This window comes from Tripterygium wilfordii, chromosome 18 (assembly GCF_013401445.1).
Source record: "Tripterygium wilfordii isolate XIE 37 chromosome 18, ASM1340144v1, whole genome shotgun sequence".
NCBI lineage: Eukaryota > Viridiplantae > Streptophyta > Magnoliopsida > Celastrales > Celastraceae > Tripterygium > Tripterygium wilfordii.
The window spans coordinates 8946988-9018473 of record NC_052249.1 but is presented as its reverse complement, the minus strand read 5'-3'; the positions used below and the strand labels follow the sequence as shown (position 1 = coordinate 9018473).

Sequence of the window (71486 nt, the reverse complement as noted above, 5' to 3'; positions counted from 1 at the left end):
AGCTTTGTAAATTACCCTTTCATCCAATAAAATATATTTGTTTTTCTCTCAATCAATCTGTGAAGAGGGCATGCAGGATCAAAAAATTGTCAATGCGTTGGCAAGAAAAAGGATTAAAACCCATTCGATTAAATGATCAAATGAAAAAAAATTAAATCACATTGAAAATATAAAATTTTCTATTGCTAAGTCACTAGTGCTTCTTTTCAAAACCAATCAAACAAGTAGAAGAAGCAGTCATGGTTGACCTTTCTCTTTTTCTTCTAACAATGAAAACCACCTCTCCTTCTCTTTCACTCTATCTCTGTTTCTCTTCTTCCTCTCTCTATATTTCTCTTAGAGTTCGTGGCAAGATTTGCAAGTTCTGTTGAGATATTGGGAGCAACAAAGCAGATCAAGTTGGGAGTAACTTCTAATTCATCTTTAATTAAGTTTGAAATTAAGAAGACTTCTTTTGTTAAAAAAATTTAACTAAAAATATTAAGGTTATAATTTAAGTTGATTGTATTGAGAAAGAATTATGGGTGTAAAAAGTAAATAGGTTTTAAAGTAATTTCATATAAGAATAATTTTGTAAATTTAAATATTTTAAAAAAATATTTGTGCAATGAGTTTAAGTTTGTGTGCAAATAGCAGCTCCCTAAGAGAAATTGAGTTAAATACATCATAGAATGCATATATAAAAATACTCAGTGAAAAATGACCTGGACAAAATTCAGGTATTACAGCTGCCGCCCTTTGTGTGTCCTTTACGTAGTAAATGATAGACAAACACGTAATGAACTGATTTTATGCGATGAATATGCATGTGTTTTAGCTTATTGCAAAAAGTAAACTCACCCTCTTGGTGCGTGGAAGAGTAATTCTACCATCTTGGTGGGAAAAGTAAACTCCGCCATCTTGGCATGGAAAATAATTTTCGCCATCTCGGGGTTGCAAAAAAGTAAATCTTGCCATAATGGCGTGGAAAATAATTTTCCCCATCTCGGCGTGAAAAATAAATTGCGCCATCTCAGCTTGTAGAAAAGTAAGTTTTGCCATCTAGGCGTGGAAAATAAATTTCGTCATCTCGGTGTGGAAAATAAGTTGCGTCATCACGGCTTGCAGAAAAGTAAGTTTTGCCATCTCGGCGTGGAAAATAAATTTCGTCATCTCGGCTTGCAGAAACGTAATTTTGTCATTGTGGAACGTAGTTTTGTCATTGTGGAGTGAAAAATAAATTTGGCTATCTCGGCATGGGAAATAAATTACGCCATCTCGGTGGGAAAAGTAAACTTCGCCATCTCGGCTTGTAAAGTAATAAACCTGAGTTACCGTAAATTTTGACATTGCATTATCCTTGAGGACCTATGAAGAAAAAGGACGGTCAATACAGAAATGCATGCACTATTTTGAGGAATGCGCCGGATATGCTTGGTTGGTGATACTGCTAGTGAACTAAGACTCATGGGTCTTTGTAAACCGTGACTGTTTGAATCTCTTATTCATCCTGTTTCGCCTTGCTTTAGTCTTTCCTTTTTGTTGTTATTATTGTCTGTTCATTGTGAACTTGTGTCTGCGTGCATCTCTGATTATTTTTCTAGTGCCTTGTTTGTTTCATTCTTCTTTTCTTCTCACTACTACCTATTGCTAGCTTTTCTCAAGCTTTTGACAGTCTTCTATGTATCATAATCAATACTCACCTTGGAACAAACATTTTTTGGTGGCTGAGTTGAAGTTGTTTATTGTAACCGTTGCTTCCACATTAGGATTTTCGACCTCTGCGGGGAGTGCCTATTACTAGCTACACCTAAATAATTGGTTAGGATAAACATCATACCACTATACCAGCACCCAAATCTTCATAATACTTGTTTTTCTGCAAAATCTTATGTGTATGGCAAGAGAATAAGAAAGTTCATGTCGTGAAAAATAAAATGGGAGCTGAATCAAACGATGAATAAATGTGCCAAATACCGTGGAACAGCTGTGCAGTTACTACTCCTGCAACTCTACTTCCTAGCTTCTCCCTCAATTTTGATTTCAAGTTCTTGTTGAAATCGGTGGATATGTAAATGAATAATCTCAATAATCATACATATATTCATGACACATGTCATCATTTCATTGACCAATACCATGTGTCTACCACGTGGAATATCAATAATGAAAATAAAATTACACATCATCAACAAACGACCATGTTATCGCTGTCATGACGGAAAAGTGGTCGAAGGGTTACTTTAGAATATTGTTTGAAGTACAGGGGCTTGTTTGGCCCAAAAAAAATAGAGGGGCTTGTTTGGCCATTTTTTTGAAAGTACAGGGGCTATTTCGTTACTTATCCCAAAATAAAAATACAAACCAAACACCACCTAAGGGTCTATTTGGATTTAGAGAAGGGAATAAAATGGGGGGAAAAAGAATGGAAGGAAGGAAAAGGAAGAGAATGAAAGGTAGAATACTTTGTACTATCTTATGTTTGGATATAAAAAAAAAAAAAACTAATTTTTTTATTTCTCTTGTTTGAATATTTATGATAAAAGAAAATAAAAGAATTGAAATTTGTTTAAATATACTATTTAGATGGGCAAAAAAAAATTCACTTGTAAATCACTTAATTATCTATCCCTTTCCCCCAAATGACCCAATTTTGCGGAGAAATTATTTTGACAAAACATTGGACTCTTACCTCCAATTCTCTTCAAATTCATCTCCTTTTTTTTTTTCTAAACCATTTGAACAAAAGAATTGGGAGGAAATTCATTTCCTAACTCTTATCTTATTCTATAGAAAGATTTTTTTTGTTTCATTTGATAACTTTCGCTTACTAGTTAAGTCTAGATTATAGACTTAAGCCGCCGATGTCGGGAAATTTTCCCCAAATCCTCCGTAATAGAAATATCAACAAGAATAGCATCCGTAACAGAAATATCAGCAAGAATAGCAACACAATCAAGACAATAATATACGTGGAAAACCTCTAAGACTGGAAGAAAAACCACGAGCATTGTCAACAAATGACAAGCAAGAGAAATCCACTATGTAGCAAATTTATACAACTACACACTCAATTCTTTCTCACCTTGAACCCAATTGAACCCCAAGAGATTACCACAAAGTTATCCCCTTTGCTCTCTCTCAACAGCCTCGTGTGTGCTGTGTGTTTGTTTACACGTGTGTTTACCTATTGGGGTTTTGGGTTTATAATAAATCACAGACAATACTGCAATTGATTTCTATTGCAAGGCCAACAATGGCGTCTAGAGTTTCCTTGAGGAGCAGCAGTGGCAAGGGCAAAAAGGCAACGAAGTCGTAGGAAGAAGGATCATCCAAGTTTAAGCTCGAAAAGGAGTGGAGTACGTGGGCGGTGAAGAAGGCTAAGGTTATCACTCACTATGGCTTTATCCCTCTTGTGATCATCGTCGGCATGATCACAAGTCTTCTATTTATAGAAAGATAGTGTAGCTCGTCAGCCGTTTGGACGATTCGTTAAGCTTTCCGGACAGTAACACTTCTAGACCTAATTTCCAGCACAGTTGTCTGGACACCCCTATCAATTGTCCCGATAGTTCTTCAACTTTTCTTAATTTAAAACGTCCAGTAAGGCCCTTCTGCCACTTCATGTATTTGAGGTGTCTAGACGGCTATACCCCCATCCGGACGACAACTCCAGAAATGTCAAACCGCAATAGACCTCGTATCAACACACGATTTGAATCGAACTCCAAATTTATTGATAAATCCTAACAGCCGATTAGAGTGACAATGATGGTCTATTTCTACCTCAGTAATCTGGATTTGAGCTCCCTCTTCCTTGTCTTTTAAAGAACTTACCTATGTAAGAAAAAGGTGGAGATTATAAATTAGCCCTAAACCCTAAATGACCCTAAAACTTATTACATTACTTACAAATCTATTTTATTTATAAGTAGTGATAAAAGTTTTAGGGTCATTGCTAAATGCTATAGTAAAGCAACGACCCTAAAACTTATTACATTACTTACAAATCTATTGATTCGTAAGTAATGATTAAAGTTTTAGGGTCATTGCTAAATGCTATAGTAAAGCATTGACCCTAAGACTTATTACATTACTTACAAGTCTATTGATTCGTAAGCAATGATTAAAGTTTTAGGGTCATTGCTAAATGCTATAGTATAACAATGACCTTAAAACTTATTACGTTACTTACAAATCTCAGGTTGTGGCATGATTGGGTTCATTTGGGGTGTCCTAGGGTTCAATGTAGGAATGGTTGGTGGTTTGTCACTTGTAACTATGATCATATTGAGGGTTCAACGCCCAAATTGAATGTTAAATAATGAATCTGGTTTGATTTTGTGTTTTCATGGATGATATATTATGTGGAACAACTTTATTATTGAGTGTGTACATAACTACAGGTTGGGCTTTGGATATTATTCACAACAAAATTCGATTACCATTTTGAGTTACTTTAAAAATAGGCTGCCCAGAGAATCACAAGTAGCTCAGATAGCATTCACGTATGTTGTATCTCATAAAAGTCTCAAGTTCGAACCTCCCCATCACCATCGCTGTATTTAAAAACATAGGCTGTCCAATATTATTGACTGTATATATATATTCATGTATGTTTTAATTTTATAGTGCGCTTATTGGGCTGATCCCATCTTAAGACCCATATGTACGTTGTCTTTTCGTGCATTTCTAAGGTCAGGCCATTCTCACTGTGAAAGAAGAAACGATATTTATATGTATTTGACTTTATTTAAAATTTAACTATGTGTAATGTAACTAGGTTGTACACTTTGTACATTACACAAGATTGATTGAATTTTATTTTGGCAGTTAAGAGCACAAATAAAAATCAGTAACTTTGTGGTCACGCATTGGGGCTTTGACCCAATTTACCATGTTATCAGTTGAAAAATTTATGTGTACGCGAGTATAAGGACGCGAGTTTAGATCCATATTGGATGTCGAAAAGACAAATTATTATTTTTTACATAATTAAAGAAACATAGTTACGTCATACAAAACTTTATATAAGTATGCGTGTTTTTGTTTCGTTCGTAGTTTAATACATATTTTTGTAAGTTTTTATTATTACGTGTTAAATTCATGGAGATTAACTCAGACCAAACAAAGTCACTTGTAGCAAGTGAATCGTTGGTTGAACGACAATCACATTGCATTGCATGTAAAAGATCACCCATTATTAGGTCGTGGGTTCGGATCTTACCCCCTCCTCAAATCTTTGTTTCCAAAAAAAAAACACTTGTATTGAATACTTTAAGCTAGAAGGCCTATAACTACGATATTGACATTGAATAGGAGGCTGGTATACGTCGTGATCGAGCATCCTACCAAGTGGAAATAGTTGATCCATTTAGAATGAATTAGTATCACTACATGTCATATATTAATGTTCCATTGGCTCAAGATAATATGCTTGGTGTTACTCAATGCCAACATGTTGCTAGGACTGGCAATGTTGTGGCTCATTCTCTTGCAAGAATGGCTAAGCATCGTAGTGGACGCTTTATATGATTAAATGGGTGTCCATCGGATGTTGTTCCCCTACTTACGAGGGAGCGTTGTAGTTCTTTTATTGTTTAATGAACGTTTTCTTCTCAAGAAAAAAATATTAATATGTTTTAAAAAATACGTTAATTAATGTTTAATTAATACTTGGATACAAAATAATTAATTAACATAAGATTTTATGGAATCGACCACATTGTTTGACAAAGTATTTTCGTCCACTTGACCAAGTCTCAAAAGTTAGACGACGTACATGGAATACGACGTTAAAGAGAAAAGAAAAAGATCACTTTGGATAAGAGGCTGCTATAGGTCTTTTTCAAGATTAGTTAGTGCATCGCCACTTCAAATTCATTAATTATATATTGTTCCATTGGAGTTAATAAACTTCTATCATCAAGGCACAATTTTATTCCTTTTCATTTGAATTATATATTTTTTAAATAATTAATGTGAGAATTTAAGGGGCTACACCCTCGTAGACCAAGAGTTTTGCACATCTACGGATTGGCTAACCGAAATTGGTAAAATCTATTTGGGTGATTAATTTGGAACAAATTAAATATTGGATGATTAAATTGATACAATTTAATTTTGAGGGAACAAATTGAAACACTGTCCATTAACCCACTCTAATTAACTGCCAAGTGCATGACATATATATATGTATCGACATTTTTTTCTTTAATTTTTCACGTATCCCACATCATCAAACCAAACACTTGAGATTTATTGTTTGTTGGCAAGTGGAATTAGATTTTGCTCAATTAATTAATCAACCATAGCCATCAATCATTCTCTCTCTCCCCCTCTCCGCCCCCCCGGCCCTCTCTCTCTCTCTCTCTATATATATATATATATATAAACCATAGCCATCACCCGCTTCACACACAACTTGAAGGCCATGCTTTCTTCATTAAAAAAGTAACGCAAAAGTCTTTACATGATTCTACGATCTTATCTTCTCAAACAAAAGTGATAAAATGAATAATTACTTGAACAAGACAGCAGCCCCTTCATTTCTATATAAACTATCATTAATGCTCCATTTTCTTACACCCAAGTTTCTTAATTTCTCCCCTTCACTCGATAAACTATTCAACCACTATGAAGATAATTAGCCAAGCAACTATCGTTGGCCTCATAGGGTTAGCCTTGCTAGCCCATCTCTCTGGTGCCCAAAACTCCCCACAAGACTATGTCAACGCTCACAATGCCGCTCGTGCTCAGGTGGGTGTCGGTCCGATAAGATGGGACAACAACGTGGCGGCCTACGCGCAAAATTACGCGAATAGGCACAAGGGTGATTGCAGATTGGTGCATTCCGGTGGACAATATGGTGAAAACCTAGCTGGAAGTAGCGGTGACTTGACAGGAACAGCCGCGGTGAACATGTGGGTGGGTGAGAAGCCCTTCTATAACTATAATTCCAACTCTTGTGCTGCAGGAAGAGTATGCGGGCATTATACTCAGGTGGTTTGGCGTAACTCGGTCCGATTGGGGTGCGCTAAGGTTCGATGCAACAACGGGGGCACTTTCATCACCTGCAACTATGATCCTCCAGGCAATTACAACAATCAACGTCCATACTCAGACGTTATATAAGACTAGATGGGTGAATATATATATATACATATGTGTGTGTGTGTATGTATGTGACTATTAACTAAGTAGATGTTGTATTACTACCTCCCAATTGTTTGTTATGCCTGCGAAGTACATACCTTTTGGGGGATGAGAATAAAACAACATGAATGAATTCCAAATATATATATCTATATATATATATATATATATGTATGTATATTTTGTTAACATTTTTCTATTGAAAGTTTTGACGTCTGTAGGGGCCAAATTTGGTATTAGGCCCAAATCAAGCCCAACAATCCACGCCCCAAACAATTAGCAGCCCAACCCTCATCGGGTGCAATTGTGCTACGGTGGCCCAAGACCCAAAAAATCTCGCATCATCAATATAGTTTAAGGAAATTTTATCACACACCATTAATATACTATCTTTCCGTGGAAGAAATATGTTTTCCCATCGAAATTTGATTGGGATTTATCTTAATATCAAAAACCGTGTAAGTACTCCTTTCCTTGGAATTTATTTGCTTTATAAATACATGATTTCGTAGCACAATAAACTGAATCAATAGATCATGGAGTCACTCTTTTGGGTGTTTTAGGTTTAAGAAATTATTTATTTTAAATATTTTAGGTCAAGGGTTAATATGTCATTGTATACAATGATATTTATGTAAACTCTAAAAAATTAAAAAATGATATAAAGATAGTATATTAATAATGTATAGATAAAATTTCCTTATGGTTTAAAGTCATGGGCTAAGAGAAGCCCATCACTAAGAAAAGTAATATTGACCAAGAGAAGTCATCATGCGTGGGTCTCGATGTCTGTCCAATTTTTCCAGTGAGTATCATGGCTCTGTGAGGAAAACATGGAGTCCTTAAGAATCTTCGCCTAGATCAACGCCTTTAATTTCTCCGCATTAAATGCTTGCAACAAGACTTCCACAAAAGTAACAAAAAAAAGTTTGGAATACAAGTCTTTTCTTTTCAATTATTCTTTAGTATAGGAATTCTCTTAGATCAATATTATCATCATTGGGACATGTGGGATCCAAAATAATGGATCTTATGTGTTATTTTATTTATCCACATCCTCAAAAAGTGATCCGGTATATGAGAGTTATTATTGTATCGAGAATTATTATTCTATTTACACACATATAACTCGGTTTTGAACGTTTTTAAAACCGAGTTATGGTATTATAATATTATAGTATGCTATTTTAGTTCTATTGGTCTATTGCTACTTCGTAGATTTAGTCTATAATATCTGTTCTGTTCAATAAGGAATACACAAAGTTTTTCACCACACTATCTCCTATGCAGATGAAATCTAATTCTTCTCATCCAACAGTCATGGATTTTCATGGAATTTTCACAACGTTAGTTCTGTTGGTGTGTTCCAACGACACATATTTGACGCACAGAATCTTGATCCAATCTATGAGTGTTGTTTCGTTTTTTGTTTTTGTTTAGTCTATTCGGGTTTAGTCTAGGACAGTGTTATTCAGATACGTATCGGAGTTGTCGGTGTTAGTTCGGTGTTTGTTTGTTCTTCGGTTTTGTAATTTCTCTACTAGTGTTTGTAAATTCCTATGTTGCTAACGTAGAGTTAGATGTAACGTTTGCTACTGTAGAATGAAGTGTTGGGGTTTAACCTGTTATTAAAAAAAAGTGCTTTTATGATAGTATTGAATTTATATATTCTCAATACCTTAATCAACCATAACTTTCGATACTTACAAATCCATATTTTCCTTTTGAGATCTCATCAAAAATGTTAGGGATCCCAGTCATCCTAATAATCAATCATATCTCTTGATTGATACACATCAGGTTTTGTCAACAGCTACACTTATATCAATAAATGATCAAGATTGATTATTGGGATGAATGAGATCTCATTTACTGGGATCCGTATCACTTCTGTTTCAGATCCAATTAACATAAAATAAAATCCAATACCCATCAAGATTCATGCCATACAATAATACATATTTTCTCCTAACCATGTCATCCCAATGTGACCGCTACTATTGTCAAGTCAATAAAGTAGGTCGTCCATGGTGATTTAAAAGTTATAATTTGATCTAATTTCGCACCATAGGTGCTAAAAGTCTATATATACCATCATACGCAAACCATTTTCTTTCACAAAAATCCTGACTTTGGTCTTCTTCTGAAATTAATCCGAAAATGTCAATTAGCAAAGCTATGTTTCTATGCCTCTTAAGCTTAGGTATGCTAGTCACACCCTCTCATGCGCAAAACTCCCAACAAGACTTTGTGGACGCTCACAACGCAGCTCGTGCCCAAGTTAATGTCGGTCCAATGGCATGGGATGACGGGGTTGCAAACTACGCACAAAATTACGCAAACCAACGCAAGGGCGACTGCAATATGGTGCACTCAGGCGGAAAACAATATGGAGAGAACCTCGCCTGGAGCAGTGGTGATATTACAGCCACGGATGCGGTGAACATGTGGGTGGCGGAGAAGGCAAACTACAACTACGAGTCCAATTCGTGCAATGGAGTTTGTGGGCATTACACTCAAGTTGTTTGGCGTAAGTCGGTTCGACTCGGTTGCGCTAGGGTTGGGTGTGACAATGGTGGGACTTTTGTCATATGCAGCTATGATCCACCAGGAAACTACAATGGAGAGCTTCCGTATTAATAGAATTGCATCTATGTGATGTGGTCTTATATATACAAAATAAGTAGTAGTATTTTGTATTGAGTCTTCTAATTAATGATCTCGAAATGTTATGCATGTAATGGGAAGGATAATAGACTCCCAAATTGCCGGATGACTCAAAAATAAAACAATGACGTTGAAGAAATTCCATATGAGCAATGCTACATCCCCAAATTTTACCCAGTAAAAGATTCATAAATCTATGTGATATTAAAATAATGTTACATATTATTGGTTTGCACCCCTGCGTGGGCTTGATTTGTGCCTCCTATGTGGGGCCTGTTGACACCTATAATTTTTTAGGCTTGATCTGGTGGTGTATCGTATATTGTATTTATACTTGTACTTAAAAAAAAAATAATGTTACATATTGCCGGATGAGTAAAAAATAAAACGATGACGTTGAAGGAATTCCATATATGTTTATTTAACTAGTCGGAAACTTGTATCACGCACGGTAAGTATTAACAAAAATATAAATTTTAAGTTTTAACAAATACTCTATATAAAATGAATTTTTCCAAAAAATATATATATATATATATATATATATATATATACTAGAAAAATAAAATTAATATTAACAAATATATATATATATATATAGAAATTCTTTTATGTAGTCTAAAAGTGTGAACTAACTTTGTGAACACAAAATTCAATGGTTGTAATAAAACACAACAAAAGTGCGGGCCCAGATTTATTGTGGGACCCACCACATCTATAGTTAAAATTAAATCACAAAGTTGATTCACACTTTTGATCCACATAACAATATATATGTATATGTATATGTATACACTCTAGAGTAATCACACGTACAGTCCACTGCCTCGTAATAGTTTTCTTGTTTTTTCCCAGAAAACTATCAGGTATCATTCATTGAAATAACTAGAACTTCTAGCTGTATAAACCGTCATTACAGAATTAGGAACATCATTCTCAATTATCACTAGAGAATTAACTAGAGGGGTGCATCTGTCTACCAGCTGAGGTGAACTCCAAATGTGATGATGATCATTAACTTCGGTAGGAGCGAAGCCACGACTTAATATGAGGGGGGTCGCAGTGGCGGACAGATGATTTTATGTTAGGATTTGCAAAGTGGGGGTCCGCTCCCGCCCCCAAAAATTTTGTTTGGGGTTATCTATTAATTATACATTCGAAAGTATAAAAAATAACACTAAAAATTAAAATTTTATAAAATATAATGACTAATATTTGTCACAGTCTTGTTGCAACCATTTGAGTATAATTTTTTACAAGAGGGGGTCTAAACTAAAACTCAGGGGGTCTTTTTTATAATTACTATATTCTTGGTTCTAATTAAAAAAATTTGAAGCTAACCCCCCTAAGTTGTATGAGAGCACTTGCATCGGTTTCTTTAAACTGATGCAAGTAGCTATTCTAGCTAACTAAACCTTCAGATTTAACAAAAAAGTGGACTGCATCAGTATCTGTTAAAGTTGTCTAAAATAAAGAATTGCAATAAGAGTTATCTACTTCTAGATAACCACTATTGCATTCTGTACTAATAAAATAATATTATTAATTATTATTTTTATATCAATATTGAATATATATTTCTCTTCTCTTTCACTTCTCTCTTTTCGTCTCTACTTCCATGACCACTTCTTCCCAACTTCTCCTCTCACACCTTTTAATGTACGAGTAGCTTTAGATTTTCTGCTCTCACTCTCATTAAATCTATCCAGGTAGTGTTGTGAGAACCGAACCAACTTGGCCGACGGACCGGAAAACCGATGACTCGGCTACCAAGCCGGCACGATTTTGTCAATATTATCATTTGAGCATATGACTCAATGAAAATCGGTAAAACCGGACGATTGGACCGAAAACTCGGTGACCCGACCGGTTTTATAGGAACCGGAGAGATTATTTTTTAGAGTTAAATACAAAACATTGAATTATTTTGTAATTTCATGGTATGTATTTCATTTTTTTACATATAATGTGATAATATCAATATATGTATATTAATTATCATTTATCAAAATTTATCAATATAATCACTAAGTCAATATACTATATTATTATTACATTGTTAAATGTTAATATTACATACATATTTTTTTTAGATGATCATATTTCATTATTTTGGTTTTTATTTTTATTTTTTAGCATTAAGTTTAATTATAATATTTTTTAATTTATTAATTGAACATGCGGTTAAACCGTTGACCCATTAGTTGAACCAGTGATCCGATCCCTTGCCCGGGTCGATGTCCGGGTCGGTTTTAACAACATTGAATCTACCTAATACAACCTTCAACGTTTCTCAGTGCGAGTATTTTTTTTTCGCTTTACATTTGTTGATTGTGGCTTCTATTTGCTTCCCTAGATTTGTTGATTATGTGTTGTGCCTTCCAAATGATAAATGTGATTTGGTGTTGGTTTTTATTGCTAATTTTCTTCCAAATGATAATTGTGATTGTCGATTGTGGCTTTAGATTTGTCGCTTGAGACATGAAAATAATGTTTGTCACTTGACTGATAAAATGTCTATGTGAAGCACCAGCAAAATTACATTGTTGTAGTAGTGATCTATGATTGGAGGTGGTGGGAGAGAGGCTGAAGAAGTGGCTGCAGAGGAGGTGGTGAGTGATCTATGATTGGTCTGAATATATTGGTATGTGGTGCGAGTGATATATGTAGGGATGCAAGTGGGCCGGGCCACCCTAGGGCGACTTGCTGGCAGCCCGTTATAGGCTCGGCCTGAGCTCGACCCTTTTGACAAAGGGGTCGAGCTCGGGCCTATATTGAAGTCCGTTTAATATAACTAGTAGAGCCCGGGCTTGAAGAAGCCTGGCTTGTAGGCCTTAGGGCCTACATATATTCAAATATTAAAAACTGTTTTATATTAAAAGCCCAACTGTGCAATTCCCAAGCCCACTTAACATTAAGAAACGGACCCACTTAAGATCAATTCCCCTTTCAAGTTATCTCACATACTAACACATATATTAAAAGCCCAACTGTGAAATGTTCAAGCACACTTAACATTAAGAAGCCTACTTAAGATCAAGCCTCCCTTTGAAGTTCTCTCGTCTGTCACCCACTAAAAGTGCAGTAAACAATTTTCGATTTCAGTCAATGTCTGTGTGCTTTCATTTGCTCAACTGTGACGAAGCACAATGGAACACACGCACAAACAAGCATGAGAGCGAAGTTATACACCAAATCCACGGATCCGAGTGAAATACAACTAGAGATGAGGGATTCAGATAGGTAGAGGACTCGGAGGCAAACACAGCAGATGAGAGGGAAAGAAAAATGAAAGCGAAGAGAGGATGAATTGACTGGCGGAGGACATGATGAACGGACGATCTAATGCTTAATTTCATTACCTTGATTTCCCGAGTTGGATGCATCTCTAGGCCTACTGAAGGGAAGTGGGATGGATTTTCTATGGTTTCTTGAAATTGAAACGAGCTCAACGGGCATGGCTCGGGCTATGGTTTTGTTTTATTAGCCGAGCCCGAGCTCAGATTTTTTAGGCCATGTAGACATAAAAAATTTTGTAACCCAATTAAATAAAATAATAGGCTTTAAATGGGTTTTAAATTAAAATAATTTATGTAGCCCAAAATCAAATTAAATTAGTTCAATGGATAAAATCTAAGATAAATTCAAATAAAATAAAAATAAAATCAAAGAGATAATCTTTGATTAAGTGATTTCTCTACAATACCCTTAATGTCAAGGGTACATCAAGTAAATTCCACTTCTTCCTTTGCATATAAATACCAAGCTCATTTGAGAGAGAAAAAAAAAAAAACAAAGAGAAAGAGGAGAGAAATTATCTATAAAGACTCTCTCAAATTTCCTTCAACTTCAAGTTCTCTAAATCTAGAATTCTTAGAATTCCTTCAAGTCTCAAGTCCAAGTTAAGTCCCGAAAGTGAAAACTTCAAGTTCTCTAAATCGGGAATTCTTAGAATTCCTTCAAGTCTCAAGTCCAACTCAAGTCCCGGAAGTGAAAACTACAAGTTCTCTAAATCCGGAATTCTTAGAATTCCTTAAGTCTTAAGTCCAAGTCAAATTTCAAATTCAAGTCCAACACTCAAATCCAACTGGATTTTATTACAAATTCGTAGAAATTGTTTGAAGCACTCAACTAAAAATCAGAGGATTCCGTATTCGTGAGGAATACGTCAAAAAAAGAGATCAAGTCCACTTTGATTTAAATATTTGTACTTTATACCAACTTCTAAGTGTATTTAATTTACACTGAGAAATTTGTTGTGTACAAATTTCTGGCACGCTCGGTGGGACCCTCTTCTCCTCTCATCTTTCAGTTGAATTTATTAAATTCAGTCTAAGTCAAAACTATGGAATCCACGATTCCTTCAAAGGAGATTGATGTCACTGATGACGTCTCTTACGCAACTCGTACTTGAGTTAAAGCCGGAGAATCACAATTGATTTCTCCTCTTAAGAAATTCTCAGAAAGGGGTCAAAAGAAGTCCCATGTGAGTAAATCTAGATCCAAATCCAATAAAACAAAAGAGGCGGAATATGTATATTCCAGCTCCTCGGGTGATGAATCCGAGTCCAAATCTCATTCCGTGAAGTTGGCATCACGGAAGTGGGATAATTGCATCCCAACGTCGGAATCAGATATTCCTGTACCGGTTATGATGACCGAGGCAACAAGTTCCGAAGATCAGGTGAAACAAATGAATGTCACCATTGATCAATTGACAAAGTCCTTAGAAGATAAGGACAAACAAATTGCTGCACTCATAAACAGATTGGATTCCCTAGGACCAATCACGGAACCAAGCCGTGAAACCTTTGTTTCACAAGAAGGTAAAGCTCTAGAAAGTTCAAATTCTCTTAAAGCTCAACAAAAGCAAGAAGAGCAAGATCGCTTGACAGCACAAAATGCTCTCCGCTATTCTACCAACTTATCTGTTGCTTCACTCTCTGTTAATCAACTCCAAAACATGATTGTAGACACCATCCGAGCTCAGTATGGTGGAGCCCCACAATCATCTCTAGTGTACGCAAAGCCTTATAGTCGTCGGATTGATGAAATCCACATGCCATGGGGTTATCAACCCCCAAAGTTCCAACAATTTGATGGGAATGGCAACCCAAAGCAACATGTTGCTCATTTCATCGAAACTTGCAATAATGCGGGTACATTTGGTGATTCCATGGTGAAACAATTCGTGCGTTCCCTAAAAGGAGCTGCATTTGAATGGTATACTGACCTTCCAGCTAGCTTTATTGAAGGTTGGGATCAACTTGAGCGCGAGTTTCTCACTCGCTTTTATAGCACCCGACGGACAGTTGGCCTCCCAAAACTCGCAAGAATGAGGCAGAATAAAGAAGAAGCTGTGGTCGAGTATATTGAACGCTGGAGGAACCTTGTCCTAAATTGCAAGGAACGTATAAGCTAAAGTTCCTCCATCGATATGTGTGTTCAAGGAATGCATTGGGGGTTACTATACAATCTTCAAGCTAATATGCCTCATTCCTTCAAGGAACTTGCAACCCGAGCTCATGACTTGGAAATCCAAATAGCAAGGCATGGAAGCCATTTGCCAAGTGGCCCTCGAGAATTAAAGAAAGAAGTGAAAAAGGATTCAAAGCCTTCACGGACTAAAGAATCCATGGCTGTTACTACTGACCCAGTTAAGATTTCTACACAGAAATCTAAATCTAAATTCGAGTCCAAGACTCGTAAGGATCAAACTCAAATCAAGGAGCGACCAACCTTGAAACAAATGCAAGAGAAGGAATACCCATTTACGGATTCCGAAGTGTCTGGAATGCTAGACCAATTACTTGAACAAAAGCTCATAGAGCTTCCTACTTCGAAGCGACTGGAAGAAATTGGCCAAACTGATAATCCTAAGTACTGCAAGTATCATCGGATCATTAGTCATCCGATTGAGAAATGTTTTGTCTTGAAAGACATAATTATGCGGTTGAATAAGGAAAACAAGATCGATCTCGATCTTACTGATAATGTTGAAGTTAGTTGCAGAATGGTGGCTTTTGGGCCATTTGATCCCATTCCAATATCAATGGAATCTCAAACGATGCCCTCGTCCCTAACTAACGAGGTTTAGGGCCACCACTGTCTATGCATATCCCGGAATGTCGAGGCCACAAACTCCAAATAGGCCAACGTTATATGAAATCATGACGGATGATCTGGATGTGTGGGATTCGTCACCAGAAATGTATGATTCATCTTCTGAAAGTGAAGATGAAGGTTGGATAGAGGTGAAAAGTAAAAGACAATACCCATCACCAATCCGGTTTCTTCCAAGTCCAATACCTATTCCGAATAAAGAGTTCGGAAGGAGAGAAAATAAGAGATTTTGGCCTAAGAATCGATTAAGAAGAAATCGAAGAAAGACACATGTTGATGTTGAGAATGAAAGCACTCATTCAACTCCCCGAAAAGAAGTAACCCTTAAGGAATACTTTCCGAAAGATTACTTTCTAGATGAACATATGACATCATATGTGATCAATGCAATAGACTCCAAAGAGTCGCATGAAGAAAGAGATGGTTCTAAGAGGGAAGCCTCAAGCATTGAGAAGAAAGGAGTTGTTACTTCACTCCGAGAAATTCCCTCTGACTTGAACATCTCAGAAGTCCTTGAACTCCCAATAGATACTCGTTTGGCGCTAGTTCAAACACTGCTCAATCCGGAAGAATAAAAAGGGAAAATATTTTCCCCAATAAGAAAAGTTAGTCCCAGTGATTGTATGGCAACAATTACCTTTACGGACGATGACTTACAGCTTGGGACGAGACTTCATAACAGGCCACTTTATGTTAGTGGAATTATTTGAGAACACAAAATATCTCGAATCCTCATTGACTGTGGATCTGCTGTAAATATTATGTCGATTCATACAATGAGAAAGATTGGAATCTCAGTGAATGAGCTTTCTAAAAGCAAACTCACAATCCAAGGTTTCAATCAAAAAGGACAACGTGCCATTGGCACAGTCCGGTTAAAGATTGAGATGAATGATTTGATATCATCAGCTTTATTTCATGTAATCGACTCCAAAACATCCTATGAATTACTTTTGGGACGTGTTTGGTTACATGAGAATGGAGTAATTCCTTCAACATGGCACCAATGCTTCAAGTACAGTCGAGATGGCGAGGAAAAATGCATTGTAGCCGAATCAAAGCCATTCGCAAGTGAAGAATCTCATTTTGCGGATGCAAAATTTTACCAAAAGGAAGATATGCCCCAAGAAGCCCTTCCAGTGTTGATTTCGGAATCAAAAAATGACGTAAAAGATGACTCAGTTGAGGACATCTTGTCAAGAACCTTTGTAAAGGAATCATCAAAAATTGAGTTGTCGAAAAGTGATATTGACATTCTCAAGGAAGACCTAATCCTTCCGATCCCTTCTATTGGGAAAGTTGTGAACTTAAATTCTACACACGAAAATGTCAAGGAAGCTGAGCTTCCTAAAGCTTTGGGAGACCATTCAAATGGATGGTTTGATCCACGTGTAAAGAAGCTCATGGAGAACGCTGGATACGGAAAAGGGAAGCCACGCAAACTTGGCGACCTTTATTCCATTCTGTCGAGTGGAAAAGCTCCGGTGATAAATAAACAAGGAATATCTATTCCACAGCCAAAACACGGATTGGGACATGAATCTCGCGACTCACACCCTATCCGAATTAGAGCAAAGAAAGCATCGGCAAATCCAATCATGATACAGATTTTTGAGTATAATGATGATAAGCCCGTAAAGCCCCTTACTCCGAGCCAAATACAAGAGCAAAATACTCGAATTTCAGTATTTGAACGGATGGGTGATAATCCGTTAACATCAAACCAAATGGAGTCTGTACAAAAAGTCTCTGTATTTTCTAGGCTTGGGCCAAAAGTCCAAAAAGAGGATCCGAAGAAACGAAGGAGACAAAGACGTTGTAGACGTAATACTCCAATTGGAGATAAAGGTAAAAACAAGGTGATTGTTTCTGTCAACCACGTAACAATTGACGAAGTGACTGAAAAGGAATTCAATTCCGAATCATCTTCTGATAAAGAACCCATATCGGCACCATCTACGTTTGAAGAAGGGGGCAAGTTCCTACCCACTCCTTAAAATGAAGTCATGCCTTTCTCCTTTACATTGATGGAGATGTATTCCAACAATGTGGCGGAATACCAAGCCTTGATAATTGACTTGGAAATGGCTAAGGCTCGGCATCAGGCCGAGCCGGGCTGGCCCGAAATTTTTAGGCCCAAGCCCGGCCCGGCCTGGGCCCAAGCCCAGTTTTGAACTTCAGGCCTCGGGCAGGGCCCGGGCCCCGGGTCTAAGGCTTTGACTTTTTTTGACTTTTTTTTAAAAAATACATATTACTTACAATTGATTAATGTCATAATTGTACTTAAATTTTTATACAATTGAACAACATTTTATAGAGGGTGAAAATTGCATCATATATACTATATATACATCCCAACTAGGTTGACACCTATATACAATATACTATCAATCGGTTGCATCACTCTCATTTCTTTGATTATAAATACATAATTATTTAGCTACACATACAATTTATTATTTATGATTATTCTTCAATCTTCAGTAGCATCGGTAGAACTATCTTCAATCCATTCCGGTCTTGATAACTTTAAATTGTTCATTTCTTCAGTAAGTTCAGCTTCGCGTATATGTTCTTGTAATCTTTGATTTGCCAAACTCCAATCTTTAAGGCAGACTAATGCTTCTACAGTAGCTGGACCAAGGCTGCTTCTAGTTGTAGACACAACTCTCCCACCTGCACTAAAAGCTGCTTCTGACGCTACGGTCGAAACTGGAACGGTTAGTATATCACGGGCCATTTTGGAGAGTAAAGGGTACCGCCCTGTTGTACCCTCCACCAAGCTAATATATCAAAATTAGGATTATCATCAAAATCAATCACAGATTGATCAAGATACATTTTTAATTCAGAAGTTGACCCACTAGATGATATAGATGAGTGAGTTTGTCTACTTTGTGGTGTCCTATGCTCTCCTAGTTGATTTTTGTATTCATCATACAATTGAGTCAAACAATTATTTATTTCGTTCATTTGTGTTTTGACTTTTTCTTGATCATTAGCATATAATGTATCTAACCATACTTCTAATACTTCATTCTTACACCTAGGATCCATAACCACAGCAATACTAAATAAAATTGGTAAATGATCAAAATATTTTGAAAATTTTTCTCTCATTGCCGCCAAAGCATTTTTAAAAGCATCAAATTGTGAATATTTATCAAATGTCATACAAATATGTGTTAATTGCATAAGCACTCGACTAGATGTAGGATAATAAATTGAACAAAATATCTTAGTAACAGTATGAAAAACATCTAAAAAATCTCTAATAACTTCAGCAATTTCCCAGTCATAATCACTAGGTACTTGTAAATTTGAACTACCATATTTTTCTTTAATTTCTTCGTAAAATAAATCTACCACCCTCCTATATTTTATTGCCACGTTTAATAGTAAAAATGTTGAGTTCCATCTATGAGGCACGTCTAGTGGAATGTTTCTCCTCTTCATGTGTAATTTTACACAACAATTTTTAAACATTTCGTATCTAGATACAGATGAATTAATGCATAGTACAATATCTCTAATGACTTCAATGGAGTTATGTAAAATGTGTAAACCATCTTGAACTATCAAATTAGAAATATGAGCACAACAACGAACATGAAATAAGTTTCCACCTACAGGTAGCGTAAGATAGCGTCTCATTGTTCTTTGAGCAACTTCATTATTACTAGCATTATCTAGTGTAATAGAAAATATTTTGCTACTAATGCCTAAGTATTCAAGTTCTTGTAGAATTAAATTTGATATCGAGAATCCAGTATGAGGGGATTCTAACATTTTGAAACTAATAATTTTTTTTATTCAAATTCCATTCATTATCAATATAATGGGCTATCAAAGATAAATAACTCATTTTTTGGACAGAAGTCCATATATCAGATGTAAGACATATTTTTCCATCAAAATTATTAAAAAAATTCTTTAATTCAAGTAATCTACTTTGAAATTTATTTATAGTATCCCTTTTCGCAGTTGTAGCAGAAAAACCATGATATTGAGGATTAATGCCCCTTTGAATCATACCAGTAAAATCATGTTTTTCAACAAAAGTAAATGGTTGTTCAGCCCTAACCATATAATCTATTACCTCTTCATATGCACGTGATTCATCATATTGAAAATTATCTACATTTCCTGTTTGATCTACATTTAATTGCATTTGTGTTCTGATATCTACATTACTATTTTGTCTACATTTATCAGAGTGACGTATCAAATGACTAGTACCTCTACTAGATGCACCACTTAATAGCTTGCCACATGTTAAACATTTTGCTTTCACTACTTTAACATTATTAGGATTTGTAATTATAATTCTTTCAAAAAATCCCCATGCACCACTAGGCGGCTTTTGGGTTTTAACACTTCTAGTTGTACCAATGGAAGTAGACTCATTTTGAGTTTGAGGTTGAGTACCGGGAGATCCTATGGATTCCCTCACAATAACATCCTCCTCATCAATAGTGTTAGGAATCGTGATGTTATCAACGTTATGCCTAGGGTCCATACTAAATCAAATTAAAGGTGCAATAGTTTATAAACAAGAAATTACCCCAAGAATTCAATTCTCTATAATAAATTGAAGATGAGTTGCCAAATGCCAATGCCCAATAGTGCTTTTACAAATTGCAATTCACGTTCACCTAACAAAAAAAGAGAATAATAGAATTATAAATCATAAGTTCATAATTGATTAATAGATAAAATTAACAAATTAATGAAATAAAAAATTTCTATTACTGTATTATTGTATTAGAGTATTAGACTAATAGACTATTACTCTATTAGTGTTAGTGTATAATTATTACTTAATTAGTTTATAATTTATTACCGACCGTCGTCCAAGGTACTCAGACCGAGAACTTTGAGAACTCACTTCGAGTCTCGAGAGTTCGAGAGAGAGAGACTTCGTCAGAGTCTCAGAGAGCGATGTCGTGTCACGCGTCGATCCGCGGAGCGTGAAGAAAAGTACAAATACACAAAAACCACCACAAAAAAAAACACAATCACGTGCATCTCACGTGTTACGTCTCAACCCAATATAAACTTTACCAAAAATTTCGACGGCATCTCTCTATAAATTGAGGAAACCCACCTGTAATCAGATCACATACAAGAAAAAAACACTTCTAATATCATCAAAATCAACCGACCCGTAGGTCCACCATCAACCACATACCCCATCATCATCATCAAACACACACTAGTCACGGCCACCACTCCCGGCCAACAAAAACAACACCATACATCAATCCAGCCATAACCGTAGTACATCAATGTACTTAAACTACTAAATCATACCAACATCACACCATACATATATATAAATCCCCACACACGTGTCACATAACCACAAAAGTCCAGGCCACCTCCGTCACGTGTCCTCCTGTTGATCCACGGCCTGTGCATTAGATCCTGTCTCACCTGTGGGGAGGGAAAGTAGATAGGGTGAGCTGAAGGCTCAGGAGGGATAAATACTAGAAGACAAGTATAGAATAATAAAGTTGGAGAAGAAACAACGTTTAATCAATGCAACAAAATGCAATGCAAACTAATGCACCCGATCAACCCAATCGAACCTCCATATCCACCTCCAATGACACCCAAGCCGGCGGATCAGATTCCCGCCCTGTGGCGATAAGCCGACGAGAATCCACCCGCGCTACCTCTCTCTCTAGCATCCAACCAATACCAATCATCCAACATCGTAAATCACAAACCACTAGAGAGAAGGTTGGCACACATGTGGTCGCAACCACTCACTGCTGGCCCCACAGTGATATCTCAGCCTGTCACGCCTGGCCTAGCGTCAAATAACTAGCTAGCGTGCAGTAATAAATATCGCTACGGGAATCATATGGACTAGGACCATCACAAGGCTCCTATCCATCATCCACGCACGTGCCCAAATAACATCCAACACCTAACGTGAGCCCGGGATCACCCTCGGTACCCACCATGCATCTAATGTAAATTCTTATAATTCATGTCATTCGTGCAACACATATATATAAAAAAACATTCATTTGTCGTGATGCATGAAGATTTACATAATGCCCGATTTATGACCAAGCATTCCAAGGTTATATATTCATCAAATTAATTCACCAATAGATTGACAATAATGCAAAGGAATAAGCATGCAAGGGCTTGTTTCCCCTCGGGAAGGATCGAGACAGAAACCAAAACTTACCATTCAATCAATTTGGTGGCTTGAAAGTGTTTTGGAATAAAAAGAGTAAGAAATTCCTACCTCGAAGTAAACACGCAATCCTCACCAAGAAGCAACGTAAACTTCACGCCAATTCGCTAACCTATTCATTAAGGTACGCTCCATTAATTTTCCATATTCACCAACCTTTCAAGTCTCACATTCCATACTACACAATATCCCCATTTTCACTAAATTCATCTTCTAACAATTACATCCATATCACAATATTATTTTTCATCTTAACCCAACCTTAATTAAAGCAATTTGAGTCACTAACCCTTACCTTGAACCTTGTTAGTTCCTCCAACTCAAGAATTTCAAGCTTTCTCTTGAAGTGGTTCAAGAACCCCACTTGTACCTAATAATATAAGAAGAATAGAGCCTAAACTTGAGTTATTGAACAAAGAAAGCTCTCAAAGAATCAAAATCCTCAAAACTCTTTTAACCCACAAACCCTAGGTTCAAAATTACCTTAATCCTTCTCTTTCTTAGTGTGGTTGTAGGTTGCAAGGTTGGAGCACCTTTACTGGCCAGAAAAGTCTCCGGAATGCCGCCGGAAGTGGCTGACCGGAGGTGGTGGAGTGCACAAGGGTAACTCCCCTTTTTCTCTTTTGTTTATAAGCACGGGTGAAGGTCTGCGACCTTCACCCACTTAAATTTTTTTTTTTTAAGTTGTCTATTTATTTATATATATATATATATTAAATCATTCCATTTTATTCTTTTACTCATTTCACCCTAACTTTAACTCTAATATTCTTTTAACCCTCCCTATAATTCTTTTTACCCTATAATTTATTCTTTTTATAACTAAATCCAATTTATTCATTTTATTTTTATTATTGTATATTTTATTCATTTTTATTTTGGGACGGGATATTACATGTCGTGCAGAGCGAGGCAGAGAGCGAGTCAGCGACAGAGCGAGGCAGAGGCCAGAGAGGCAGAGAGCGATGCTCGTGCAGAGAGACTTCGAGAGAGACAGAGCCGCAGCCGCAGCCGCAGTCGAGTCCGACTGTCCAAGAGAGAGGCGGTCCACGGCCACTGGTCCAGGCAGAGACTTTGAGGGAGTGGAGACCTAGATCGAGATCGAGAGAGGCAGAGTCGCTGAGAGCTGCGAGAGATCGGGAGCTGCAAGAGATCGGAAGTGGATTCAAACAGGCACATGCAGAGAGGCTCAGCCTCACCGAGTCACCGACTTAGACAGAGACTTTGAGTTTCAGATCAGTGCCTCGGCCCTCGGGTGACTGGGTGAGTTCAGTTGTGCTTGTGATTTTGAATTTTGACTTGTGAAATTCTCACTATGAATTTGATGTAACTTTGTAGTAATTGTGACAAAGATTTGTGACTTGTGATGACTGAGAGAGTGAGAACTGAGAACTGAGAAGTAGATCTGTAGATGCAACTTTGTAAGAATTTGTGACTGAGATTTGTGAAGAATCAAGAATGTGGAAAGAGTTATATATAGGCTTGTTTAGTCCATTAGTTGTTTCAATTGTTTGAATAGCAATTAGCAAACAGTCTTCTGATTTTATGGGCTTTTTTGTTGTTCAGTTCTACTGATTTGATTCATTTATAGCAAACGGTCTTATGAATTTGCATCTATGGCTATGGGATTGGATAGAGTGCCTCTGGATCTGCAGTCTGCAAGTCTACATCTAGTCTCTATACTTCTGCTGAACGTTTGAAGTTTGAACTGGGTTATGGTCACTTGACTCACTTCTGAGTTCTGTCAAAAAAGATGGTGTTATCGGGCTTCGGGGCGTAGCACTTCACTTGACATGCCATTTATTCATTCTATTGAATCTTTTCATTTAAATTTGCTTTTGAAGTTTTCACTTCTTTGCTTGCTTGTGAACTTTTGAGTACGGTAAAATTATGCAATTTACTGATAACACCATAAACAGTGTTGGATTGGTTTGTTGGGCTCCCAAATCCAAAGGAATCAGCTTTCAAATTCACTAGGCTGGGATTCATTCGTAGTGTTGGATTGGCTTGATCGTCCAGCCCAACTATATCAATATGATAATGAGTCAACCGTAGGCCCAACTTTTTTTTATTGTTAAAGGGGCCAGTTGGCTGGGCTGGTCGGGCTCGGACTCGGGCTTTGGGCTCAGGCTTTGGGCTCAGGCTTCGGGCGGGCTTCGTGGTCGGGCTTTGGGCCGGGCTAGGCCCAAGAAATGAAGCCCAGGCCCGCCCGATGCATTGGGCCAGGCTGCCCAGGCCCGTCCAAATTCGGGCTCGGGCTCGGGCCGGGTCTCGGCCCGCGGGCCAAATGCTGAGCCCTAGAAATGGCTTTGGAGATGCAGCTGGAAGTTTTTGGAGATTCTAAGTTGGTTATTTATCAACTTTTATTGAAATATGAAGTCCGAAAGATCAATTTAAGTCCTTACCAAAAGCATGCGGTAAAGCTCTTGGAAAAATTTGACATGGTTAATATTATTCATGTCCCAAGGAATGAAAATCGATAAGCAGATGCATTGGCTAACTTAGCTATTGTATTGGCTAACTCTGATAAAGATATCGCGATTATGTCCATTTCAAAAAAATGGGTAATTTCATCTTGGACACTTGAAGATGAAACAGAAGTTAATAGTATCTCAGTTGATAAAACTGAAAATGAGGATTGGAGGCAACCAATCATTGACTTTCTTAAATATGGAAAGTTACCAAATGATCATCGCCATAAAACGGAAATTCGACGACGTGCCTCTAGATTCATCTACTACAAAGATACACTTTATCGGCGTTCTTTTGATGGCGTGTTTCTTCGATGCCTAAGCAAAGAAGAAGCGAATTAAGTATTGGAAGAAGCTCATTCCGGGATATGTGGTGCTCATCAGTCTGGACCAAAATTTCACTTTCGGATAAAAAGGATGGGATATTATTGGTCAACCATGGTGAAAGATTCCATGGAATATGCTAAAAGATGTGAAGCTTGTCAAGTTCATGCAAACTTTATACACCAACCACCGAAACCCTTACATCCGACTGTTGCTTCATGGCCTTTTGATGCCTGGGGTTTGGATGTTGTAGGACCCATAACTCCAAAATCGTCTGCTGGCCATTTGTATATCTTGGCAGCTACAGATTATTTCTCAAGATGGGTGGAAGCACTTCCATTAAAAGAAGTTAAAAAAGAGACCGTTGTCAATTTTATCCAAGGCCAAATCATTTATAGATATGGAGTTCCTCGATATATCATTACTGATAATGGAAAACCATTCTATAACAATCTAATGGACAAACTTTGTCAAAAGTTTCATTTTGTCCAACGCAATTCCTCCATGTACAACGCAGCAGCAAATGGACTTGCAGAAGCCTTTAACAAAACTCTTTGCACTTTGCTAAAGAAAGTTGTCTCCAAGTCAAAGAGGGATTGGCATGAAAGGGTAGGAGAAGCTTTGTGGGCCTACCGAATAACTTATCGAACACCAACACAAGCCACACCATATTCTTTGGTTTATGGCGTTGGAGCAGTAGTACCACTGGAATGTCAATTCCGTCTCTCAGGATTGCTATCCAAGAAGGCCTTACAACAGAGCAAAATGCTCAATTAAGGTTGGAAGAACTTGAGTCCTTAGACGAAAGAAGATTGGAAGCTCAAAAGCAACTGGAATGCTATCAAGCTCGTATGTCCAGAGCTTTCAATAAAAAGGTAGGTCCTCGATCATTTCAAATAGGAGACTTGGTCTTAGCTATAAGGAGGCCGATTGTGATCACTCGACGGACTGAGGGCAAGTTCCTACCCAAATGGGATGGACCATATGTAGTCACGGAAGTCTACACAAATGGTGCTTATAAAATTATCGACAAAGACGGTCTACGGATCGGACCTATCAATGGAAAATTCTTGAAGTGTTTTTACGCTTAGAATTAAATTGTAATACTCCTTGCCCATATGAGTATAAACTATGAATGGTATTTAAAAAAAAAAGAAAAAAAAAACTCGCTAGATTGAAAACCCGAAAGGGCGGTCTAGGCGAAAATAAGAGTTAGAAAAAAAAATCTTTCCATAGAACTACTTTTGACTTGATCTCTTCAAAAGGAGTACGTAGGCAGCTTGGGAATTTCCAAGTTCAATCAAATCCAAATAAAAAAAAAAAAAAGACTTTGTCTTTTATTTCCAAGTGCAGTTAAATCCAAATAAAAAAAAATTGTCTTTTATTTCCAAGTTCAGTTAAATCCAAATAAAAATGACTTTGTCTTTTTATTTCCAAGTTCAGTAAAAAAAAAAAAGACCTTATCTTTTATTTCCAAGTTCAGTTAAATCCAAATAAAAAAAAGACCTTGTCTTTTATTTCCAAGTTCAGTCAAATCCAAATAAAAAAAAGAAAAATTTGTCTTTTGTTTTCAAGTTCAGTCAAATTCAATGAAAAAAAAAATTTCTTTGTAATATCATTTCAAAAGGACAAAATCGAAGCATGTAAATATACATTCATGTTATAATTTAAGGTTTCCTTTCTTTAATGAGAATACCTTTGTTTGATGCTTATATGTGCATACTTGATAGTGCGCCAAGTTATAGCATTCAAAAAAAAATGAATTCATTGATATGAATGTTTATTACATAAAAAAAAAAATCTAATCGAAATGACAAAGAATAAATAAATAAAGAAGTCTAATTCTTCTTGATCCAATTCGCTAGCCCATGGAATCCATCTTCCAAAGTTGCCTTCCATCTAGCAATCGACTCAGCTGTAGTGGTATCCTTAACTTGGATCTTCTCTAGCTTTGAATGTGATTCCTTCAATTAATTAAGGTCATCACTTTCTTTCTTCATTTTCTCATCAATGGAGTCAAGTTTGGAAGACAAAACATTATCTTGCTTCTCTAAACGAGAAATTTCAAGTCTAACTTCCTTTTGTTCTGCTTCTATCTTGCAGTGTTCCTCGGTCAAGTCTGGAACAATAAGCATACGAGCAGAAATAAGATCTTCCAAAGAAGCCAACTGCTTTTGCTTTTCTTCTAAAGATGGAAAACGCATGGTGTCATTCTCCTCGTGAAGGAAGTCATCAATGTCATTCAAGTATTCAACCACCTTTGCCATTAAAGGAGAAATATCAATGTGAAAAAATTGACTACAGAAGTCTTTATAACAAGATGACTTATGAGTCCACCATCCTCTCAAGTCAGATAGGCCTCCATGCAATGCCTTGTCAAATTCCTTCTTAAGATATGCAGTCATTGCTTCACAGAGCATCTCTTCATGCTCATTTAAAAGATTTGGTGACTTATCTTCAGGATTCGCTGATGCGGATAAAACAACAGTAATTGCTGGGATTTGGTGTTGGAAACTTTCTGACCCAATGTCCCTGAAGTAGCCCCATCATCTGTCAAGTTTAGACTTCTATTCTCTAAAGAATGTGTGGATGGAATAATACCTTCTCCAATACTATCAGGAAGTTCACCTAATAGACAATCATTTGGGCTAACTTCATCAGCAAAGCCCTCAAGGGCACTAATCATCTCACTCATAGGAATTTTATCGAAAGCTACAAAAAAAAACAAAAAGAAAAAAAAGAAAAAAAAAGAAAGGGAAAATAGTTTATTTTCAAACAATAAATGGGTAAATAACAGATAACAAGACAAAGAAAATAAAGGAATACCTTTATTCCAAGAACATGGAGAGAGATTCATATCACTCTTTGCTTCTGCAGGGATGTCCTTGGTATTAGTTTTGAGATCAATTTGTTTAATCAGTGGTATATCGTCAGAATCAAAGTTAGATTCAAAGTCAATATGTGCTCCTTCAAGTGCAACTGCAACAATTGCAGACTTTACCTTTGGCACTATTTCATCAACTGAAGTTTTCTTTGTCTTGACCTTTGAAGGTCCAGCTTTAGATTTCTTTAAAGCACGTTCCTCTGGAATGTCTAAATCCACAAGGGGACGTTTCTCTTTCGGTGGCAATGGGATGGAGTCATCCTCTCTAGCTTTTCTTTTCCTCCGAGAAAATGTAGATGCAATAATCTCAACAAGTTTAAAATCAGCACGTTCGCTACTCTCCAAAACAGTAGTAGAATCGTTAAGCAATATGGGAGCCACTGTGGTGTCCCACCAATTCTCATACTTTCGATCAATTTGATCGCACATATTAGTACAAGGCTCCGGAATATGAAATTTTGCCTTACTCCCTACTCTTGTCAGAGATAACCAACAACTATAAAGAGTACTTGGATTCAATTCAAAGGAATGTATATTCGGAGACCCAGGATTGATTTGTTTGAATCCATGCTGTCTTGAAAACCGGTGTGGACTATACGCTTCCAAGGTGTATGACGACCCCCGACGACATGGTAAATAGCCAGGTCGAATACTCATCATAAATTCTTGAATCTCTTCGGACAAGTCTCCAACATCTGTTTGGTCACCAACTTGTTTCGGAGGATGACTCACGACCCACTTAAAGTTTTTTGAGTCCATGATTCCACGAAGAAGTTTTCGACAGTTTATCATGTTAGGCTTCCAAAACTGATAGACATTTAAAATTCCAGAATATCTCCTAAGTGTAGGACGCCCAAAAAGATGTGTCAATGATATCAAATATACCGCGAGGGAAATGCAATGCTACCCAGCCATAAAGAAAGTGCCCTGGAAATGATTGAGTAATTCTTCCAAGATCTTTTCTTTCAGAAGAAAAGGTCTGTGTAAGACCTTTATAAATACTTGCTAAAATAGGTGGAACCGAACTATATCTTACACCTGTAGCCATCCGGGAAGCAACTTTAAAAGTTGCAGGTCTTAAGTGGTCATCGCCTGATGGAAGAACAAATCGACAAAGCCAAATAGAGAGATATGCAGCTATCTCCAACTCATCAATCTTGGTGGTAGATAATTCAAGATCTAACTCCTGTAAACATTTTAGTTCTCTGATGTCTTCAGAGGACACACTTTGATTCGGAATGACTATAGGCCTCCACACTTTTGTTGTTGTTCCATTTTTTAGAAATTCATACTTTCCCAAGTTTGATCATTTCTTATATTTCGAGTCTCCTCGAGGATTGGGTTTCCGAGAAACTCCATTAAGCCAAAAATTGATCCAATCTGCGTGCTTGATTTGATCAATATCCTTTTCTCCGGCTATATGTTGAAAAGCCTTAAAGAGATGAAGGCAAGAATCTGGAAGAGATTTTTCATCAGTGAGTTCCCTAAAACTCGGAATAACCTCTTCATAATAATCACCAAGTATAGACAATCCAGAAATATCTCGCATTTCTCAAAGAGAAATGCCAATTTCTCCATGCCTCGTTACAACGGTATTGGTTTCAGGGCACCATACCTCACATAAAGCTCAATATGCTGAAGGGGGACAATGATATTCCATCGTTGCTGCTTCGACTGCTAATGATAAATCCTCCAAGCCTCTATCCTTAAGGAGTCCAGCAACCCGTCTAGACCACTCCCAAAATCCATTAAGATATGAAATCTCTCCTCTGGGGTTCAAAGATGTCCCCTATCTAATAAATTTGTTCCCAATATTCTCGGCAATCAAAGGCCGTGGGATGAAGTCATCCTCATTATGATGTGTACCTCATTATGATGTGGTGCAATACACAAGTAAGGTAGGCCAGGACGACGGGCATCCGTGGATGCCAATTCCTTGGATCTTCTAATTAAAGACATATCCAAACCTTGAAATCGATTGACGCCGGGGATAGCAAAACGGTCAGTCATTGCACTATTGACGTGAAATTTAAGATGACCCTGCATGCCTGTAGAAGAGTGAAGTCCAACAAAAGCCATCGGAAAACGAATTGTTTTCCCTTTAAATTTGGGATTACTAGATTCTGTAATCCATTGTGGATTAGAGTTTGAGCTACTTTCAGAAACCGTCTTCGGGGTTGAACACGGTTTGCAGGAAGCCATATCTAAATTTAAAAATAAAAAAAAATCAGCTGCCGAAAATAAATTAAGCTGCCAAAGAATATATATATATACACATATGTATATGTACACATATGTATATGTACACATATGTATATGTATATGTATAGTTCTGGCGTAGGCGCCATGCAAGATCACAGCCATGAAAGTCAAGGTTGGTTGCTTTAAAAACAAAACATATATATATATATATATGAGATGAAAATTTCTTAAAACAATAAAACAATAGAGATAGCACGGCTGGGTGAAAGGAAAAAAAAAAAAAAAGAAGCTAAAGCTATCTCACCTTTTATGCGTGATGTTGAAAGAGTGAGTATACAAACTCTGTAGCATACGTTGGCTTTATATAAGTCTAACTCTCCTATATCAAGTGGGATTAGTTATAAGTTACCAAATACAAGTCAAACTGTGATTATATAAAACAAATTTTATTAGATAATTCAAGACTTAAATTATCTAGTCTTTGATAACTTAAGTCTTGAGGGGGCATTTGTAGACATAAAAAATTTTGTAGCCCAATTAAATAAAATAATGGGCTTTAAATGGGTTCTAAATTAAAATAATTTATGTAGCCCAAAATCAAATTAAATTAGTTAAATGGATAAAATCTAAGATAAATTCAAATAAAATCAAATTCAAATAAAATAAAAAAAAATCAAAGAGATAATCTTTGATTAAGTGATTTCTCTACAATACCCTTAATGTCAAGGGTTAAGGCCAAGGGTACATCAAGTAAATTTCACTTCTCCATTTGCCTATAAATACCAAGCTCATTTGAGAGAAAAAAAAAAGGAGAGAAATTATCTATAAATACTCTCTCAAATTTCCTTCAACTTCAAGTTTTCTAAATCTGGAATTCTTAGAATTCCTTCAAGTCTCAAGTCCAAGTTAAGTCCCGGAAGTGAAAACTTCAAGTTCTCTAAATCGGGAATTCTTAGAATTCCTTCAAGTCTCAAGTCCAAGTCAAGTCACGGAAGTGAAAACTACAAGTTCTCTAAATCCGGAATTCTTAGAATTCCTTCAAGTCTCAAGTCCAAGTCAAATTTCAAATTCAAGTCCAACACTCAAATCCAACTGGATTTTATTACAAATTCGTAGAATTTGTTTGAAGCACTCAACTAAAAATCAGAGGATTCCGTATTCGTGTGGAATACGTCGAAAGAAAGATCAAGTCCACTTTGATTTAAATATTTGTATTTTATACCAACTTCTAAGTGTATTTAATTTACACAGAGAAATTTGTTGTGTACAGGCCCTATTGAGCCTGGGCCGAGCTCAAGCCTCATATAAAAGCAACGAGTCGAGCATAGGGCCTGTCAAAGCCCGGCTCGGCCCAGTCCGTTTTCATCCCTAGATCTATATTGTAGTGATCGTTATATCTTCTCCATCCACTTCTATTTTGGTGAACTTAGCTAAAGATAGTACTCATTCTAGCACATTCATTGATCTTGAGAGGCCAATGGGGAAGAAGGCAGAGAAGGCAAAACAAAAAAAACGAAAAGGGAAGGGAGAAGGGGACAATCCCATTCCCTTTAAGTGATTTCATTTGTGATTGGAAGGTTGAAAAGCTCAAGATGCATGAGCACAAAATGAAGATAGAAGAAGAAAAGTTGATGATGGCTATGTAGAAAATGCAAGATCGTAAGAAAATTGAAGAAAAGAGGCTTAAGCTTGAAGAAAGTCAAGAAGAGATAAAAAATTATGATGATGGATGGGAGCATTTTAATTGAGGAACAAAAGGAATATATTCAAATGTGTCAAGCTGAGATTATTGCTAGTAGGAGATATATGTAGTGGTGTATTTTATTTATTTAATTTATGAATATGTTTGTACGTTTATTGGTAATTTAGACTTTCAGAACATAGTTATTGACAAATATTTTTTTAAAAGAATATGAAACTAATATTTTGATGATGTAGAGATTATGATGCAGTTGTTGTTTAATATAGAATCTGTAAACGTTCAAAAAATGGTGTTCGAGTAGGAAAATAGAGAAGATATTAAGAGATATTGATGTGAGTGCTCTGAGGCTTTGCCTCTAAACTTAGGTGCAACATACATCAATCACGTTTCTCTTTAAGAGCATATACAAATATCATTATCAACTTATCATTTCGAGAGTGTACACAACAAATTTCTTAGTGTAAATTAAAATACACTTAGAATTTGGTACAAATTACAAATATGTAAATTAAAGTGGACTTGATCTCTTCTACTACGTATTCCACCTGAATACGGAATCCTCTGATTTGTAGTTGAACACTTCAAACAGATTCTACGAATTTGTAAAAACTCCAGTTGGATTTGATTGCTGGGCTTGAATTCAAGACTTGGAGAACTTAGACTTTTTACGTCTGGGACTTGACTTGGACTAGAGACTTGAAGGAATTCTAATAATTCCGGATTTAGAGAACTTAAAGTTTTCACTTCCGGGACTTGACTTGAACTTGAGACTTGAAGGAATTCTAAGAATTCCGGATTTAGAGAACTTGAAGGAAATTTGAGAGAGTCTTTAGATAGTTTATTTCTCTCCCTTTCTTTTTTTTTTCTTCCAAATGAGCTTGGTATTTATATGCAAAGGGAGAAGTGGAATTTACTTGATGTACCCTTGGCCTTAATCCTTGACATTAAGGGTATTGTAGAGAAATCACTTAATCAAAGATTATCTCTTTGATTTTATTTTATTTGATTTGAATTTATCTTAGATTTTATCCATTTAACTAATTTAATTTGATTTGGACTTCATAAATTATTTTAATTTAGAGCCCATTATTTTTATTTAATCGGGCTGCAATTTTTATGTCTACATACAATTGAGAAACTTTTATATGCACGAGTATGAAGGCTCGAATTTATACTCATATTGAATGTCGAAAGGAAAAATTATTATTTACACACAATTAAAGAAACATGGTTACGTCATACAAAACTTGATATAACGTGGTAATCGAGAATCGGACCTAGTGGACATAGTTGATCCATTTAGAATAAATGACTGCACTTCATTTATATATTAGTGCTCCATTGGCTCAATATTAATATGCTTTAAAAATTACGTTAATTAATGTTTAATTAATACTTGGATCCAATGTAATTAACATAAGTAAAAGGTCTAAGATTTTATGGAATCGACAACATTGTTTGACAAAGTATTTTGGTCCATTTGACCAAGTCTCAAATGTTGGACAATGTCATGGAATACGATGTTTAAGAGAAAAGGAAAATATGACTTTGAATAAGAGGCTGCTATAGCCTATAGGTGTTATTCAAGATTGTTTAGTGCATCGCTACCTCAAATTCATTAATCATATATTGTTCCATTGGAGTTAATAAACTTCTATCATCAAGGCACAATTTTATTCTTTTTCATTTTAATTCTATATTTTTTAAATAAGTAACGTGAGAATTTAAGAGGCTACACCCTTGTAGACCTAGAGTTTTGCACATCAGCAAGTTGGCGGATCGAAATTGACAAAATTTGCATGGGTGATCAAATTTGGAACAAATTAAACATTGGGTAATTAAATTGACACAATTTGACTATGAGGGACTAAATTGGAACAATGATCATCTTTCAGGGATCGCATGTTCTATTAACCCACTATAGTTAACTGCCAAGTGCATGACATAAATAAATCCATCATTGAATGAATCAAATTATTGACATTAAAAGTTCTCATATAAGTTATACGAGGGAGTCCTCATCTGAAAACTCCTCTATATATATCGACATTTTTTTCTTTAATTTTTCACGTATCTCACATCATCAAACCAAACACTTGAGATTTCTTGTTTGTTGGCAAGTTGAATTAGATTTTGCACAATTAATTAATCAACCATAGCCATCATCATTCTCTCTGTGTGTGTGTATATATAAACCATAGCCATCACCCGCTTCACACACAACTTGAAGGCCATGCTTTCTTCATTAAAAAAGTAACACAAAAGTCATTACATGATTCTACGATCTTATCTCAAACAAAAGTGATAAAATGAATAATTACTTGAACAAGACAGCAGCCCCTAAATTTCTATATAAACCATCATTAATGCCCCATTTTGTTACACCCAAGTTTCTTAATTTCTCCCCTTCACTGGATAAACTATTCAACCACTATGAAGATAATTAGCCAAGCAACTATCGTTGGCCTCATAGGGTTAGCCTTGCTAGCCCATCTCTCTGGTGCCCAAGACTCCCCACAAGACTATGTCAACGCTCACAATGCCGCTCGTGCTCAGGTGGGTGTCGGTCCGATAAGATGGGACGACGACGTGGCGGCCTACGCCCAAAATTACTCAAATAGGCACAGGGGTGACTGCAGATTGGAGCATTCCGGTGGACAATATGGTGAAAACCTAGCTGGAAGTAGCGGTGACTTGACAGGAACGGCCGCGGTGAACTTGTGGGTGGATGAGAAGTCCTACTATGACTATGATTCCAACTCTTGTGATGCAGGAAGAGTGTGCGGGCATTACACTCAGGTGGTTTGGCGTAACTCGGTTCGATTGGGGTGCGCTAAGGTTCGATGCAACAACGGGGGTACATTCATCACCTGCAACTATGATCCTCCAGGCAATTACAACAATCAACGTCCATACTAAGACGTTATATAAGACTAAATATGTGTGTGTGTATATTAATTAAATAGATGTTGTATTACTACCTCCCAATTGTTATGCCTGCGAAGTATATACCTATTGGGGGATGAGAATAAAACAACATGAATAAATTCCATATATAAATATCGCACGCGTTTGTTATGTTTTTGAGTCATTCTTGGCCGTTGATTCGATTAAAACTGTTGTTATCTTCACCGTTCAAACTGGTACATGCATCCTCCACGTGTTAGTATATAATCCGTGTGGCGAGTAGTGTATTTTGTTAATATTTTTCTATTGAAAGTTGGGACGTGTGTAGAGACAAATTAAAAAATGACAGGTTTTGGTGTCTCGAGTATTCCAAATAAGATGTGTCAAACAAACAGTGAGTGGATTTGTGTGAGCACATTTTATTTAAGTTGAAAATAAAATAAATCATTTATTGTGTGACATATCATATTTAGTATGCTTCGGATGCTAATTTTTGGAATATTGATAACTGTTGGGCCAAATTTAGTATCAAGCTCAAATCCCAGTTCCAACCGTCCACGGCCTAAGTAACTAGCAGCCTAAGCCCTCATTGCCGAAGGGGTGCAATTGCCCTACTGTTAGGAAAACATGGAGTCTCCAAGATCTTTGCCTTGCTAATTACGCAACATGACACATAAATCATGCTTGTGACAAGATGATGTTACTATTGGAAACAGTAATATTAAAATTGTAACATACGATCTCATATCTGTACTCAGATTATGATGTCAGATCTCATATTATGATATCAAATCTAGTAGGTCTAGTAGGTTCATAACTTGATATCCTAGAATTGGGATTCAGTCTAGACCCCCGCTCTGCAGCTTGGTAGAATTAATATTGCTCGTTTAACAAAGGGGCATAATTTAGTTGTTTATTCCTCGGTTTATCTTCCATGCAATCTTCATATTATAGTTATAGTTTGGTTCTGGTCTATTAATTTTGTATTTGTGGAGAAAAATTGAAGGCCTTACCATCATTCAATCTTTTAATTACTAGACACATTAATTGCTTAAACATAAACAATCAAATTTCACTTAAATTTTCATGATTGATATTACAAGATTTGTTTGAAAGTGGACAGGGCCGCCTTAAGGCGACTTACGAACGGCCCCCATTATAGGCCACAATTGGAAGAAGAGGCCGAGCTAGGGCCCATATTGAATTCCGTCTAAGATAACGGGCCGAACCCGGGCTAGAAAAAGCCCGGCTCGTAGGCCTTAGGCCTACATATATTCATATATTAAGAACTAGGGAAAATTCCAGGCCGGTACCACTTGTGAAACTTTTGGACACTTAAGTCTAGTCCAAAAAACTTTATCCCTCTAAAGTACTACTCATATACTAATTACTTTCTTACCCTTGTCTTCTTCCTCCCACAAAACCTACACTTCTCAGTTAGATAGACACTATAAAGAAATTGTCCATCTCTCCTTCTAATTTCTAAATTTATAATTTAATTTTCTAATTTATAAATTTGTAAATTTAATTTGCTCTGCTTCATTGAAATTTCCAGATATTACTGTTCATGACACACAATTCAGTAAGTTCATTTACTCCTCACGATTCTCGTCAGTTCTATTACCTTCTCTTATCTTTTTAATTTGTTTCTTGTTAATTATTGTATTTTATCGGTTTCATGATCCTTAGACCAGCTAACCCTAGACCTCTGATTTTTCTTACTGTCTCACTAGCCTAGGGTCTCTTCCTCTCACTAGCCTAGGGGGTCTCTCATCTCTCTTCCTCAAATCCATCTCGGCCAATGTTACTGTTTTGAAACAGTAACATTGGTCGGTCAATGTTATTATTTGAAAAACACTTCAGATCTGATCGATTTCGGTGGCGGTTCACCATACCACCATCACAATTGTACTCCTCTCATTGAAGTACACAATGCCCAGTTAGATACGACCCAAAACAGTCACCGGATATGGTCGTTTTAAAACAGTAACATTGGTCAATGTTACTGTTTCAAAAAAGTAACATTGGTCGGCCAATGTTGCCAATGTTACTATTTCAAAACAGTAACATTACTCGGCCAGTGTTACTATTTGGAAAAAACTTCAGATCCGATCGATTTTAGCCGTTGTTCGCCATACCACCACTACCATTAGAATCCTCTCACTGAGATGCACAATGCCCAGTTAGGTATGACCCAAAATGGTCACCGGATATGGCCGTTTTAAAATAGTAACATTGGTCGGTCAATGTTACTATTTCAAAACATTAACATTGATCGGTCAGTGTTATAATTTGAAAAAAAACTTCAGATCTGATCGATTTCGATGACAATTTACAATACCACCATCACCATTAGACTCCCCTCATAGAGACGCATAACGCCCTGTCATATTTGGACCAAGACGACAGCCATAAAAAGAGATGAGAGAGACAGAAAGACGTAGTAAAGAGGGATGTAATAGAGAGATAGAGAGATTCAGTACGAGAGAGAAAATTGTTGTGATGAGAGAGAGATGCAATAGGAGAGAGAAAGTTATTGTGATAAGATAGAGATGCAATAGAGAGAGAAGATGTAGTGAGATAAGAGAGATGCAGCTTATAACAAGAGAGAAAACCATATTAGATCTAATCCTCTTTGAAAAAGGCCAAAAAATGAATAAGATAAAATTTAAATGATTTAAATATTATAAAAAATAAAAAAGGACTTATGAGGGATAAAGTTTTTTGGAGTAGACCTAGATGTCCAACAGTTTTAAAAGTGGTATTAATTTGTCATTTTCCATAAGAACTATTATATATTAAAAGCCCAACTGTGAAATTCCAAGCCCACTTAACATTAAGAAACGGACCCCCTTAAGATCAATTCCCCTTTCAAGTTATCTCACATAGTAACATATATATTAAAACTGACAAAAAAGCAAAAAACAAAAAACATATATATTAAAAGCCCAACTGTGAAATGTTCAAGCCCACTTAACATTAGGCCCGGTTGGAGGAGTATTTTTTGTAGCATTTATACTACTTGTTAGTATAAATGCTTCTGTCTTACAAAACGGGTTTTTTTGGCACATAATCCGAGGCATTTTTACTCAGTATTTTATGCTACTTTTGACATGCTACTTGTATGAAGCATTTTAGTAACATTTCACAGTCAAAAGTCAATATTATCCCCATTAATTTTTTTATTCCATTTATACCCTCACTTCATGTGTTATTATAAATTAATTAATAAATAAATAAACTTATTGATATTATAAAATATTTATCATTTAATATATGCTACTCAGCAAAAATGTTACCAGTAACAACGGGGGCACTTTCATCACCTGCAACTATGATCCTCCAGGCAATTACAACAATCAACGTCCATACTCAAACGTTATATAGGACTAAATGGGTGAATATATATATATACATATATGTGTATATATATATACATATATGTGTGTGTGTATGTATGTGACTATTAACTAAGTAGATGTTGTATTACTACCTCCCAATTGTTTGTTATGCCTGCGAAGTACATACCTTTTGGGGATGAGAATAAAACAACATGAATGAATTCCAAATATATATATATACTAGTTTTGGACCCGCGCGTTGCTGCGGGTAAAGGGGTAATCTGATTCACAACGATAGGAGTTCAATATGACTTCGAAATATAAGGAAAAGCATTAGATGAGAATAAATATTACAGGTTTTGCCTTGGCCACTCTTGATGATAGTCAATTCCTTGAATATACTTTGCAAATGTACATGACATGGACGTGCTAAATGCACAGGAGGTGAAAACTATTTGTTTGCTTTACCAAAATCATAAGTCAATCATTACATGGGAATAGGAAAAAAAAACCTGTGTTGCCAAGTATGGGCGACAAACTCAGCTGCTCAGTTGCTTAGCCCAGAAATGAACCCATCAATAGCGGGCCTGACTCCTGAGGAGTCTTTTGTTACATGTCTTCTTAGTGCCAAACTGAAAATTAAAGCATGAATGATGAAGTTATTAAGATGACATGAATTTTAAATACAGAACATCAAATCAACCGGAATAGAGAAAACCATTTCATGTTCTTTTGTGGGCCATATCTGCGAGAACTGATCGATGAGGACCCCAGGGCAAATTGCTCGTCGCATAAAGAACCTGAGAGAAACACAAACCAAGACTTTGTTCCAGAACCTTAATATAAGAGTAGATAATAATGCATTTGAACATGATTTCCAAGGCAATGAGGTATTGCCTTAGTGTACGATAAGCGTCACTGGCAAAGAGCTTCCAACACAGTTATATTTAAACTTTCAACAACCACAAAATATTAATCATTTGGGAAATGGAGGAAGATGAGTAGTGGAAGTTACCAGTTGGTCGTGTACCTCCTTTGCGACTCTTGCAAGCAACGGTTGTGTGGAAGTTCGGCCCTGCTGCTTCCGTAACCTTGTATCACTTCTTTTATCTTCTGACATACAATTACAAAATTGAAGCACATGACACATTAGTCGACTTGACAACAAAGCAAACAATATTAACTCTCATTTGATATGCTTAGTGAATATGAAAAATTAGTGGTCAGTGGTGCAGAATTAGCAGTCCCACTATGCAATTGTATATGCATAAAGCGACAAAATCAAACAATGTCAAGTAATTAAAATCATATAGAGGAAGCAACAAAATTATCTGATAATCAAGTAGAAGGAGAACATAGTTTAGCTTGATATTTCAACAATAAGGTTCACAAATGTTAAGAGAACAGAGAAGCAAGGTTTTTTTGGGGCATGAGAAACAAATACTGAAGCAGCAAAAGAGATGGGTTTTGAGCAGAAATTGAAGAGAAGAGTATGTAGACATAAAGTGAAAGAAAACAAAACAAAAAAGGTAGCTTTTAATGAGAAAAATCTGCAAAATTTAGAGAGATAATCGCAACTACCAAAGAACAAAAAACCCTTTCTCTAAAATAGGCAATCTTTTTTATGGAGAGAGATCATTGATGGCTTTGAGGTCTCAATGTCTATCATTTTCAGCAAGTGTGAGAGATTCTCTCAACGACTGCAAGCATTTTTCAGTAGCCAAGTAAAATAGTTTTTGTCAAGCAAATTATTTTCACCTCAACTAATCAAAATTATCCAGAAGTGGCTCTATTCACCACTTCCACTACTATTACTCTTCTCCATGTATTTTTTCCATCCTAAATTAGTAATCAGATTGAATAACTTCACTGTTGTATACATTAATCTCTCACCTAATTTTTCGCACACTCTTTATAGTTAGTTTAACTAACATTATAAATACTTGGGAAATCACAGATTGAATTGTTATAGAGAAAGCAATTCCACTGGCATAAAAAGAAAAGGCAGATATAACAGGATAACTATTGATATTGTTATAATGAAACCATGCATGTAGAGTAGAAATTATAAGAAAAAGAAGATATATTTAGACATGATGAGTAAGACTTAGCCTCGACAGCAAGCAAATTAAGGTATGCATTTGCCATTAAGGAAAAAGGAAAACAAAGTGCAATAGAAACACAAAACAATAAATGGGATTCACATAAGAACTTACAACTTCAATAGGAGAGTCGGTGTTGATAGTGTACTTGTGGTCAAATTGGTAGTCCTTGTAGAGAAGATCTATCATCAACAAACAAAAAACCTATGAATAATATCACAAAAACAGTCCACATATGACAAAAACCAAACAATCTCTTCTACATGTACGAATTTAGAAAGAAACGAAGGGACAAACCCTGGCTTTGCCAATGTCATAGTAGAGACTGGGACTCTTCGCCATGATTCCTTGCAAACATGGAGATCGAAATTATCGAAATTGTAAGAAACTTGTATAAAACAAAATAAATATACAGTAAATTAAAAAGAAAACCAAGAACGGCAAAAACAGTCCAAATACCCCCACAAGCTGAAGCAAACCGAGAACGGCAAAAAGAGAAGAAATCAAAAAGGATACAACATAACAACCACAACAACTAAGCAAAGATATGAGAAATTCATGGCATGGTGGAGTCCCCACTCACCTCCAACAACAACGATGATCAAGTTCTACCTCCGCCGCACACCCGCAAAAGAAGTAAAACAAACAGAGTAAAAATTGGTGGCTTGAAACAAAATCCAAGGCAAACAGAACTAACGTTTGGTAAAAATTGGACTTTAGTTGGGTTTTGAAATGAAGCAAGCAATCTAGGTTTGATTGCGCAGACCCTTTCTCGCGAATCATGGTTCGGGAGAGGAAGATTATGAGAAAAAGGTTAGAAAAATCAGATTGTGTCGAGAGAGAGACCCAGAAAACAGAACAGGAAAACAACACGATTCAAGTGGTAGAGAGGAATACCAGTATCACCAATGATGGAACGCCGCCAACCACCCGCACGAATTAGACGAAATTGAAACCCCAAAAGCAGGTGAGATGACGATGGAAGCAATGAGCTTCGGCGAGAGAGAAAAGGTAGACGGAATCTTCATGAATGGAAGAGGAGTATTACGGTATTACCCGTAGAGATAAAGCAGATACATGCATCTACTTTACACATACATCTACTTTTTGCTCCGATTTGATCATCTTTTGTCTCATTCTTGCGTTTCAGGAAAAACAAAATATGATACGACGTCATTTTGATTATGAAGTGCCCTCCAAATCAGAACTACACTCGCGAGTAGAAAAAACCTATTGGACTCGCCGTAATATCGCGCGAAATCTTCGGTTTTTAGAGTATAAAAATATAATAATAATATAATAGATAGATAATAGATAATAGATAATAGATATATATGTATGTATATTTTGTTAATATTTTTCTATTGAAAGTTTTGACGTGTCTAGGGGCAAAATTTGGTATTAGGCCCGAATCAAGCCCAACAATCCACGCCCCAAACAATTAGCAGCCCAAGCCCTCATCTGGTGCAATTGTTATAGGGAGCCCAAGGCCCAAAAAATCTCACATCGTCAATATAGTTTAAAGTGATGGGCTAATAGAAGTCCATCACTAAGAAAAGTAATATTTATTGACCAAGAGAAGTCATCATGCGTGAGTCTTGAGGTCTGTCCAATTTTTCCAGTGTGGAAAACATAGTCTCCAAGAATCTTCGCCTAGATCAACGCCTCTAATTTATCGGCATCCAATGCTTGCAACAAGACTTCCACAAAAGTAAGAAAAAAAGTTTGGAATATATTTCTTTTCTTTTCAATTATTCTTTCGTATAGGAATTCTCTTAGATCAATATTATCATCATTGGAACATGTGGGACCTGAAATAATAAATCTTATGTGTTATTTCATTTATCCATACCCTCAAAAAATGATCCGCATACGAGAGTTATTATTGTATCGAGAATTATGATTCTATTTACACACATATAACTCGGTTTTGAAAGTTTTTAAAACCGAGTTATGGTATTATAGTATTATAGTATGTCCTTTTAGTTTTATTGGTTTATTACTGCTTCGTAGATTTAGTCTATAATATATGTTATGTTCAATAAGGAATACGCAAAGTTTTTCACCACACTATCTCCTATGCAGATGAAATCTAATTCTTCTCATCCAGCAGTCACGAATTTTTCACAACAATAGTTCTGCAGGTGTGTTCCAACGACACATATTTGGCGCACAGAATCTTGATCCAATCTATGTGTGTTGTTTTGCTTTCTGTTTTTGTTTAGTCTAGGACAGTGTTATTCGGATACTTATCGGTGTTGTCCAATCTTTGTTTGTTCTTCAGTTTTGTAATTACTCTGTTAGTGTTTATAAATTCCTATGTTCCTAACGTAGTGTTAGATGTAATGTTTGCTACTATAGAATAAAGTAGTGGGGTTTAACCCTTTATTAAAAAAAGAAATGCTTTCATAATGGTATTGGATTTATATATTCTCAATACCTTAATCAACCATAACTTTCAATACTTACAAATCCATATTTTCCTTTTGAGATCTCCTGAAAAATGTTAAGGATCTCAGTCATCCCAGTAATCAATCATGTCCATTGATTGATACACATCAGATTTTGTGGACCCCTACACTTATATCAATATATAAATGATCAAGATTGAGTACTGGGATGATTGAGATCTCATTTATTGGGATCCCTATCATTTCTATTTGAGATCCAATTAACATAAAATAAAATCCAATACCCATCAAGATTCATGCCATACAATAATACATATTTTCTCCTAAACCATGTCATCCCAATGTGCTACTATTGTCAAGTCAATAAAGTAGGTCGTCCACGGCACCATAGGTGCTAAAAGTCTATATATACCATCATACGCAAGCCATTTTCTTTCACAAAAATCCTATCTTTGGTCTTCTTCTGAAATTCATCCGAAAATGTCAATTAGCAAAGCTATGTTTCTATGCCTCCTAAGCTTAGGTATGCTATGCGCAAAACTCCCAACAAGACTTTGTGGACGCTCACAACGCAGCTCGCGCCCAAGTTAATGTTGGTCCAATGGCATGGGACGATGGGGTTGCAAACTACGCACAAAATTACGCAATCCAACGCAAGGGCGACTCAGAGGCGGCCCTGGGGTGGGGCGACACTGGCGGTCGCCCCGGGACCCCAAATCCCCAATGCCCCAAATTTTTGAAAAAAATATTGATTTTATATTAATATAAACACAAAAAATCAATTAAAAACTAACAATTCTCCACATATTTCAACTAAAAAACTAATAAAAGAAAATTTTTTAATTTTAAAATAAATAAAAAAGAAAACACGGGCCCCTTTTTTAGAGCTCGCCCGGGGCCCCTGTAAACTCAGGTACGCCACTGGGGCGATTGCAATATGTGCACTCGGGCGGAAAACAATATGGGGAGAACCTTGCCTAGAGCAGTGGTGATATTACAGTCACGGACGTGGTGAACTTGTGGGTGGCGGAGAAGGCAAACTACGACTACGAGTCCAATTCGTGCAATGGAGTTTGTGGGCATTACACTCAAGTTGTTTGGCGTAAGTCGGTTCGACTCGGTTGCGCTAGGGTTGGGTGTGACAATGGTGGGACTTTTGTCATATGCAGCTATGATCCACCAGGAAACTACAATGGAGAGCTTCCGTATTAATAGAATTGCATCTATGTGATGTGGTCTTATATATACAAAATAAGTAGTAGTATTTTGTTTTGAGTCTTCTAATCAATGATCTCGAAATGTTATGCATGTAATGGGAAGGATTATAGACACCCAAATTGCCGGATGACTCAAAAATGAAACAATGACGTTGAAGAAATTTCATATGAGCAATGTTACATCCCCAAATTTTATCCTCCAAAAGACTTCCAAATCTATGTGACATTAAAATAGTCATTGATTATAAACACACATGACAACCTACTTAACAACCAATACTCTACATTTTGAGGGTCTCAAAGTATTTTTCTTTTATGTTTATTTAATTAGTCGGGAGCCCTACATACGCGGAAAGTGTTAAGAAAAGATAATTGTTAAATTTTATCAAATAAATTAATTTTTTTCAAATGAATATAAATATTCTAATAATAGAGTTATAATCCCAGTCAACTTTCTCATTATTTTATTGTTAGTAAACGGACCAAGAGACTTTACTAGTCAGCAAACTTTCATAATTAAAAATGTTCATTTTAAAGTCGTTGTAGGAATATGAAGAGTTAACACTCAACAAATCAATTTATCTATTAGATAATACTTTTTAAATTTTCTTGATGTAATAGTTTTCGACATAATTCAAAAAGTGTGATATAATTTTGTCTAATTATGAGCCGAATTGATCGCACAATCTAGTTAACTAAAAGTGTAAGTTGGGTCGTACATAAAGTCGATGTGCCATAACTTAAAATATATTTATATTCATGAGAATGGCCCAGACACACTAAATTGGCTCATGAAAATATGGGTAAAACATGGCCCATAAAATTGTGGAGAAAAAGTATATTTAGGTTGAGAAAAATATTTTTTTAAGGGGACATAATTTGAAAATATGAGTACCATATAGGGTATTTTTAAAAAAGTAAAGGGGCCAAGGGTTGGTAAAATATTTTTTTAAAGGGTCATGATTTGAAAATATGATTAGTATAAGGTATATTTTAAAAAAGTAAGGGGGGCAAGCATGTGCCTCCGGCCCTGATCCGAGAGCCACCATGAAAGGGTAATACACTATTCAAATTAAGACACCAATTGCTTTCAGCAGCTCTAGCCTTGAACCAAATAAATTAACAACTTGCATGCAATAATATGGAATAATAAAACGATGACGTTGAAGGAATTCCATATATGTTTATTTAACTAGTCGGAAGCTTGTATCATGCACGGTAAGTATTAACAAAAATATAAATTTTAAGTTTTAACAAATACTATATATAAAACGAATTTTTTCAATGAATATATATATACTACAATAATAAAATTAGTGTGGATGAGAAAATTAAGTCATGCCTTGTCAGCATGTCAGGTGTCATAGGAATGTACTACAATGGCTCCCAAGAAGGGAACGTCGTACTAAGAATAAAATCAGGGAGAGGACAACTCTCAAGAAATAATATCTCAAGCTAAGATATCCTCCTCAAGCTAACAAATGTTCAAATGCAAAGGAGATCAAGGATCAGTGATCAAGAGAGATTTGGTCCTACCTACCATGATTCTCCATATCCTACCTACCATCATGTCAGCATACCAACCTAACAACCATGCATGATCTAAGGAAGCACCTAGACTCAACCCACTCAATCCAAAGAAGGAAGACTTCCTGACTTCCTAATGACAACCTAGGGAAGATTCAAACTCAAACTAGAAAGGATCATGAAGAATCCTCATATCACAACGAATGATCAAGATCTCAATAGACTTGGGATATGAAAATCCCAACAAATATGACCTACAACACTATAAAAGGAGGATGATCAAACTCGTAGCAGGTATGCTCTCACAACCAAGACATTTCACTTCCACTTTGATTCTTTGAATACGATTACTGACTTGAGTGTTAGAGTGTCCCCGGGCTACGAAGGGCTGCCCTCTCCATTATTCTTGCAGTATTCATGGAGGTTTGTCGCTTAGTCAGCCATATCATCAGCTGACGTGTGGATCGTCCAGATTTTTGCATTCACAATTAATATTAATATATATATATATATATATATATATATATCAAAATAAAAAATTATCCTATGTAGACTAAAAATGTAAACCAACTTTGTGAACACAAAATTCAATGGCTGTAACTAAAACGCAATAAAAATGGAAACCACACATTTGCTGTGGGACCTACCGTATTTACAATTGAAAATTTTGTCTGTGAGCTGAGGTGAACTCCAATGTGATGATGATCATTAACTTATGTTTCTCTTTATTAGTCAAAAAACTAACCTAGTCCAAAAAAAAAAGGCATGAAAAAATGACAAGAAAGTGAGGGAAGGTGTGTAGCAAAAACCATTTATATAGACCAAGAAACTTTATTAGTCAAAAAAAACTTTGGAATATTCCCAACCTCAATGAGAACATGCCTTTATAAACTATATTTGAGAAGATCAAGTATGCCCAACTATATTTCCTTAATTACAATATTTTTTTATAACGTGAAATCTACTTGGCTGTCCATTAAACATTTCAGTGGTAAATTTCGGACCACATGGAAGACCCTGCAACTTCCATAGACCAGTTGAGACCTAGGTTGAGGTCCAGTGCGAGAAGATAATGTAAGATGACATTGACATACGCTGGGCTGAGCAAGAGCCTATCTCGTAAATTACAATAATAGAAACACCCTTGAGACTTGAACTCACGACCTCCTACTTGCATTAACGGGGTATTTGGTTGGCATTTTTAGGGGGAAATGAGGCGAGCCGAGGGTGAGAAATATCACTCATTCCCTCGTTTGGTTGAGTTTGAGATGGTGGAATCCCAAACTCATCCCACCTTCATTCCATCCTAATGGAGATTAGCCAAGCTCACTAAAATTGTGAGATTGGCTAATCTCCACAAGGAAGAATGAGTTTGATACTCAAAAGATTATTATACCCCTTTTTAAGAAGTAATCAAAATCATTAAATTAATCTATTCTTATTTTTATGTACAAAAAATTGGGTAATATGAAAATTGTACAATTAAAATTCAAACACTCATGCTCAGTCAATTCATTTAATACCAAACATGGTAATGTTCGCCTCAAGCTCGCCTCACACCCACACTCACTAGATTAGCAACCAAATGCCTGCTAAGAGTTACCGCGACCAAGTTTACCATCTCAGCTAACGACCCATTGTTCTTAATCATAATATTTCTACATCAATAAACATATAATATGTATATATACATATATGGAATTCTCTCATATGGACTTAAAATGCACACCTATGTTTTCACCATTGATTTGCATAATCAATGGTGAAAACATAGATCCACATTTTAGATCCTTATTTTAAGTTTGCATATAGGAGAATTCATATATATATATAACCAAACAATTACTCATTCCACAAATGCATCATCCGAGAGCCACCATGAAAGGGTAATAGTCTAGTCAAACTAAGACATAACAAGTGTTTTAAGCAGCCCTAGCCTTGACTAACACACACAATCTGTCATATGTTTATCCAAATTAAAATCGTAGTACAACCATATAAATTATAAACTTGCATGCAATATATGGAATAATATTGTTATATAGGCAACAATATATCCCTTTTGCTAGCCATCATGATATATAATACCAATATACGTTAATCTCTTTCAACAATAACATATATATGCTTATATATATATATTATACAAATCAAGCCACACAAATATTGAAAAAAAATCACTATAATTGCGTATAATTACATAAAATCAATAATAATCAGAAAATATTTTTTGTCTTTTACAATTATAGAGGCATGACTAGTAGCATACGTGTAGTACATGGTTTTGAATATTCTAGTTTGAACTTTCAAATTTCCCAACTTTTTTTCAACATTGTAACCCAATAAATACCCCTCTAATTATCACATAATCTCATCAAGATTTACTACTAAAATAAAGATGGGTTTCTCCAAGACATCACTTCCTCTCCTTTGTTTCATCATCTTAGCCCTAATCGTCGACCCCTCTCATGCCCAAAACTCTCCACAAGACTATGTGAATGCACACAATGCTGCTCGATCACAAGTGAATGTCCCAAACATTGCATGGGATAACAACTTAGCATCCTATGCACAAAGCTATGTCAATTCAAGACTTGGTGATTGCAATCTTGTGCACAGCAATGGACCGTACGGCGAGAACCTTGCCAAGGGCAGCGGCGCGTTCACTGGAGCAGCGGCCGTGGATTTGTGGGTTAAAGAGAAACCTTTCTATGACTACAACTCCAATTCTTGTGTGGGTGGAGAATGCTTGCATTACACTCAAGTGGTTTGGCGTAACTCGGTTCGCGTAGGGTGCGCTAGGGCTCAGTGCAACGATGGGTGGTGGTTTATTTCTTGCAACTATGATCCTCGTGGGAACATTATTGGCGAACGCCCCTACTAATGAATGAAGATCAAAAGATACTACTTACAATTAAATAAAACTACATATATTTAATATATGTAGATGAGTTTTGATGTGAAACTCAAATAAAAAATATTACTGAATGAATTTTGGTGTTGTTTGGATGATCGAAACAGTCATTTCAATTATGTATGTCAATAATGTTTCGAGAAAGAATATAGAATAAGAAATAAGCCACCAATTTCTCAATTATTTTAAATCTCTATTTATTAAGGGTGTTTTTTGTAAAGCGGTTGGATTGATTTTCAATACTAACAGAAAATCTGTAGGAAAAAATTGAGCTTAAAATTATGTAATATATGTTATGATGTGTTTGACGAACAAAAAGATGATGCTAGCGTAAAAAGGTTAAATTAAAGTATTATAATAAACTTTATAATATTAGATTTTTATAATTTTATTATAAATTTTTTATTAAATTATAAAATTTTTTAAAATGATTATCTTAAATTATAATATTTTATTATATTATTGTGAAAATAGTATTTTATAAAATAATTATTTTATTAAATTTATATAGCCATCATTTATTGTGGAGCCATATTAGTTTTTTTTTAAAAAAATTAAGAACTCAGCACTTAAAAATTAAGAACTCAGCACTTAGTATTTATTGTGAGCCAAGACAATTTTTTTTAAAAGGAAGCCATTCCATCATCATAAGCTCCAATTTGGAGATTATATGAAATGCCAGCAGAATCGCTAGTCCATTTGGTGAGGCGTTGTACACCAGCGGAACTGTCTAGTCCAACATCTTTCCAAACAGACGGTAAGACCATCTCCGACTCTTGACTGGTATATTAAATTTGGCTAAATTCTCTTTGTACATGAGAAAATAACTCGTGTTACCAAATCCATTATAGTTACAGGCCCGTTTGGTGGGGCCGTCGCTTCATCAAATGGAGGTCATAAGCGAGCGGTACCACATTACCCTTTTTTTTTTTTTTTGATACAAATACAAATACAATATACGACACACCACCAGATCAAAACCTATGAAAGTACAGGTGTCAACAGGCCCCACGCAGGAGGCACAAATCAAGCCCACGTAGGGGCAAACTAAGCCCACACACCTCCTTATAAATATTCGGAGGAGGTGAGACTAGAACCCATGATCTCAACCTATGAAAGTACAGGTGTCAACAGGCCCCACGCAGGAGGCACAAATCAAGCCCACGTAGGGGCAAACTAAGCCCACACACCTCCTTATAAATATTCGGAGGAGGTGAGACTAGAACCCATGATCTCAGTCAGAGACATGCAAAGTCATTGCCACTCAACCAATGGCTCATTTGCATTACGGTTTTTTCTTTGATCCTTAATGAATAAATTATAAATATCTAATATTGTTAGGCCGACTATTGAGAAAAATGAGGCACTAATCAATGGGACCAACTAATGGAATCATCTTTTTACTACATCTACTAAGTTTGGACCACAACCCTACCATGTTTACTTCTCTTTGGGGAAGGAAATGCAATGAACTCAATCTCATATTTTAATATATATATGCTACTGGAAAAATGATAGGGTAAAATTTCATAAAATTAATGTCGTATAATTTAGGGTTTAGATAAGTAAAATATGTGTATTTCGTTCTCTTTTTTTTTGTTTTAATTGTCGTCTTTTTTTTTTTAAAATACTACTTAGAAATATGCTTTTCATTGGCATCGAACCTTAAACACACATATGTCTAACCCAGTCAATTGTCAACCTTAAAAGTAAGACTATTTGCACCCCACGGTTTACTAACGGCACCCCAATTTCTCGCCAAAAAACACAATCTTACAACACCCCATTTATCCCTACCATGAAGCCTCAAATCCTCTCAAACATTGCCTCTCTGTTTTCATTCATTCACCAGAAACCCAAACCCTTGTTTCATCTTCGTTTGCGACGGAAGGAGAAGGAGGTGGTCCGACAAAGGTGAGCGAATTCAAGAAGATTGGCCCAAATCATCGTTTCATCACACGCTCGAGCTCGCTCAGGGAGTAAGACGACCCCATCACCATCATCACGTAGCCGAGCTCCGACAATGAGATCTTGCCTTCGTCGTTGGCCTCAAATCGGCTGAAACCTTCTCAAGCTCTTCCACGTCAGGGAGGTAAGATTTTTGATTGGAATCAAAGTCAGTTATTTTTGTAGGCCATCGAAAACTAGATCCAACAACGATGCAAGGTTGTTTTTTGCATAAGATTTGAGCAAGAGTTGGGGAACTCATACCCGTTGGCATTGAGAAGGTGTGGATGGATTTGGTGTAGTTTTGAGGGAGTTGCAGAACAAGAAAAGCGGCACCTACAACTTGCAGATCTAGGGTTTGGACTGGGGTGCAGTTTGTGTTGTTACTCCAAATCAGAAAAAGGGGTGCACTACATAATCTTATATTTTTAAGTGAGGTGTATTGAGATTGGGTTGTACTTAGCAAATTTTGGGGTGCATATAATCGTACTTCAATCTTAATTGTTGTTGTTGCATGTTGACAATCACAGCAATAAATTTATCTTGACTTGATAAACCAAACTTTGGCCCTATACTCAATAACTTAATTAATTAGCTCTCTTTAACCCGTACCTGAACCCTAATGTTTATACTATTCCATTACTATATATATCATCAACATTTCCTCAAGAATTGAACAAACCAAATTAACTTCTACTACATATTTGCATTAGAAAGCAAAAAACCAAAATGGGTTTGCATAAAATCACTTCCATGAGTAATTCTCTTCTTGTTATGATGATAACCTTATTAGTCCTGGTTCTTGAACCCTCCCATGCCCAAAACGCACCACAAGACTATGTCAACACCCACAACGCCGCTCGTAACCGAGTGGGCGTAGCCAACTTGATATGGGACAGCACTGTAGCTTCATATGCTTCAAACTACGCCAATTCAAGAATCGGTGACTGCAATCTTGTGCACTCCAATGGACGCTACGGCGAGAACCTTGCCAAGGGAAGCAGTGGTACGTTTTCCGGAGTCGATGCGGTGAATTTGTGGGTGGCGGAGAAAGCTTACTATAACTACACTTCTAATTCTTGTGCTGTGGGCAAGCAGTGTGGGCATTACACTCAAGTGGTTTGGCGTAAATCGGTTCGACTTGGGTGCGCTAGGGTTCGTTGTAACAATGGTTGGTGGTTTGTCACTTGCAACTATGATCCTCCAGGCAACTATGTTGGCCAACTCCCTTACTAATTAATAAATCGACTAAATTGTCACAAATAATCTCATACTTATGCATGAGAACTGTTGTAATTTAAATATAAATAAAAGCAATAATAATTGCTTTATAGTTTGCTTCACTTGGAGGAAACCAAGTAAAATGAACCATAATTTCAGCATAATCCAAGTTATCTAGTCTTGAAATAGTCATGGTTAAACTTAATTTGTGGAAAAAAAAAACTCCTCAAAACCACTTCAATTCGAAGGTACTTTTTGTGATATTTTGGCTCATACAAAGGAGTTGCCCAAATAGATCCTCGAGTCGTCCGGACATCAAGCTTGTTTTTGGAAGATGGTTTAATATCTGTTGAGATAGCTCCTCGAGCTGTCTGGACGAATGTTGCAGATTTACACTCGAGACAGTTCTTGTAAATAGGTTTTATTTGTTGGGTCTCAAGAGAGCCGACTTGAGAGGGTTGTATTGAGTTGTAAACACTAGGAGAGGGCTGCCTAGAGCAAGAGAAAGGGATTTGAGTTGAAGAGGCATATATAAGATTTTAAATTAAGACAAGATTAATTGCCGTTCCAAAAGATACACATGAGTTCATTCATTCTACATCGTTGATACGTGTTATTGTCATGGTAGAAGACTCAGGTTTACAGCGAAGGGCCGGTCACAAATCACTTGAACAACTCTTATCCAACTTCACAGGTAACTCTGAAGGCTATTGAAATCTGTTTTAGAGGCAAAAGTGAAGCACACCTGGTAAGTGAACTACTAACACAAGTTACACTTCAAAATGCTCTCACAAACAACTCTTATCACCATAGGTTCCTCTTTTAGAAGCAAACGTGACTCAGAAAAATCCCTACAAAAAACACGTATAATTCTCGACAACATTGACATTCCAAAATTATATATGAAGTTGTCTAAACGGAAAAAAAAAATGGTCTTTGTACTCTTCTAGCAACTGTTAAACTCATTTGGCAGTTCCCAGACACTTACTTTCCCACAATTGCACCTCAATGTATCGGCCTTACTCCCAAGCAAAACCTATCTAGCTTTTCATGAAAGTTCAACAATCCTTGCCCGCTTCTTTGACTTGTTCTTTCCCACTGTTTCGTTCACTACATTTTTTATAGACTCGGATTTTTTGCGCTTGTCAGGAAAGCATGCTTTTTCATCATCATCATCATTGTCACTGTCATCATCACTACTACTATCATCTGATTCTGTTTGACTACTATCATCACTACTATCAGGCAAAGCAATCACCGGTTGATTACCAGAAATTGCAGATTCAGCGGCTGCTACGGCATCTGGGGTATGGAGATCAGCCACACCCAGCATCAAATCCTGTTATTCAGTTGCATCCAAAAATCATAGTTAACAATGGCTACTTCAGCAGTATTCATTGTCATCCAAATAATTGAGATAACAAGAGAACATAAATTACCATTTCAATGATTTCAGATTCATTTCCGGTGAGCGCTTCAATATCATAGTCCATGGATTTATCCTGTAAGTCAGTAAGAATGAACAGAGGGCAGAGACAGATAACAATGGTAGGAATTGGAATACACAAATCCGAACCTGAGCATTGAGCTCCAACATTCTATTAGCTCCTGATATGACTCCTAAGAAATCTTTTACTTTTCCCAAAACTGCATATTATGAAACAAATTCAATAAAAATAAACAAAAATTTTCAGGACTTCATTTTCGTATGAAACAGAAACACATTGTCACACTCTAACTAGATATAACTATTATACATGCAACAAAAGACAATATTTCTTTATTCATCAAGCAACTACAGGATTTTTGTGAAAAGGTATTATAAATACTGAAGACTTCATATGACAACAACTTTTTTTTATCATTAACCAACTGCAGGATTTTCAATCATTCCCCAAATGAAATGATTACAGCTTGTTTCGTTGCTCCAAAACATCAAGAACGGAATGATCAATTTGTAGTCAAAGGGATTTCCCATATTTGGTTTGTTATTAATTACATGAATGGAATGATTGACTCCATTAATGGAAGGAATGAATCATTCCCAAATTTAATTGGAGTTTGGGTCATTCCCTTTCGGCCAAAATGAAATCAATATATGAAGATCGCAATCATGCCCATAAGCAAAATGAAAACCAGATGAGAAGATTCTGGACTGTTGGATTAAAAAGAGAATAAGTTAGGCTCTTTAGTTGCTATTCCCTTTCCATTCCTCCAAGTTCATTTTAATTCTTAAATCTTAACACTAGCAAACAACATTACCATTCATGTTCCGAATGTCACCAAACACATCAACATCATTGCATTCTCAATTTCATTCACTTTCCATTCCCAAGTTCCTATTCCTATTTCTCTCAGTAAACAAATGAGCGGAAGAACAGCTATTAATCAAGGGAGGACAGCAGAGTCAAGTCCCTGTTAGGAGTTAGCTACAGGATGGCCAAGCACATATGACTGCTTGTAACTTCATATTCTATCATATAGTAATTTGCGAGAACTTGATAACAATCTGAACATTTGAGACAAGAGTTTCCAAGGTTTTCCAATCCATCAATCAATATATGAGCATAAGTTATGCAAATCAGTCTAGTAGTTCAGGGATTAGCATTTCCTAGGTTGTTGACCTTTTTCTCATTAGTTCCTTTCTTTCAGTAGTTCACCTTTTAATATTCTAATGTATTACAATCTACCTCCACTGCATGATCCCAGTCAATATCATATATTCTTTTTTTGTTACAATCATAAACCAAAAAAAATACTGTATAGCCAACATCTCAGCCTCTAATTCCAATTTCCAAGTATAGTTTTGGTGGCCAGGCCAAGCAATTGCACAGAATCATTAAAATCCTGGAAAGCAAAAATTCCAATACAAAGCCAAGCAGGGGAGGTTGATCATTCATCAATGCCAATATATTAAGCACTCAACCCAGATAAGCACTCCAACCCTTTACAAGAGAATCAAAGTAGAGAAAATATCAATCTCAAAATCACTCAAATAACAAATTAATTGGCCATATAAAAAGCATCTTCCAAAATCTGTCTCTTTTCTCAGAAACTTCATTGCCTCCTTATAAATTAGACTAAGAAATTTTTTTCCTCCTGGATGCACATTCTTTTCACACCCAATTTGTTCAACATCATAGAAAAAATAAAAATCCAGCACGAATTCTTCCCACTTAATATGATAAATAAAAGAATAAACAAATTGAACCTTCATAAAATTTCATAATAACTAATGAAATTGCATCACGAAGTCAAAAATCGGAAGAAAGCTCAAACCTTGGCTTTGGGGAAGAGAAGCAGTAACTGGCTTCTTTTCAAGTTCAGGCTGCTTATCTTGAGCGCTTGTGTCTTTCTTACAGACAAGAAGTGCTGACTCTAAACAAATATAAAAATTTATACAGAGAATAAGCTAACAAATTCAAAAATAAAAAATAAAAAATGAAAACCCACAAGAGAGGGAAAGAAAGAATACCAATAGAAGATGTTGCGGAGGAGTTCTTGTGCTCCAAGGCGAGAAGGTCTTTGCTTGTACGCCCCATCTGTTACTCTCTGTCTGTGTGAGAGCGCAGGGTTTTTGCGGGGAGAGAACACAACCCTTAAAATTGATTCTGCGAGGGCAGAACCACGAAGCGGCCCGTTTTGTTTCGCAATTATCGACTAGACGATAAGCATTTTCTGAATAAAATCATAAATACGGGGGAATATGATGTTTGTGAGTTGGGCTTGAGGCCCAAGTAACCAAGCTGAAACCCGCACGAATGCAGCTCAATGGATATGGGCTGTGACATATAGTAGGAATTGGGCTAAACCTGTCCAAACAAAAAAAGTATATTAATGGGCCGAGCCCCTTAGGAGCTACATGTGGGCTAATGGCGATCCATTAATTTCCCAAATCCGCCCGTGAACAAACCGGAAAAGGGTTGCAACTTGCAACCTTGCAGTTGCAGGCAAGTGGACCGAAAATATATTAAAAATAAAAAATTGAAAATTGAAGAATACAAGAGATTACAGTATTATACTATTATTGGGCGAAGTTGTCTGGTATTTCCTCTTTGGTATTGATGGATCCGATCTTTGAAGACCACGACTACAACAAGTGAAACAAATACAGACACTGTGCAGTGCAGACCCTTTCACCCATCTCCATCGAGTCTTCTCAACCCTCTTCACACCCAACTCTGCTTGCTCATTTCACTGCATAAAAAAGCTTTGCTTGCCTCTTCAGGTACTCTTTTTGTCATTATTATTCATATTTTGCCTGATTAGCTTCTCATTTCCATTTCCTTTCATTTTTTCTTTTGTGGGTTCCGTTGCTTCGCTGGTATGGATGAATCTTCATCTTCTTTCTCAGCTTACTTATTATACTTGTGTGTTCGTCACATGGATAAGTTGGTGCTTTTATTAAATTTTGGTTTGCAATTTAGGGGTTTTTGTTATTGGTATGCCTACTGGGATCTTAGAGTTTGTTGTGGTTTTGTTTCTATCAGTTTTTATAATTAGGGTTCCCGTATGATTTTTCACTTGACCTTTCAGCTTTTCCTTTTTACGTTTGATTTCCTTTAAATAAAATTTTTTCCCCATTAGGGTATTCTTTGTATTTATTTGAGAAATTAGTCCAAGATTTTCTAATGATTTGATTGATTTCTTCAAGTTAGGAGGAAATGAATGTAAATTTGATGTAATGGGAGCTGTTTGGCTGTAAGAATTGTTGCTCTGAGATTGTCAACTAATTAAATCAGTAAGCCCTAGTTTGGTATCTGTTTGAAACTGAGGAGTTGTATATGATGGAAAATGCATTTGGTATCAATTTTCAACAAGGTTATCCAGTTTTTTCTGTATCGCGTTTCAAATTTCGTGGTGTTATTTTAGTTGGAACATGCTCAAAATGTTGCATTTTCACATTGTACTGTAGTAAACATTTTCACTGGCCTAACTCCGATGGCTTTTGCATGTGTTATGTCCTTTCAATGGTGGTGCGGGGAAGAAATGAATAGCTGGTTTTTCTGAGTCACATCTTTTGTATTGGGCTTGTTTCAAGCTTGAGAAAGTTTTATGATAGAAATTTTAGGAATTGTTTCAACCTAGGTATTATTTGATTACCCTGTAATAGATAATTGAGAGTGCCGTCTGGCCAAAAAATAAGTATATTATCAAAATTGTTACTTGAAAGTTTTAAAGCTTTTGATTGTTGCTTTTTGTCAACTGCAGAATGTTTATTATTTTGCAGGAAGCATGCATAGTGTTTTGCTTAGATTTATGAATTAATTAGTTGTTTCTGATACTTGAGATACATTCAGGGAGAGGTAAAGTTGGGGATTTCGATAAAACAATCATGTTGAAGCGGTCACCTGGTAGAACCCAAAGACCAAAAGGCATCAAGATAAAACATGTTCTGCAGATTCTGTTCTTGCTTGGTGTCTGCTTCTGGTTGATCTACCAAATCAAGCACTCCCATGATAAGAAGGAGGAATATGATGAAAAGGAATCAAAGGTTTCTGTTGGAACTCAAACTGGTGTCGAGAATTTTAAACTAGGCAGGAAGGACTTACCTCGTGAGGAAGTGACTAGGAGTGAGAAGCCTGATGAAGAGGAGGAAGAAGAAAGCAGAGGAGACGATGAAGAAATAAAGCATGTGGAAGAAGAGCAAGAAGAGAACAGACATGAAGAGGAAAACAAGCATAAGGAATTAAAGCATGAAGAGGATGAACAAGAAGAGCTAGATAACAAAGGAGTAGCAGTAGAAGATGAGGGGAATGGAGGTGGAGAGGATGAGATTAATGAGCGTGATCAAGAGAAAATTGAAGAAACGGAGCATGATGATGAGTTCATGGATGAAGAAAAAGAAAGGGCAAATGGAGTTGATGAGGAGGGTAGAGGTAGGGAAGGTGAAGACAAAGAGCGGGAAAATGGAGATGATGAGGAGGGTGGAGGTAGGGAAGGTGAAGACAAAGAGCGAGACATAGAGAATGAGAATTCATCAGATGATCAGGACCTTGATGGAGGCAATCTGAATAATCATGAAGCCCGAGAGGAGCATTACAAGGCAGATGATGCTTCCAGTGCAGTGTCTCATGATATCCAGACAATGGGCAGCGAATCTCAGAAAGGAACTTTGGAAGATCAAAAACAGAACTCAGAAAGAGAAGTTTTGCAACAGGAGAATCAATCCAATAACATGATCAAAGATACTGATGTTCACGAAAATAGCAGGTTAACAGTGGGAGAAGGTGATAAAGCTGTCAATGGTACCTCTTTGGTTTTGGAATCTAGTGTAAGGAAGGATGATGAGAGCAGTACAACTGAGAGAGGGGATAACTCGGTTTCAAATTCAACACTGATATCCACATCCGATAATCAACCAGTGGGAGGCAATACCTCATTAGAAATGAGTACAGAAGCTAGCAAAAATTCAGGTTCTAGTGTGGACTCTTCTGGTTCGGCAATGCAAATAACAGAGACAATGAACTTAACTCAGGCACAGAATGCAACTAGTGGCAATGTAACCATTGGAGGAGTTTCTAACTTGCAAACAGTTGAACTGGAACAGGCCAATAACTCTACCAGCATTTCTGATAGGAAGCAATCTGATTCAACAGTCCCCACTGGGATTGAAAATGCAGATGCAACTGCCTCCAACTCTAGTAATTGGGAATCTAATATACCGGATGACATCGTTACTGAAACAACGACTGGCTCGGAGATCAACTCTGGGTCTTCATTGACAACAAAAGAGAACCCTGATGCAAGTCAAAATGAGAAGTTGGACCCCAACAATGAACCAGGTGGAATTGACGAAGACTCTGGCCCTTCAGCTGTAAATGGGACTGCAGATGCTATTCAACATGAGACCATTGATTCTTCTGATTCTTTGCTTGTCCAAGATATTAAGGACACACGCTTAGATTTGGACACATTGCCGGATATTACGACAAGAGAAAATAACATTGAAGATGCTGCAGCAGAATGAGAATCCTGGTGGAAAGTACCGGCTGGGTTCTGAAGGGAGCAAAAGTTTTTTTCTGATATATATTTTGCCACTTTATTTTTCTACCCCTGCCATAGGTCGTTAAACGGTTTAGCGGGGAAAAGGTAGTCATGTTAATGAAGGTTAAATTTGTATTAGCTAATGTAAACTTTCCCTTCGTGTTTTTGTATATTTTTATCTCAACATTATCTGCCTTTTATTTGGTTTTTTGTTTTATAAGTGGGTTAGGGATAACCTTTAAAAAAAACATGGTTCTTTTGATGGAATACAAGCAGAAAGCATCAGGGTCCCGCAAATGACTTTCTAAACATGTTAATTTAAAAATACCCTCGATGTAGAGGAGCATATATAGATGAAGTAGTTCTTAAGCATCAATCATCCCGCCTTTTATTGTCACAAAATCAAAAGTCAAGAACGGCTTTTTTTGGTAGAGTTTATTTGCTGTTAAAATCAACTAGTTTATAAGCTTTGAAAAATAAGCTAGCTTATCATCATCATCAACCGAGCCTTTAGCTCAAAAGTATGGGGTCGGCTATACGAGTCTATGAGAACATCACCAGATATCCATCACACGTATTGATTTTCTCCATTCATTTATATTATGGATCATACATTCATCAACTCCTATTAAATTCATATAATTTCTTATTACTTCAAGTCATGTCTTTTTAGGTCTACCTCGCCGCCTCCTACTCTCTCTTATACAAATTCTCTCATTGCCGCACTACTATCTTTATGTTGAACATGTCCATACCATCTTAAATGATTTTGTCGTAACTTATCTTCAATAAGTGTTACTTCTATCTTAGATCTATTAATCTCATTTCTTATCCTATCTTTCTTAGTGTGACTACACAACCAACGAAGCATTCGCATTTATGCTACATATATTTTTTTGGATATGTTGTCTCTTGAGAGCCCTACACTCAGAGCCATACATCATTGCAGGTTGAACAACTAACCTATAGAATTTGTCCTTCAATCTTAAGGGAATTCTTCAGTAGCATAAAACCCCAGATGCACTCTTCCACTTACTCCATTCGTTTTTCATCCTATTAACTACGTCATCACCTATGTCTCGATCTTCTTGAAAAATCGATCAAATATATTTAAAAGTCTTACTTTTTGTTACTTCTCTCCCATCTTATAAGTTGTGAAGTAAGCTGTCAGGTGTTCGGTGATGTATGTTGTGAATTTAATGACAAAACTCGAATATAGAAAATAGAAGGAAACAAAAGAGAGAAACAATACACAAGATTTAACAAGGTTCGACACACATTGCCTATGTCTTCAAGCGAAGAACAATGAAGAATTCCACTAATATGAAGAAGATTTACAAAAGAGATGATCTTGAACTCAAGAACTAACTACCAAATTCCTTTCTTAGGACTCCCACATTCTGACACCTCAAACTCCTCTCTCTAGGACTCTCGATGACTCCTTTGAAAGTTGCATAAACCTTAACTCTTATATGCTACCCGAAAACACAAGAGAAGAAAACCTAATCCGTTTTAGATTCCAACTCAAAAACCTAATAGAATTCTGATTTCTAAAGACTTAAAACAAGTCAGGTCTGTGGCTTCCAGGAGTGGGCGTTCAAGGAAGGACAATCTATTATGAAATTTTCAAGGCTTTCTCAAGTGCTTGCTCAAGGAAGCCCAATTTGCCACCTATAAAAACACACTTCAACTCTTAGCCAACTCTGCAAATCTCCATATTGTATCAAAGGTGAGCATAACAAACGACAGAAAACACAGTAGTCTACCCTATAATCTTCATTTTTTCTTGAGGAAAATCTTAAAATTTAGAGATTAACTCCGGCCAAGTCCAAACACTTTGTGAACTTGTCTGTCAATTCGAAAATATCAATTGATGTGTTAGACATCTATCGACCAATCTCACTTGCTTTGACAATTCTTGAACATGGAACCCTTATATTCTCTGCCTTAGTAAGTGTTTTCAAAATTGGGCTTCTCTTCCGAGAACGACGAACATCTCTTCTCTAAGAATACTATGTCAGACACTGAACTAGAGTACCAACCTGCACTCCACCTAACTTTCTCATCTGAAGCTCCACATGCTTTTGAGATCCCAAAACATTTATAGTACCGATTGTACCATCCTAAAGAAAATATGAACCACCAATCTTCTTCCCTCTCATCACTATCACTGGTCCCTTGCTAACCTCCAAAACTCTTTTTGTGAAGAATCTGCTACCTTGAGAATCTAGACTACTAAAAAACACAAGATTCTTTTTTAAAGCAAGTACATGACAAACACACGTCAAAGTCTTAAGAGCTCCATCTTACAACCGGATCCAAATAGATCCTTTCCTAACATTCTTGTAGGAAGTACCATTACTCATTAAGACTGTGCTACCTTTGACTGAATCAGATAATAAACGCATCCCTATAAGGAGACATGTGAGAGATTTCATTATATACAAGCTTTCTAACTTATCCCATAACCCCTTGGCTGTTTCTTTGTCTACAACTTCCCTGAGCACTGCATCCACAAGAGATAACTGAATCGCACTATGTGCATTCTCATCCATCTCTGTTGTTGCTTCGTTGGTTATTTTTGATGCATTTGCATCCAAAATCTTCTCAAAACCTTATTATCGCAAAAGTGTGCGTATCTTGATACGCCACAAATTGAAACCATTCTCTCTATCAAACTTTCCTATCTCGAATTCTTCATTTAAAAAAAATTACAAACTATTCATTCGACGTTTTTCCTATCTATATTTCTCCATGCATGACATCATCAATTTTGACCCTTTTTTTCTTTTCTTAAATGAAACTTTGAAACGATTTATCTCTCAAAATACATGACGTATCTTGAAAAAATTATACATTCTAAATCTGCATGAAAAACTCGAGGCCCGGATGGTCTTAATCACTCGATCCAATCCAGTAAGCTTGCAACCACGAGAATCAGGAGCACCAAGAGAAGTCAGGTTCTTCGACACATGTGAAACATATCTCATACCCGTTAATGTCCTCACCACTCCGTCATACATCTTGATTTTCATGATGTAAATCCCAGCTGTTTTAAACGCATGGTTATTCTCCATCAACACAATTTTTTCATCAATGCTTCTATAAAAGGTAAACCACTTCCCATCTGGGCACGTATAGTAAGTGCCACCAAAATCAAGAATCCATTTGTTGGAGATTTTATCACCATTGCCTGAAACCGAGGAGTATTCTCCTCCATCTTTCATCACCCTTGTTCTTTTTAAAGGCTACTTTCTTGTTTGGACAATCCCTTTTGTAGTGTCCAAACTCCGAACATTTATAACACTTAACCTTAGGGCTCAGATTGGTAGATGATATATTATTTCTGGAGGTCTATCTTAACAATAGAGCGTGTTTTATAGCATAATTAGGTGTTGGGTAATATAGGTTGAGGAAAAAAATGTCAAATAAATTTAATAGTACTTAAATGGTTCATTAAATTTGAACTTAGGACTTATTGGTATAATATTTTTGATGAAATACTTACACATTAGCTCTTGCATGAAGGATTCATTGATAATTAACTCTTATTATCAAAAATCAATAAAAATATATTTTTAATATTAAGATGTCCAAAATTAAGTAGGGGAAAATTTTCATTTTATAATATTGAAAAATCATTTTAATTGAATAGTTTTTAAATACTTACATGAAAATGTATAATTAAAATTATATAAAATTTCATAAAAATTTAGCTATGAAATTAAGAATTCTAATCTTACAAACATATATGATCATCCCAATTTCTATGAACTCAACTAAGTTGTTGTTTTGTTTCGTTACATGTTCTAATCATATATAATCAATATATAATCAAACTTGGATATCATCTTTAAATATGGCAGTTAGTGGTTTCGTTGCTTTGTTTGAGATTTCTCTTTTGTCGTTCTTGATTAATAAATTTCAAATTTATCAACAAAAAAACACAACTATCAGATGGTAAATACGAAAGTCCAATAATGCATACTTAAAACATTAGGTGTCATCAAAGAAAACATTTGGTTTCATCGATTTATTTGTTTTTGTTCATATTTCTTATGTTACACATGGAATAATGCTGTTGCTCAACTACATGTTCACATACGACAGACTATTTCTGTGAATTCGGCTAAGTTGTTTCTTGTTTCATCACATTGTGCTAATCCAAACCTAAATATTATCTTTAAATGTGTCAACTAGTGCGTTAAAAAATATATATTTTGCTGATGCTTGCCGTATTACCTCCCTAATATTGTGAAAAATAGTATTATTCAAAGTATATTATACATTTGGAATGTTTAATTTTACCGACGCAATGGAAGAGTAACAATCCCCATAATAATCTTCTTAGTACATTTGATATAATTAAAAGAATTTGAGAGGGATGAGAATAAGCAAATATTGAGACGAGAGAGGTTTGACCTAATCCACTTGTAGAAGTATTGTCCGCTTTGGATTTTAAGACTCGCACGATTTTGACCTTAAACGGCCTTCTACCAGGTGATATGTGGATGGCTTGCGGCTGTTGAGGCAAGTCTTATTTCTCATAGTTGGTTGAAGCAAATGAGACTTGCCTATAACTCTATCTTAAATTTTACTGACGGTATATAAGTGACTAAAACAAAAAATCATAACATTAATAGCTAATTTGGTATTTTATCCAAGTAAATTTTTTACTTCTTCTTTTTTGCATACAACAAAAAATATGCACTCACGCCCTAAATGTTGGCTAATTTTTAGATTCGTTACTAAATATTTTTAATTATTACTAATAGAAGTTATATTCATACTTTTTTTGTTAATTAGTGAAAGGATACAAAGTCATAATTATGTTCTTATTAAACTTAAAACAGTACATTGCAAGAGTTTTATTAAGAAATTACATGCAAAACAACTAATTGGTGCAATTGGTTTTTGTCCCCCTTCACACAAGAAAATTATTTCCCGACCCAACAAACAAACTTGCATCCCAACCTCTAATGTGGGATTAGAATTCAGAAGCACAGAGTTATGGGCGGGGTAGCCTACATACCCGACTACTCTCTCAGCCCAAAAATGGTGCAATCTGTTGGAGCAAATGAAATTTTATTTTCCTTGAGGTCATACTCTATTTGAAAATTCACTTGTGCCATACTTCCAAAAATCGAAAGGTTATCATCTGGAATTATCATCATACATTGAAACTCTTTATATTCCACAAATGTGTTTATAGGTAATAACCGAATATCTGCACCATCAAAATGAAATATCATTTCTGGTAAAGAAACATCTTCAACAAAGCTTGGTTCATAGCACAATTTTAATTTTTCTGGTGGATTTGATATTGGTTCCACACCAATAACTTCTTTGACGATAGCTTCTAAATCATTGTAAAAGCTTGAATGCAACGTGGTAAGGGGTGTTCCAGAATCGATTAGGATATTACCTGGGATTTGACTAATTCTTGTTTTATTGTTTCCAATGCTAATACTTTTAAGACTGAGGAAGTAGAAGTTAGAAGAGTCTTTGGTTACAAGTTTAGATGAAACAATTCCTGGCCCATTGATCTTTGCTCCCACTCCAAATTTAATCTTATTACTAATTAGCTTTTTCCAGGGAAGTAAGCAGTAGGAGAACCTTTCTTCAATATTTTGAGATTTTAATTGAGAAACTAATGACAATAACCCTCGACCAAGGCCAACGATACCTTGAGCATGACTACTCTTAAAAGGCAAGTGATTTTTCTGACCACATCCAAACACTACTCGAGGAAAAGAATTAGCTCTACCATTGGTAGTAGTAGTGTCATTTAAGTAGAAAGTTTCATTGCTCAACAATCCTAATGAATATGACCCATCTACGTAAGTATAATTGTAAAGGCAATGGGGTGCGTTCTTCCATATGGGCACCAACCTACAAAAAGATGTTTCATGAAAAAGGCGTTTATAAGTAGTCGATCTCTGTGGATCAAATAATGCGATCCTATCAAAGGGAAGACATCTTATCCATATAAGATCACTCCCTGTGTCTGCAAGAGCAAGGACTTCAACTTGCCGAGAGCCAATATAAATCCTCATATAATAATCACCACCATGTGGAACCAGCGTTGGCATAATTGTTTTCTCTTTGAGGATCATAGACGAACGGAAGAAGTTTGCTCTATCAAGAGAACGTAAAATAGCATCTTCGATGAGCTCTGATGGAGTGGCAGAACTGTTATAAGATGGAGATTTTGGAGAATTCCGATGAATAAGTTGAACGCTAAAACTATTTCCTTCTCCTTTAGCCGGAGATTGAATACATAAAATGAGAAGAAAAATAAAGATAAATTGATGCATTGTTCAATTGATTCAAAAGGCAATAGAAGGAACAGGTGAGATGTTTGGTTATGTATTCTATAAGTCATATATATAACAAACATATGTATTGAGATTTCGCTTTTTGTCTAACATATTTTAAAGATGTGGGCAATATGAAAGATGAATGGTTAAATAGTTTTTAAAACCATACCGTGCATTGAATGGTTTAGGCCGAAGGTTTAAGGTTTTTGAGGTTCAACCGATACGATGAAGGTTGAACTGTTGGTTTCTAATACATAATAAATTAATAAATATTGATATATAATATATAGTATATAGTATATAATATATATATATAGTATATAGTATTTAATAAGTATGGATTATAAATTATAGATATAATATTATATAATTACCACAATTGAAATTCCAAATAGGATCTTTAAAGCTTACACTCTAATAATTATCAATTAAGGAGAATATTTAATTCATAAATAATTATTTGAAAAATGAAAACTGAAAACTGAAGTGAAAGTGACAGAAAATTGAAAAAGATTTTGTTTTGAATTAAAATTATTAAAATAGACATATTATAAATACGTAATTATTTAGGTAAAAGCTATATTTTTCATAATAAAAAAAAAAACTGTCGGTTTTTCAAGGTATAAATGGTTCACGGTACGATACGGTTTTGAAGTATTTCGAAGGTTTGGACGGTTTGATTGTTTAAATGGTATTTTAGATGTATCAAACCGTTGAACCTCACGGTTTGTGGTTCAACCGGTTGAACCGTTGATAAGATACGGGTTTAAAAACTATGAATGATTATGTTATTGTGTGATAGTGAAAACGAGTGTGTAATTATAAATTATATACTAATTCATAAATATTTTAGTTATGGAATTATTACAAAAATTCTGTTGGTCAACTATGTTAACTAATACGACAGAATATCTATGTGAATCCAACTAAGTTGTTTCTTGTGAATCCAACTAAGTTGTTTCTTGTTTCATTACATTGTGCTATATATATATATATATATATATATAACCAAACCTGGATATTATCTTTAAATGTGGCAGCTAGTGCATAAAAAATATTTTAGTTGATGCCTTGCCGTATTGCCTCTCTAATATTGTGAAAAATATTTTTATTCATAGTTTATACATTTTATATGGAATATTTAGTTTTGCCGATTCAAAAGAAGAGTACAAACATATACGATTATGCAGTGATGGACCTAGGTTTACGGCACTGGGAGACCGGCCCCCCAGTCAATTTTTTTTTTTATACTTAGTACACTAGTTTTGAATGCCCCCAATCAAAAATAAAAGGGCCCACAATCCACTAATTCTCACTCAGTCCACTAACTAATTTTGACCCAATCCAAAATTCATAAGTCTTAGGCCCTAACTTTATCTTGTCATTTGTCAAGCCTACCACCAAGCCCAAGCCCCTCAAATGCCCTCAATCCCTCAACCCATCTCTCTCCCTCTCCTATGTAGACAAACAATTAACAGAGCCCTAAGCCCAACTGTCCAGGCAATAGGCGATTTCGAGTCTTCGACGGACGACAATGTCACTATATGAGCCCATTTCCTTCATTCCTTGATTTCGAGTCTTCGGGGACCATTCTCCCTTTTCTTGATTCCTTCTAGTCTTTTACAGGTAGGACTATTGGATATCACTATATCTGTCACAATTCACTTTGAGAAGTCTAACTTGCTAGTTTAGTTTTCGTACAACGTTTCGTAAGGTAAAGATGCCAATAGACCAAGTTATGCTTGAAATTGCACAAAAACGTGAAAAGTTCATCAATGGAGAGAGTTGAGCAATTCCAAAGCATCAAAGTGGACCGTTGTACTCTATTTAGTGTTCTTAGAAGATTAACTTGTCAGTTTAGCTTTCATACAACGTTTCATAAGGTAAAAATGCCAATGGACTAAGTCATGCTTGAAATTGCACAAAAACGTGAAAAGCTCGTCTATGGAGAGAGTTGAGCAATTCCAAAGCATCAAAGTGGATCGTTGTACTCTATTTAGTGTTTTTAGAAGGCTAACTCTTCAGTTTATCTTTATTCTCTCAATTTTTGCTGTTTCTTTACTTAAAGAACCCAAAAAAAAATTGAGGGCGTTGCCTTCGAACCCCGCACCATTTTTGCGCCTCTAGTGATTTCAATTCCTGGGTCCGCCACTACGATTATGCACATTCAAAATTTGGTGCATTTTTTTTCCTTTTTTACATCAACTTTGGGCATGGGGAGATTCTAACCATTTTATTAGATTACTAAGCCCAAATACTACAAACCAATATCGTCTGCTTTCGGCCAAAGTCCTGCGTTACTTTATTTTTCTTGGGCAATCATCGTTTGTCCTTAGACCCAAAAAACAAGTGACGACATATAAACAAAAGTCCAGTCCTTCTCACACAACCAACGCGTGAAACAAAGAGCCAACAAAGTCTTGAGGTCACATATTGGGTACACGTTGAGAAATCGAGCCATATGTTTGACCAAAGAGGAAAATATTAGGTTGTGCAAAGAGGGAATGAAATCTCCTAACCAACGCATTTTTAGGTGGTCATAGTGGCTTGCGGACACACTAGTCCCACAAGAGATATTGTCCTCTTTGGCTTTTGGTGCACTGTGAATACATCAATTTTACCTCAATGTTTCATTTATACACGTCTTCAATTGGGTTATACCAATCTTATGTGAGATAAAATTTTAACAAGTTTTAATGGATGATATGTGACACTGATATGTGGTTGGCTTGTTGCATATACTTATAGTTGGCTCACATGTGAGAATTTCTCTGTGTGTATATATATATATATTATCCCAAGTGAGTCTCACTTGTCACCTTACTCATCTACACCCTCAAACATTGGTCCTTAATTTATACTTTTATGTGATAATTCTTATATATATAAAAGACATACAGGCGAAGACGGAACTTCACGTAAGTTCGTCTTCTCAGCCAATACCTATTCCGTATTTGTCTTCACATTAGATCGTCAAGAACCCATAAAATATACTTGAGAGTGACTGGAATAGAGAAGCAAAAAGGAGGACTCTATGATATGATTCAAGTATTGGAAGTTGATTTTAGTTGTTGTTTCTAGAAATACGATCAAATGCTTCCCCGCTAATTTTTTTTGGAGTAGCTATAGGAATCACATCCAGAGGACCATGGGGGTTTCGTCCATACACCGCTTCAAAAGGACTAACACCCGTTGATTGACCTTTTGATTTATTGTAAGCAAACTCCGCGTGGGGCAGCATCAAATCCCATTCTTTAATCTTCTTCCGCACCAAACTCCTTAAAAGATTGCCAAGAATACGATTCACAACTTCCGTTTGTCCATCGGTTTGTGGATGACAGGTCGTACTAAATTGCAATCGTGTACCAAGTTTTAACCATAAAGTACGCCAAACGTGGCTTAAGAACTTCACATCTCTATCGGAAGTGATAGTTTGAGGAATTCCACGAAGCTTCACCACCTCCCGAAAATAAAGATTCGCCACTTGAGTAGCATCATTGGTTTTGCTACACGGAATAAAGTGTGCCATTTTGGACAATCTATCCATAACCACCATAGCGGAATCCTTTCCCTGTTGAGTTCTAGGCAAACCCAATACAAAGTCCATTGTCACATCTTCCCATGGAGAATTGGGAATAGGTAAAGGCGTATATAATCCAGAATTTTGCCCATGCGTCTTAGCCTTGACGCAAGTCACACACCTCTCAATAATACGAACAACATCCTTGATCATCCTAGGCCAAAAGAAAGATTCTTGGACCAAGGCCAACGTTTTGCCTCTTCCAAAGTGACCCGCCAATCCTCCACGATGTGCCTCACGTATAATTTTCTCCCTCAAGGAACATTTGGGTACACATAATTGGTTACCTTTAAATAAGAACCCATCAATCAGCAAATAAGGAGGCATAGGACCATCCGAACAAGCAGCCCAAATAGTTCTAAGATCAACATCATCCACATATAAAGTCTTAATATGATCAAAACCAATCAAACGACTTTGGAGACTAGTAAGAAGTGCATATCTTTGGCTCAACACATCGGCTACTTGATTCATCTTTCCCGTTTTGTGTTTTAGAACAAAAGAGAAAGATTGTAAAAACTCTACCCACTTAGCATGTCTTGAACTCAATTCTTGTTGACTACTCAAATATTTCAACGCCTCATGGTCAAAATACAAAACAAACTCTTGTGGCAACAAATAATGGCTCCAATGCGACACAGCTCGCACAATAGCATAGAACTCCTTGTCATAAATAGAAAACCGTTGCTTTGCATCACTCAACTTCTCACTAAAGTAAGCTATAGGTCGGCCTTCTTGACTCATAACAGCTCCAATTCCAACTCCGGAGGCATCACAATCAACTTCAAATAATTTTTAAAATCGCAATGCGAAAACAGGGGCTTCAGTCATCTTCTTTTTCACTAACTCAAAACTAGATTGAGCTTCATCATTCCACTTGAAATTTCCTCCTTTCACTTGAAATTTCCTCCTTTCATGCATTTCGTAATAGGTACCATGATAGTGCTAAAACCCTTGATGAATCTTCTGTAGAAAGAAACCATGCCATGAAAGCTCCGTACATCATGATTGTTTTTAGGAATAGGCCAAGTTTGGATAGTCTCCACTTTTCCAAAATCCATGTGAATGCCCTCAACCGCTACCACATACCCTAAAAAGATCACACGCTTTTAAAAGAAATCACACTTCTTCAAGTTGGCATACAAAAGCTCACGCCTTAACAAAGTAAACACTTCACTCAAGTGTGAAACATGCTCCTTCTTAGATTTGGAATAAATCAAGATATCATCAAAATAAACAACAAGAAACTTACCCATGAAAGGTCTAAAGATCTCGTTCATCAATCGCATGAAAGTACTTGGAGCATTGGATAACCCGAATGGCATTACTAACCATTCATATAACCCTTGGCCGGTTTTGAATGTCGTCTTCCATTCATCCCCTTCTCTCACTCTAATTTGATGGTATCCACTTCGCAAATCAATCTTTGAAAATACACTAGCTCCATAAAGTTGGTCCAACATATCATCCAACCTAGGAATTGGAAAACGGTATTTGATAGTAATTTTGTTGATGGCTCCACTATTAACACACATTCTCCAAGATCCATCCTTCTTTGGTACAAGTAGCGCCGGTACCGCACAAGGACTCATGCTTTCCCTCACAACCCCTTTTGCTAACAACTTTTCAACTTGCCTTTGCAAGTCCGTACTTTGGGAGGGATTCATATGATATGCCGCTTTGTTAGGTAAAGAAGCACCTGACACAATATCAATACAATGTTGAATGGATCTCTTGGGTGATAATCCCGATGGAATCTTACTAGGAATAACATCAAAAAATTTCTCTAAGATAGGGCTCAACAAAGGATGCAAAGGAATACCATCTCTATCATTCTTCTCACTCCCACGCTCCACCACTACTAACGCATATAAATTTTGTTCCACTTCGGCTTCCCTCACAATTTGGGAACCCGTCAAAAATACCCCACCATTCCCTTTTTAGTTTTCTTTTTCAACGTCAAGCTTCATTGGTGCTAACACAATTTTTCTTCCATTTTTACTAAAAGAATACGTATTGCGAAAACCATCATGACTAATCTTTCGATCATATTGCCAAGGTCGTCCAAGTAGAATATAGCAAGCATCCATGGGAACAACATCATACCAAACGACATCGTTATATTTCTTGCCAATAGAAAATTCCACTAAACACCGCTTCTCCACTCTTGTGCTCTTTCCCTTTTGGAACCATTGAAGATTGTAAGGATGAGGATGGGTCTTGGTTGGTAATCCCAACTTTTGAACCATAGTCAGGGCCATAACATTAGTGTAACTTCCTTTGTCAATGATTACCTTACACACCTTGCACTGGGTCATGCACTTAGTGAAGAAAATACACTCTTGCACCCAACTATCTTCATTCCCAATGGTTGTTTGCAAACAACACTGGATTACAAAACTCTGTCCCTCATCCGCATGTAAAATCTCCTCCACTCCTGCTGATTCTTCTACCTCTTCTTCTGAATACTCTGTATAAGCCATCTCCTCCCTCTCTAGGATAGTAACCACTCGTCGATTTGGGCAATCCGAGCCCAAACCCTTGTCACTTGAAACACTTCATTCCCTTCGGCTTATTGATAGGCCTTTGGAAAGTTTTAGAGGAATTAGCTTGTTCTCTTAGGACCTCCACCTTTTTAGAATTACTTAGAGGTGATTCTTCTACCTCTTCTTCTGAATACTCTGTATAAACCATCTCCTTCCTCTCTAGGATAGCAACCACTCATCGATTTGGGCAATCCGACATAATAGGCCCAAACCCTTGGCACTTGAAACACTTCCTTCCCTTCGGCTTATTGATAGGCCTTTGGAAAGTCTTAGAGGAATTAGCTTGTTCTCTTGGGACCTCTACCTTCTTAGAATTACTTGGAGGTGTAGTGTAGCTAGAAGAACTCGTTGTCGATCTAGAATTGAATGGTTTATAAGGTGTTTGATATCCGGGTTTGTGACCCCTTTGTTTTTCTACCTTAATAGCCAACCTCTTCACCTCAATGTATGTCCAATAAGGTTGAAGTACCACCGCATCCGCAATCCCCCTTCAAATACCTTGTAATAGTTTGCTCATCCGGTTCGGATATGTCACACTTGAGCATGAGATGATCAAACTCCCTTGTAAACTCCACCACGGACTTCTCCCTTTGCTTCAAGTCATACGGTTGCAAATAATTGTTGTGCATGTAATCTTCACTCAAGAACATCCGTTTCATGACACTCTTCATCTTTGCCCATGTCCGGATTCGCTCTTTGCCTTGCCTACGACGATCTCTCTTCACATTCTCCCACCGAATTGAGG

The 71486-nt window shown here is 36.4% G+C and overlaps 8 protein-coding genes, 2 long non-coding RNA genes and 1 pseudogene across 18 annotated transcripts; 8 read left to right on the top strand and 3 right to left on the bottom strand.

Moving 5' to 3' along the window:
- Positions 1 to 6555: 6555 nt before the first annotated feature.
- On the top strand, positions 6556 to 7278 carry LOC119984851 (pathogenesis-related protein 1-like). The gene has a single exon (XM_038828980.1). It carries the CDS (start codon positions 6616 to 6618, stop codon positions 7111 to 7113), a length of 498 nt encoding a protein of 165 aa, XP_038684908.1. The 5' UTR covers positions 6556 to 6615; the 3' UTR covers positions 7114 to 7278.
- Positions 7279 to 9218: 1940 nt separating this feature from the next.
- On the top strand, positions 9219 to 9940 carry LOC119984569 (pathogenesis-related protein 1-like). The gene has a single exon (XM_038828576.1). It carries the CDS (start codon positions 9295 to 9297, stop codon positions 9772 to 9774), a length of 480 nt encoding a protein of 159 aa, XP_038684504.1. The 5' UTR covers positions 9219 to 9294; the 3' UTR covers positions 9775 to 9940.
- A 24164-nt stretch (positions 9941 to 34104) lies between these two features.
- On the top strand, positions 34105 to 38043 carry LOC119983803 (pathogenesis-related protein 1-like). 2 transcript variants are annotated; one of them, XM_038827529.1, is made up of 2 exons: positions 34105 to 34578; positions 37942 to 38043. In XM_038827529.1, the coding sequence occupies exons 1-2, from the start codon at positions 34155 to 34157 to the stop codon at positions 38013 to 38015; spliced, it is 498 nt and encodes a 165-aa protein (XP_038683457.1). In that variant the 5' UTR covers positions 34105 to 34154; the 3' UTR covers positions 38016 to 38043. The 2 variants fall into 2 exon arrangements, with proteins under 2 accessions (XP_038683457.1, XP_038683458.1); XM_038827530.1 differs by having other exon boundaries at positions 34105 to 34652; positions 38016 to 38042.
- Positions 38044 to 38347: 304 nt separating this feature from the next.
- LOC119983805 lies at positions 38348 to 41222 on the bottom strand. Of its 6 annotated transcripts, XR_005464724.1 has the most exons (7): positions 40969 to 41222; positions 40655 to 40679; positions 40369 to 40418; positions 40186 to 40253; positions 38985 to 39082; positions 38688 to 38769; positions 38348 to 38601 (listed from the first exon to the last, which is right to left on the bottom strand). It is a non-coding gene; the product is annotated as an uncharacterized LOC119983805 (long non-coding RNA). The 6 variants fall into 6 exon arrangements; XR_005464723.1 differs by having other exon boundaries at positions 40655 to 41222; XR_005464722.1 differs by having other exon boundaries at positions 40369 to 40679.
- A 1601-nt stretch (positions 41223 to 42823) lies between these two features.
- LOC119983446 lies at positions 42824 to 43833 on the top strand (annotated as a pseudogene).
- Positions 43834 to 47602: 3769 nt separating this feature from the next.
- Positions 47603 to 48323, top strand: LOC119983777 (basic form of pathogenesis-related protein 1-like). The gene has a single exon (XM_038827505.1). The coding sequence runs from the start codon at positions 47625 to 47627 to the stop codon at positions 48108 to 48110; it is 486 nt and encodes a 161-aa protein (XP_038683433.1). The 5' UTR covers positions 47603 to 47624; the 3' UTR covers positions 48111 to 48323.
- A 1473-nt stretch (positions 48324 to 49796) lies between these two features.
- On the top strand, positions 49797 to 50639 carry LOC119983899. Its single transcript, XR_005464775.1, has 2 exons — positions 49797 to 50232; positions 50324 to 50639. It is a non-coding gene; the product is annotated as an uncharacterized LOC119983899 (long non-coding RNA).
- Positions 50640 to 50683: 44 nt separating this feature from the next.
- On the top strand, positions 50684 to 51430 carry LOC119983898 (pathogenesis-related leaf protein 4-like). The gene has a single exon (XM_038827637.1). The coding sequence runs from the start codon at positions 50817 to 50819 to the stop codon at positions 51321 to 51323; it is 507 nt and encodes a 168-aa protein (XP_038683565.1). The 5' UTR covers positions 50684 to 50816; the 3' UTR covers positions 51324 to 51430.
- Positions 51431 to 51851: 421 nt separating this feature from the next.
- Positions 51852 to 54953, bottom strand: LOC119983823. 3 transcript variants are annotated; one of them, XM_038827556.1, is made up of 6 exons: positions 54784 to 54953; positions 54588 to 54686; positions 52885 to 52955; positions 52748 to 52810; positions 52578 to 52647; positions 51852 to 52025 (listed from the first exon to the last, which is right to left on the bottom strand). In XM_038827556.1, the coding sequence occupies exons 1-6, from the start codon at positions 54848 to 54850 to the stop codon at positions 51997 to 51999; spliced, it is 399 nt and encodes a 132-aa protein (XP_038683484.1). In that variant the 5' UTR covers positions 54851 to 54953; the 3' UTR covers positions 51852 to 51996. The 3 variants fall into 3 exon arrangements, with proteins under 3 accessions (XP_038683484.1, XP_038683483.1, XP_038683482.1); XM_038827555.1 differs by lacking the exon at positions 51852 to 52025 and adding an exon at positions 52081 to 52492; XM_038827554.1 differs by lacking the exon at positions 51852 to 52025 and having other exon boundaries at positions 52081 to 52647.
- Positions 54954 to 55331: 378 nt separating this feature from the next.
- LOC119984631 (uncharacterized protein DDB_G0283697-like) lies at positions 55332 to 58497 on the top strand. Its single transcript, XM_038828673.1, has 2 exons — positions 55332 to 55536; positions 56609 to 58497. Exon 2 carries the CDS (start codon positions 56644 to 56646, stop codon positions 58276 to 58278), a length of 1635 nt encoding a protein of 544 aa, XP_038684601.1. The 5' UTR covers positions 55332 to 55536; positions 56609 to 56643; the 3' UTR covers positions 58279 to 58497.
- A 4834-nt stretch (positions 58498 to 63331) lies between these two features.
- On the bottom strand, positions 63332 to 64612 carry LOC119983445 (aspartic proteinase CDR1-like). The gene has a single exon (XM_038827124.1). The coding sequence runs from the start codon at positions 64610 to 64612 to the stop codon at positions 63332 to 63334; it is 1281 nt and encodes a 426-aa protein (XP_038683052.1).
- Positions 64613 to 71486: the final 6874 nt, after the last annotated feature.

Coding starts and splice junctions, on each gene's coding strand:
- LOC119983777 (XM_038827505.1), top strand. CDS start 47,625: ATGGGTTTCTCCAAGACATCACTTCCTCTCCTTTGTTTCATCATCTTA.
- LOC119983898 (XM_038827637.1), top strand. CDS start 50,817: ATGGGTTTGCATAAAATCACTTCCATGAGTAATTCTCTTCTTGTTATG.
- LOC119983823 (XM_038827554.1), bottom strand. CDS start 54,850: ATGGGGCGTACAAGCAAAGACCTTCTCGCCTTGGAGCACAAGAACTCC. Junction 54,687..54,783: donor CTCCGCAACATCTTCTATTG/GTATTCTTTCTT, acceptor ATATTTGTTTAG/AGTCAGCACTTCTTGTCTGT. Junction 52,648..52,747: donor AATCTGAAATCATTGAAATG/GTAATTTATGTT, acceptor ACTGAATAACAG/GATTTGATGCTGGGTGTGGC.
- LOC119983803 (XM_038827529.1), top strand. CDS start 34,155: ATGAAGATAATTAGCCAAGCAACTATCGTTGGCCTCATAGGGTTAGCC. Junction 34,579..37,941: donor GGTTCGATGCAACAACGGGG/GTACATTCATCA, acceptor GTAACAACGGGG/GCACTTTCATCACCTGCAAC.
- LOC119983445 (XM_038827124.1), bottom strand. CDS start 64,612: ATGCATCAATTTATCTTTATTTTTCTTCTCATTTTATGTATTCAATCT.
- LOC119984851 (XM_038828980.1), top strand. CDS start 6,616: ATGAAGATAATTAGCCAAGCAACTATCGTTGGCCTCATAGGGTTAGCC.
- LOC119984569 (XM_038828576.1), top strand. CDS start 9,295: ATGTCAATTAGCAAAGCTATGTTTCTATGCCTCTTAAGCTTAGGTATG.
- LOC119984631 (XM_038828673.1), top strand. CDS start 56,644: ATGTTGAAGCGGTCACCTGGTAGAACCCAAAGACCAAAAGGCATCAAG.